This window comes from Ursus americanus, chromosome 5, assembly GCF_024610735.1.
Source record: "Ursus americanus isolate L20-20 chromosome 5, mUrsAme1.1.p, whole genome shotgun sequence".
Classification (NCBI taxonomy): domain Eukaryota; kingdom Metazoa; phylum Chordata; class Mammalia; order Carnivora; family Ursidae; genus Ursus; species Ursus americanus.
In genome coordinates this window covers 79957474-80029562 of record NC_142131.1, presented here as the reverse complement: position 1 = coordinate 80029562, position 72089 = coordinate 79957474, and the positions used below count along the sequence as shown (strand labels likewise).

Sequence of the window (72089 nt, the reverse complement as noted above, 5' to 3'; positions counted from 1 at the left end):
TCACTTACATATACACCCAGCACTCATCATAACGAGTGTTCTCCTTAATACCCATCACCCATCTATCCCTTCCCCCGCCTGCCTCCCCCCCAACAACTTTGTTGTCTATAGTTAAGAGCCTCATGTTTGTTTCCCTCTCTTTTTCTCCCCCTCCCATATGTTCAACCATTTGTTTCTCAAATTCCACACATGAGTGAGATCATATGGTATTTGTTCTTGTCTGACCGACTTTGTTTCACTTAGCATAACACCCTCCAGGTCCATCCATGTCATTGCAAATGGCAAGATTTCATTTTTTTGATGGCTGAGTAATATTCCACATCTTTATCCATTCATCTATCAATGGACATCCGGGCTTTTCCCATAGTTTGGCTATTGTGGACATTGCTGCTATAAACATTGGGGTGCATGTGCCCCTTCAAATCAGTATGTTTGTATCCTTTGGATAAATACCTACTAGTGCAATTGATGGGTCATAGGTAATTCTATTTTTCACTTTTTGAGGAGCCTCAATACTGTTTTCCAGAGTGACTGCACCAGTTTGCATTCCCACCAACAGTGAAAGAGGTTTCCCCTCTCTCTGCATCCTCGATAACACCTGTTATTTCTTGTGTTTTTAATTTTAGTGATTCTGACAAGTGTGAGGTGGTATCTCATCGTGGTTTTGATTTGTATTTCCACGATGATGGGTGATGTTGAGCATCTTTTCATGTGTCTGTCAGCCATCTGGATGTCTTCTTTGGAAATATATCTATTCATATCTTCTGCCCATTTCTTAACTGGATTATTTGTTTTTTGGGTGTTGAGTTTGGTAAGTTCTTTATAGATTTTGGACAGTAACCCTTTATCAGATATGCCATTTGCAAATATCTTCTCCCATTCTTTAGGTTGCCTTTTAGTTTTGTTGATTGTTTCCTTCACTGTGTAGAAGCTTTTTATCTTAATGAAGTCCCAATGATTCATTTTTGCTTTTGTTTCCCTTGCCTCCAGAGATGCATCTAGTAAGAAGTTGCTGCGGCCGAGGTAAAAGAGGTTGCTGCCTGTGTTCTCTTCCAGGATTTTGATAGACTCTTGTCTCTCATTTAGGTCTCTCAGCTGTTTTGGATTTATTTTTGTGTATGGTGTAAGAGAGTGGTCCAGTTTCATTCTTCTGCATGTGGCTGTCCAGTTTTCCCAATACTGTATGTTAATGTTGAGAGATTGCTTTCTTTCCATTGCATATTCATTCCTGCTTTGTTGAAGTTAAGTTGACCATAGAGTTGAGGGTCCATTTCTGGATTCTCTATTCTGTTCCATTAAAATATGTGTCTGTTTTTGTGTCAGTACCATATTGTCTTGACAATCATAGCTTTGTAACACAGCTTGAAGTCTGGAATTGTGATGCCTTCAGCTTTGGTTTTCCTTTTCAACATTACTTTGGCTAATTGGGGTCACTCCTGGTTCCATACAAATATTAGAACTGACTCATTTCATTTAGCATAATACTCCCTAGCTCCATCCATGTCACTGCATATGGCAAGATTTCATTCTTTTTGATGGCTGGGTAATATTCCATCGTACACACACACATAAAATAAAATGATAAACAATAACAATAAGTATATATATATTTCCATATCTGATACATATACATACCACATCTTCTTTTTTTTTTTTAATGATTTTTTATTATATTATGTTAGTCACCATACAGTACATCCCCGGTTTCCAATGTAAGATACCACATCTTCTTTATGCTTTATCCACATATATAATAGATATTTATAATAATAGATATACATTTATATATACACAAATATAATTATATATATACACATATCTATATATATACATATGGGCAGCAATTATATACATATATTCATGTCTGCTGCCCATTACTGAACTGGATTATTTTGTTTTGTGGGTATTGAGCATGATAAGTTCTTTCTAGATTTTGGAAACTGGCCCTTTATCGGATATGTCATTTGTAAATATGTTCTCCCATCTTGAAGTTTGCCTTTTAGTTTTCTTGATTGTTTCCTTTGCTGTGCAGAAGTTTTTTATCTTGATTAAGTCCCAATAATTCATTTTTTTAAAAAATTGTATTTAAATTCAATTAGCTAACACATTATACATAATTAGTTTCAGATATAGTGTTCAATAATTTATCATTTGCATGTAACACCCAGGGATTATCACATCATGTGCCCTCCTTAATGCTCATCACCCTATTACCCCATCCCCCCAACCACCTCCCCTCCAGCAACCCTGTTTGTTTCCTATAAGAGTCTCTCATGGTTTGTCTCCCACTCTGATGACTTCAATTCAGTTTTCCTTCCCCTCCCCTGTGAACCTCTGCACTATTTCTTCTTTCCACATATAAGTGAAACCATGTGATAATTGTCATTCTCTATTTGACTTATTTCACTCAGCATAATACAATCCAGTTCCATCCACATCAATGTAAATGGTAAGTATTCATCCTTTCTGATGGCTGAGTAATATCCCATTGTAAAAATGAACAACGATTTCTTTATCCATTCATCTGTTGATAGACATCTTGGTTCTTTCCACAGTTTGGCTATTGTGAACGTTGCTGCTATGAACATTGGGGTGCAGGTGCTCCTTCAAATCACTAAATTTGTATCTTTATAGTAAATACCCAGTAGTGCAATTACTGGGTCAAAGGGTAGCTATATTTTTAACTTCTTGAGGAAAATCCATACCATTTTCCAGAGTGGCTGTACCAGCTTCCATTCCCACCAACATTGGAAGAGAGGGTTCCCCTTTGTCTGCATCCTCACCACATTTGTTGTTTCCTGTCTTGTTAATTTTAGCCATTCTGACTGGTGTGAAGTAGTATCTCATGATGGTTTTGATTTGTATTTCCCTAATGCCAAGTGATGTGGAGCATTTTTTCATGTGTTTGCTGGCCATTTGGTTGTCTTCTTTGGAGAAATGCATGTTCATGTATTCTGCCCATTTCTTGACCTGATTCTTTCTTTTTTGGGTGTTGAGTTTGAGAAGTTCTTTATAGATGTTGGATACTAGCCCTTCACCTGATATGTCATTTGCAAATATCTTCTCCCATTTGTTTAGATTGCCTTTTAGTTTTGTTGACTGTTTCCTTTACTGTTCAAAAGCTTTTAATCTTGATGAAGTCCCAGTAGTTCATTTTTGCTTTTGTTTCCCTTGCCTTTGGAGTTATATTTAAGAAGAATTTGCTATGGCCCAGGTCAAAGAGGTTGCTGCCTGTGATCTCCTCTAGGATTTTGATGGATTGCTGTCTCACTTTTAGGTCTTTTATCCATTTTGAGTTTATCTTTATGTGTGATGTAAGAAAAAGGTCCAGTTTCGTTCTTCTACATGTAGCCATCCAATTTCCCAACACCATTTGTTGAAGAAACGGTCCTTTTTCCTTTAGATATTCTTTCCTGCGTTGTGAAGATTAGTTGACAATGCAGTTGAGAGTTCACTTCCAGGTTCTTTGTTGTGTTCACTGATCTATGTGTCTGTTTTTGTGTCAGTACCATACTGTCTTGATGATTACAGCTTTGTAATAGAACTTGAAGTCTGGCCTTGTGATGTCACCAGCATTGTTTTTCTTTTTCAACATTCTTCTGGCCATTCAGAATGTTTTCTGGTTCCAGACAAATTTTAGGATTATTTGTTCTAGCTCTGTGAAAAGATGTCAGTGGTATTTTGATAGGGATGGCTTTGAATGTGTAGATTGCTCTAGCTAGCAAAGACATTATAACAATATTTGTTCTTTCAATCCATGAATATAGAATGTTTTTCCATTTCTTTGTGACTTCCTCATTTTCTTTTATGAGTGTTCTATAGTTTTGTGAGTACAGATTCTGCCCCCACCCCCCCACCCCGCAGAGATAGTTACCAGGTCATTTGTGTGCTTGTGCCACCCTTAACGCCCCTACGGGGTAAGGCAGAAGTTCTCTGCATTTCTATCCTTTGCGGGACTCCCAAGGAGAGCAGTCATCTGGTTATGTCTGCACCAGCAATGTCCCTACCTGGAGAAGGCAGAAGGCTGCCACTTTTTTTTTGTCCTTTGCAACCTCCCCCCAAAGTGACAAAGGAGCAGAAGGCTAGCTGAAGACAAAGCCTAAGCTGACACCCTGTAACCTCCCCCCTACCTCCCACTCCTGGGTGGGACGTATATGACATTCTTCCAGGAGTCTCCCAACTATCTTGGTGTTAATACCTTGCTAGAGGAGAAAACATTAACATGACAATGGCAAGGACTCTGGTATCTTATAGGTAGGTCCTCTTTAGCATATGAAAGTTCTTTTGAAACCTCCACCTCCCTTTTCCTTAATTCCCCCAACTCCCAAGTAATATAATCACCACTCCTCAAGACCCCAGTGCAACAGCTCTTTCTGCCCAGGGGTCCTGTCCCCGTGCTTTAATAAAATAACCATTTTGCACCAAAGACATCTCAAGAATTCTTTCTTGGTCATCAGCTCTGGACTTCACCCCCCTGAACCTCACCTATACTCTAAAAACCGTATCACATGCACTGAGAGCTGTCACTGGATTGTCTGTGGTTTATGGTGAACATAGCTGAGAGGCCCCTCCCAGGCTCACAGACTGTAACTGGTTTTCCTGCTCCAATGCTTGGGAAATTTGCCACACTGAGGCACCCCACTCTTTCTGTGACCTCGGGGATCCTGCAAGTTATGCAGCCTGTGTGGGTATTGTGCTGCTTTCTGCAGATGGCTCTGTGTTCATGCTGAGGGGTGGCAGAGTAAATGGTGCTGGCCAGCTCCTTTGTTCCTGGAAAGACATCTCTGTGGATGCTGCCTCTCAGGGATGTGCTCCAAGAAGAGTGACTAATCTCTCTGCTGTGTGCCCCAGGTGTTCTTCCAATTGTGCTGTCTGTCTCTGGGTTGTTTACCTGCCTTCTCTTCAGGAGCAGGGCAGTCCTGTTTAGGGCTCTATCCCAGTCAAGCCACAGACCTTCAAAACTCCAGACTTAAGCCCCACTGGTTGAAAGAACTCACAAAAATCAGCCCTTCCCAGCCAATGGTTTTGGAGAAATGTTCTCCTTGTCTGTTCCTCTGTGTGCTCTACTCTCTCTCACCCTTCTTTGCAACCACATCTCCCTCCCCTTCAGAGCACCTGTGACCTCTCTCCTAAACCATGTCTCCCCACTTCCTACCTTCTTTGATGTGGCCTTTTCTTTCCCTGTAGTTGTGGAGTTTTTCTGTCACTCTTCAGATCAATTTCTGTAGTATTTAGGATGATTTGATAGTTATCTAGTTGTGTTTCTGATGAGCCTAGGGTCCTCCTACTCTTCCGGCATCTTCTACACTCTCTGCCCAAGCTTCTGTTCTTAGCCTACCTTGGAAATAGATCTCTTCCCAACAGGCTTTCCTATCCTGTATGTGCATTTCAATGTACAACATGTCTGTTTAATAATTTGTCTTCATGTATTTTGTACAAACTATTGCCACTAAAGGACTTGCTGAATTCACCTCCAGTTTGCACCAACTTGCTTCACATCCAAACTGGTGAAGTAATGAAGACAGAGCTCTCAGTGGCTGCTACATGTCAGGTTTCTTGAGGAATGCTTATTTTATTGGCATAAAGATAGAAGGTAGAATTGTCAATAATATACATGTATGAATTATTACTATTAATATCACCGGCCTGATACTTAGTGTACTTCCATTAGTAGAAAGAAATAGTGTTGTTTTTATTAATCCTAATGTAATCACCTAAATGAGCTCTCACCTTAGCAACTAATTACTCTCTTGCGCTAAGAAATGAGGGCGATTTTTGATTTGGTACCAAGGGATTTATTACTCTCAGGACTCCTATAGGAATAATTTTGCTCCAAGTTTGATCTCCTTTTATTCAGATTATACAGACACAGGTATTGAACAAAGGGCACAACTGAAGAGGAAAAATGTCTTCCTAAATGGTTGGGATGGGAGATGGTGTTTGGAGGGTTTCATTTACTTGTTGGGGAAGTATATTTATGGAGTTAAAAAATCCCAGCTCTCTGCAATCCCATACTGGACTCTTGCCACTTGCTTCCTTGCTTCCCCAAGAGCGAGGCAGTGTGTGTGGCTGTGTGGCCCATGCCTGGCCTTTTGGGGGAAAGTAATGTTGGCAGAAGCCAAAGTATCATCATAATTCATCCTCATTAACTAGTGCCACTTGGGATCTTCCCCAGAGTGTTCAGTAGGAAACTTTTTAAGAAAACAATACTTACTTTTCTGTGATAATGAAGGCAATCAACAGGGAACTATAGTGGAAGACTCATAATTTTTCAAAGAGCAGGCTAATCAAAAAAATCTCAGGAGGGTAAAATGCGGTGGCTTCCTGCAGCCAATACACTCAACATAGATCATATTTATATATGTTTATGTGCATATATACATGCATATGTATATACAGCATACACGTTTATATTTATTTTAAAAATATTTTAGACTTACAGAAAAATTACAAAAATAGTCGAAAGAGTATAGCTTCACCTAATGCAAATATTTTATGTAAGCCTAGCACTGTTGTCAAAACCAGGAAGTTAACAAAACTATTGGCCTTATTCACATTTCACAAGCTTTTTCACTAGTGTCCAACCAGGATCTTGTATTGTATGTGATTGGCATATGCACTTAGTCTGTTTCTAAATGTTTTACATTTGATGTTTTTCATTTCATTCTTATGACATCATGAGGTAGGTACTGTCATTATGTCCATAATTCTTAGATAAGAGAAAAAAATTGAGAACCAATGTGATCAAGAAATTCATCCAAGGTTATAAAGCTCCTAAGAGGCAGGGCCAAGATTCAAGTTCAGGCCTCCAGGTCCTCAAATGTGACCCTTCCTCACACATCATACTGTCTCCAACTAGCCTAAGGGCCATAGGAATAATCCATGTTGTGATTGGACCCAGTTCACTCATGCATACAGCACATATCATACACACACCACACACACATGCACACTCTACACACACCACACACATACACAAACCACACACATACCACATGCAAACCACGTACTCTCACATACACAAATACAGTCACACACACAATTATACACACTCACACAGTCGTAACTGAAACAAACTTTGTGCAGAATTTATCTCCACCAGGTGTGATGCTCTGAAAGTTTGTCTTCTATTTCATTTTTTTAAAATGCTGGACGTGCCAATTTCATTAATGGTTCTATGAAGGGTTGGAAAACCCTCCTGTAGACCATTTGCTTGAGAGATGCCCACACCATCCTCTCCTCTGTGTGTTAACCACAGGGCTCGATAGCAGTGGAACCCAGAGGTGAGGACAGATTGTACTGGTTATGCTGCAGGCGTTTTTGAGAAAATCTTTAATTATGAGTGCGGAATACGGGTTACACTTTTTGAACTTTCCCATGTGAATTTTGAAGATGCTTGATTCAATGATTTGTTATCTCTTCTATTCAATAAGAAATATGTCCTTTGATGGAGAGTCACAAGAAAATGGTTTAAGATACTTTTAAAAAATGTTTTGAAGAAAAGTCCAGCCCCTTGTAAGCAAAGTATATATAGCTAATTTGTACTTTTCTAGGCAAAGTCCAATAAAATGAAAACTCTTTGTGTGGTCTTTGCAGTAAAGAGTCGACTCAGAAGTATCTAAACCTTGTACATTCCAAAGAAGGCCTTATGTGGCTCCTGGGAGGTAATCTATAAACCCTTGGAATATCCTCCTGATAAAAGTATCTTTGTTTAATGGGGGTTTGGGCTATCCAAGATAGTCTATACCAACAGCTTGACTTATGCTGGGGGCCTTGAGCCAAGTGGTATCAGCTTGACCTTTGGAGGGGCTGGAGACAGATCAGCCACCCAGGCAGTCAATCATATCTATGTGACTAACTCCCAATAAAAACCCTGGACAACAAGGCTCAGGAGAGCTAAGCACTCTCTGTATGACTCTACCAGAAGAGGATAACTGGAAGCCTGCACCTGGTCTTTCCTGGACCCTATATGTTTTATCTTTGCCAATTTTAATCTGTATTCTTTCACAGGCTAAACCACAACCATGAATATAACAGCTCTTCTCAGTTCTATGAGTCCTTCTGTTGAAACTGAGGGTGGTCTTGAGGATCCCCAAGAGGTCTGGACACACACAGGGGTGGTGAGGGCATGAGTGTGAGCAGTGAGGGGTCTGCTGCTCATGGGAGTGAGCTTGTGACAAGACTGCCTTTTGAGGACATTGTGACTGAGCGACTCTGGCTCAGAGAGCAGCTGAGGGAGAGGCAAGAGCATGGGGACAAGAGTGGGGAGAGATTCCTGTGTGCCTTTGTTGGACCAGGAGAAACAAAGTCATGGTTCTCTTTTTCAGAATTCCATTAACTGGAACCCTCATTTAATTGGAGAACTGCTTTTCTGGTATCACTTCAGAAGAGAGTTAGTTAAACTATAGGGAAATTGGTTCTCCCAGGGATTAGGGACCTACAGCCTGGGACATTCTGGCTTCCACTTCCACTGGGAAGGTCCAAGTTCAGGGGCCCTGTTTTATTTTAAATGAATGATTTGAAGAAAGAATAAAGTGAATGATTTGAGAGTGACTTTGTGATGGTCACCATACTGTGAGCAGATAAATACATTTCAGGAAGAGTTCAGCCCAAAATTTCTGTTTTACCTCCACATAACTGAAAGTTGAGTTGAATACAGAAATCTATGCTCCTTCCTTGGGATTTGTTTAAATTGCCTAGGCTTGCTGACCAGGTCTGGGAGGCCAGTGCCCTTTCCTTTCCACCTTGGTGGTGGAGATCTTGCCTGCATGCATGGGCAGGCATTGAGACTGAATTAGGGACTTACCCAGCTCAGCTTAGGGACCTTACCCAGTCAGGTAGGTACCTGACCTACCCTGGTCAGGAGGACAGATGGCCTGGACGGGGCCCTGCTTCCACCCAGCATCCCCATTCACTCACTCTCATGACTGATGTTTTCACTCAGTATTGTAGCTTTATTTATTTATTTTTATTTATATTCAATTGGCCAACATATAATACATCATTAGTTTTTGATGTAATGTTCAATGATTCATTAGTTGCATATAACACCAACTGACTTGTAGCTTAAAATACCATTCATACTCTCTAGCCAATTTATCTTTCCATCTGAGATCTCCTTCTTGAACTGCAGGTGTGTAATAGGTACCTGACATAGAACAGGTCAAACTGAACGTCTGATCTCTGCCCACCCCAGGCCCAACCTGCTCCTCTCACTGCCATATTTCTGATCTTAATTAGTTTCACTTCCACACTTCTAGCAGCTCAGACTCCTCTCTTGCACTCACATTAGCAAATTCCATCCACTCCACCTTCAAATATAACCCACCATTTTGTAGCAACTTCATTGCTCCCACTCTGGTCCCACTCACCTTCATCTCCTGTCTAGAAAACTCAGTAGTCTTCCAGCCTCCCTCCTTCTCTCCCTGCGTCTGCTGTGCCCCTCTTTGTCTAACTGTCAACACAGCAGCTGGAAACCTTATCTCCTCCATGTCTTTACTAAAGATAAGGGGGCTACATACTATGAGTTGTAGGGCTCACGATTAAATGTGAATTTCGTATAATAAATAAATAATTCATTTATTAATACTCTTTTTAAGTTTTTATTTTCATTCCAGTTGTTAACATATAGTGTTATACTAGTCCCCTTTGTTTTAAATTGAAGCCCTCTCCCGTCTTCCTATCACCCTTTTCTGCTTTATTTTTCCCCATCAGACTTATGATTAACATACCACATATTTTACTTGTTTCTACAAATTTTGTGTAGGTGAAGTTCACATTACATAAAATCATTCATTTTAAAGTGAACAATTCAATGGCATTTAGTACATCCACAATGTCCTGCAACCACCACGTCTATCTAATTCCAAAACATTCCCACCACTCCAAAGTAAAACCCCATAGTTATTAAGCAGTTTCTCCTTATTTCCAGCTTCTGCCCCCATCCCCATGCCCTTGGCTTTGGTAACCACTAACATGCATTCTATTTCTATGGATTTACCTATTCTGCATATTGCATATAAATGGAATCATACAATACTTGGCCTTTTTAAATTTGGCTTCTTTCACTTAACATACCGTTTCCACATGTATCAGTGGTAACATGTATCAGTATTTCATTCCTTTCATGGCTAACTAATATTTTTTCACACACACATGCATAATAATATGTTCATCAGTTCAACCATTAATTAACTCTAGAATTGTTTCTACATTCAGGCTACTGTAAATAGTGCGGCTATGAATATTTGTGTACAAGTATTTGTTTGAGCCCCTGTTCTCGGTTCTATTGGGTTTCTACCTAGGAGTGGAATTATTGGAACATACAGTAATTTTATGTTTAACATTTTGAGACTGCTGTTTTCTACAGCAGCTTAACCATTTCATCTTTAACAACAGATATATGTTCTCCAGTTTCTCCAGGTCCTCACCAGCATTTACTATTCTCCATTTTTTATTGGTTTGTTGGTTTTTTACAGCCACTCTCAAAGGTGTGAAGTGGTATTTCATTGTATTTTGATTTTCATTTCCCTAATGATTAGTGGTGTTGAGCATCTCTTCACATGCTTATTGGCCATTTGTATATCTCCTTTGGAGAAATGTCTGCTCAAGTCTTTTGCCCATTTTTTAAAAAGTTTTTATTTAAATCATGGTTATTTAGGGTGCCTGGAATCAAGCCCTGCCTCAGGCTCCCTGATCAGCAGGGAGCCTGCTTCTCCCTCTCCCCGCCCCCCACTCATGCTCTCTTTGACTATCTCTTTCTCTCAAATAAATACATCAAATCTTTATAAATTAATTAATTAATTAATTATGGTTATTTAACATACAGTGTAATATTAGCTTCAGTTGTACAATATATTGATTCAAAGTATCCATTCCTTCACCCATTTTTAAATTGTGTTGTTTGTTTTTTATGTTGTTTATAAGAGGTTTTTTTTTTTTTTACTCTATTCTGGAAATATAGATGCTGAGATATATGATATGAAAATATTTCCCCCATGTTGCCTTTTTGCTCTCATGATAATGCTCCTTGATGCACAAAAGATTTTAATTTTGATGATGTCCAATTTATTTACTTTTTCTTTTGTTACATGTGCTTTTGGTATCATATTTAAGAATCCATTCTTAAGACACGTCTGGGTGGCTCAGTTAGTTGAGTGTCTGCCTTTGGCTCAGGTCATGATACCAGTGTCCTGGAATGGAGTGCCACATGGAGCAAGGGTCCTTGCTCAGTGGGGAGTCTGCTTCTCCCTCTGCCTGTAGCTTCCGCTGCTTATGCTCTCTCTCTCTCTCTCTCTCTCTCCCTCCCTCACAAATAAGTAAATAAAAATCTTTTAAAAAAACCCATTGCCAAATCGAAGGTCATGAAGATTTATCCTATATTTTCTTCAAAGAACTTTATGGTTTTAGCTCTTACATTTAGGTAACTGATCATTTTCAGTTAATTTTTATATATAGTGTAAGGTAGGTTTCCAATGTTATTGTTCTGCATCAGACTATCAAGTTGTGCCAGCACTATTTGTTGGAGACTATTCTTTCCTTATTGAATGGTTTTGACACCTTTGTCAAAAACCAATTTGCCACAGATGTTCAGGTTTATTTCTGGACTTTCAATTTTATTCCACTGATCTCTATGTATATCTTTACGCCAATTTCACAGTTTTCTTTTTTTGTTTGTTTGTTTCAAGTTTTTATTTAAATTCTAGTTAGTTAACATATAGTGTAATATTAGTTTCAGGAGTAGAATTTAATGATTCATCAGTTACATATAACATCCAGTGTTCATGACAACATGTGACCTTCTTAAAACTCATCACCAATTTAGCCCATCCCCCTGCCCACCTCCCCTCCAGCAACCCTCAGTTTGTTCTCTATATTTAAGAGTCTCTTTCAAGGTTTGCCTCTCTCTTTTTTTCCTCCTATGTTCAACTGTTTTGTTTCTTAAATTCCACATACGAGTGAAATAATATGGTATTTGTCTTTCCCTGACTGACTTATTTTGTTTAGAATAATACACTCTTGGGGCGCCTGGGTGGCACAGCGGTTAAGCGTCTGCCTTTGGCTCAGGGCGTGATCCCGGCATTCTGGGATCGAGCCCCACATCAGGCTCTTCCACTATGAGCCTGCTTCTTCCTCTCCCACTCCCCCTGCTTGTGTTCCCTCTCTCGCTGGCTGTCTCTATCTCTGTCGAATAAATAAATAAAATCTTTAAAAAAAAAAAAAGAATAATACACTCTAGGTGAAGCCACATCATTGCAAATAGGAAGATTTCATTCTTTTTAATGGCTGAGTAATATTCCATTGTATATATGCCACCTTAATTCTTTTCTTTCTTCTTTCGTTCTTTTGTTATCTATTTATCATCTATCATCTATCTATCTCCAAGTTTTTACTTAAATTCCAGATAGTCAACATACAGTGCAATACTGGTTTTAGGAGTAGAATTCAGTGATTCAACACCTATACACAACACCCAGTGCTCATCAAAACAAGTGCCCTCTTCAGTTCCCATCACCCCGTTTAGCCCATCACCCACCCACTTCCTTCCATCAACCCTCAGTTTGTTCTGTTTAGTTAAGAGTCTTTTATGGTTTCCTACCTTCTCTTTTTCCCCCCCATTTCCCCTATGTTTATCTGTTTTGTTTCTTAAATTCCACATAAGAGTGAAATCATATGGTATTTGTCTTTCCTTGACTGACTTGTTTAGCTTAGCATAATACTCTCTAGCTCCATCCAAGTCATTGCAAATAAGAAGATTTCATTCTTTTTGTTGGCTGAATAATATTCCATTGCATATGTATACAACTGCTTCTTTACCCATTTATCAGTCAATAGACATTTGGGGTCTTTTTATAATTTGGCTTTTGTTGATAATGTCACTATAAACATCAGGGTGCATGTGTCTCTTCGACTCAGCATTCTCGTATCCTTTGGGTGAATACACAGCAGTACAATTTCTGGGTCCTAAGGAAGTTCTATTTTTCACTTTTTGAGAAACCTCCATACTGTTTTCTGCAGAGGCTGCGCCAGGTTACATTCCCACCAAAGTGGGAGAGGGTTCCACTTTCTCCAATCCTCACCAACATCTGCTGTTTCCTGTGTTGTTCGTGTTAACCATTCGGACAGGTGTGAGGTGGTATCTCATCGTAGTTTTGATTTGTATTTCCCTGATGATGAGTGATGTGGAGCATGTTTTCATATGTTTGTTAGTCATCTGGATGTCTTCATTAGAAAAGTGTCTATTTGTGTCTTCTATCCCTTTCTTAATTGGACTATTTGTTTTTTGGGTGTTGAGTTTGGTAAGTTCTTTATACATTTTGGATACTAATCCTTTATCAGATATGTCATTTGCAAATATCTTCTCCTGTTCCATAGGTTGCCTTTTAGTTCTGTTGATTGTTTGCCTCGCTGTGCAGAAGCTTTTTATCTTGATGAAGTCCTAATAGTTCATTTTTACTTTTGTTTCCCTACTAGATGTGTCTAGTAAGAAGTTGCTCCAGTCGATGTCAAAGAGGTTGTTGCCTGTATTCTCCTATAGGATTTTGATGGTTTCCTGTCTCACATTTAGGTCTTTCATCCATTTTGAATTTATTTTTTTTTGTATGGCGTAAGAAAGTGGTCCAGTTTCATTCTCCTGCATGTTCTTATCCAGTTTTGCCAACACCATTTGTTGAAGAGACTGTCTTTTCTCCATTGGATATTCTTTTGTGCTTGTTGAAGTTTAGTTGATCATATAGGTGTGGGTCCATTTCTAGGTTCCATTGAACTATATGTGTGTATTTGTGTCAGTACCATGCTATCTGATGAATACAGCTTTGTAATATATCTTGAAGTCTGTAATTGTGATGCCTCCAGGCTTGCTTTCCTTTTTCAAGATTGCTCTGGCTACTAGGGGTCTTTGTGGTTCCCTGCAAATTTTAGGATAGTTTGTTCTAGCTCTGTGAAAAATGCTGGTGGTATTTTGATAGGGATTGCATGAAATGTGTACATTGCTTTGGGTAGTATAGATATTTTAACAATATTTTTCTTCCAATCCATAAGCATGGAATGCTTTTTCAATTCTTTATGTCTTCCTCAATTTCTTTCATAAATGTTCTGTAGTTTTTAGAGTTTTTAAATCCTTTACCTCTTTGGTTAGGTTTATTCCCAGGATTCTTATGGTTTTTGGTGCAATTGTAAATGGGATTGACTTCTTGATTGTGACTGATTTCTGTACTTTTTTATGTCCCACAACTTTGCTTTATTTGTGTAGCAGTTCCAGTGATTTTTTGGTGCTCTTTCAGGTTCTCTATATAGAGTATTATGTCATCTGTGAATAGTGAAAGTCCGTCTTCTTCCTTTCTTAAAAAAATTTTAAATTCAATTAGCCAACATATAGTATATCATTAGTTTCAGATGTAGAGTCAATAATTCATCAGTTGCATATAATACCCAGTGTTTATCACATTAGGTACCCTCCTTAATGCCCATCACCCAATTACTCCATCTCCCAACCCACCTTCTCTCCAGCAACCCTCAGTTTGTTTCCTATAGTTGAGTCTTTCATGGTTTGTCTCCCTCTGATTTCTTTCCATTCAGATTTCCCTCCCTTCCCCTATGATCCTCTGGGCTGTTTCTTATATTCCACATATGAGTGAAATCACATGATATTTCACTTCCTCTTATTGACTTATTTTGCTCAGCATAATATCCTACAGTTCCATCCATGGCAATCTAAATGGTAAGTATTCATCCTTTCTGATGGCTGAGTAATATTCCATTTTATATATATACACCACATCTTCTTTATCCATTTATCTGTCAGTGGACATCTCTGCTCTTTCCATAGTTGGGTTATTGTGGATATTGCTGCTATAAACATTGGGGTGCAGGTGACTCTTCGGATCACTATATTTGTATCTTTGGGGTAAATACCTAGTAATGCAATTGCTGGTTCCTAGCGTAACTCTATTTTTAACTTCTTGGGGAACCTCCATACTGTTTTCCAGAGTGGCTGTACCAGCTTGCATTCCCACCAACAGTGTAAGAGGGTTCCCCTTTCTCCACATCCTTGCCAACATTTGTGTTCCCTGTCTTGTTAATTTTAGCCATTCTGACTGGTGTAAGGTGGTATCTCATTGTGTTTTGATTTATATTTCCCTTGTGCTGAGGGATATGGAGCATTTTTTCTTGTGTTTGTTGGCTATTTGGATGTCTCTTTGGAGAAATGCCTGTTCATGTCTTCTGCCCATTTCTTGACTGGATTCTTTCGTTTTTGGGTGTTGAGTTTGATAAGTTCTTTTACAGATCTTGAATACCAGCCCTCTATCTGATATTGATATGTCACTTGCAAATACCTTCTCCCATTCTGTAGATGACCTTGTAGATTCATTGACAGTTTCTTTTGTTGTACAGAAGCTTTTGATCTTGATGAAGTCCCAATAGTTCATTTTTACTTTTGTTTCCCTTGCCTTTGGAGACATGTCTAACAAGAAGTTGCTATGGCCCAGGTCAAAGAGGTTGCTGCCTGTGTTATCCTCTAGGATTTTGTTGGATTCCTCTCTCACATTTAGGTCTTTCACCCAGTTCGAGGTTATCTTTGTGTACGGTGTAAGAGAATGGTCCAGGTTCATTCTTCTGCATGTGGCTGTCCAATTTTCACAACACCATTTGTTAAAGAGACTGTCCTTTTTTCTTTAGATATTCTTTCCTGCTTTGTTGAAGATTAGTTGACCATAGAGTTGAGGGTTCACTTCTGGGTTGTCTATTCTGTTACATTGATCTGTGTGTCTGTTTTTGTGCCAGTACATTACTGTCTTGATGATTACAACTTTGTAGTATAACTTGAAGTCCAGTATTGTGATGCCTCCGGCTTTGGTTTTCTTTTTCAACATTCCCCTGGCTATTCAGGGTCTTTTGTTGTTCTCTACAATTTTACAAAATTATAAAGAAAAACATATGTATACAAAAATAAAACTGAATACCCTGAAAGGAAGCCGAAAATCAAGAACTTATCTATAACATGTAAATGTAAAAATGAAAATTTTAAAAATTAAATTAATTTTAAAAAATTTAAAAAAATTTTTTAAAAAGTTGATAAAATAAGAAACTAGTTGAAAGGGAAAAAAAGAGAAAAAAGGAAACAAAGATTTTAAACTGAAAAAGTAGAGAATCATGAGAAAAAAACCCTGAATTCTATATACTACTTTCCCCGAGGGGAAGAGTTTTTCATTTCTGTGTGATCCATAAACTTGGTATTAGCCTGATGTTCCTGCTGGTCTTCTGGGGAAGGGACCTATTGAACTGATTATCAGGTGTCTTTGCCTGGGTGGAGTTGCACTGCCCTTTGCCAGGGGGCTGGGCTCTGTAAGTTTCTTTGGGTAGCTCTAGATAGCTTTTGTTCCCTGAATGCTTTCTGTGTTGCTTTAGAGAATGGAAAAAATAAAAATGGCAGCAGCCCCATCTCTAGCCCTTGAGCTGACAGATTGTGGCTCTACTCTTCAGTGCACCCTCAGGGAAAAGCAGTCAATCACTTTTGTGTGTGCCAAATTCTGAAGACTCCTGCTGTTCTCACCCAGGCCAGTCCTCCTGGGGGAAGGAGGAGGGTCACCATGGTTCTGTGGCTTGTTGGTAGTTGTTCAGGGATTATTGCAACACTCGGCTGAGAGCCCACTCTCTGGCTCACTGACTGTAGCCTGCTTCCCCGCTCCAATGCTTGGGACCTCTGCTGCACTCAGGCATCCCTGTTCTTTCTGTGATCCCAGGGATACTGGGACAGACTGTCCCACCTAGGGTTCTACCCCATTTCACCACCTGAACACCTTCCAGGCAGGGATTTCTGTCACTGGAGCAGATTTCTAAAAGTTCCAATTTTGTGCTCTGCTGCTATATCACTTTCCAATAGCCTGCTTACATAGGCTCCCTACCCACCCAGTTTATCTTTGGATATATCCCCTCAGATTCACTTCTCCATGCCTTCTACCTTCCAAAAGGGGTTGCTTTTCTATTTGTAGAATTCCAGAAATTCTTTTCTTACCTCTCAGGTTGAATTCACAGGTGTCCAGAATGATTTGATAGTTATCTAGCAGAATAGGACCAGATGAAATGAGGTCCCTATTCAAGGGACCAGATGAAATGAGGGTTTCCTACTCATCTGCCATATTCCCTTACCCTTCAGTACTATTTTAAATAACAATGGAGAGAATGGAAATCTCTGTCATATCACACAAAAAGCAAATAATACCATCAAGAAATTGTCAGAAGACATGAATAGACATTTTTTCAAAGACATCCAAATGGCCAACAGACACACAAAAAGATGCTCAACATCACTCATCATCAGAGAAATGCAAATCAAAATTACAATAACATATCACCTCACACCTGTCAAAAAAGCTAAGATTAACAACACGAGAAACAACAGGCATTGGTTAGGATGTGGAGAAAGGCCAATAACCTTGAGTCTTCCTTGACCCCTTTAATTTTCTCCATCCAATCTATGAGGAAATCCTCTTGTCTCTACCTTCAAAATATATCCAGAATATCTCTACTTCTCTCCCTTCTCTCATAAGCACCCTGGTACAGGGGCCTGTCTATTATGTCTGATCTGAACAACTATAGTAGCATCTAGTCTGACTTCTAGCTCTACTTCACCTCGTATGGCACTTGTAAAAGCTACATTAGACTACATTCCTCTTCTGATTGAAACTTGAGTGAGCAGTGAAGCTGGCAGTGGCCTACCACACATCAGGCACAATATTTATTACCTCTCTGACTTAATTTCTTTGACTCTTCTTATTCATCCAGCTCGTCATGCTGTTCTTCACTGGCTAAGCTTAATCTTACCCCAGAGCTTTTGAATATGCCATTTTCCTTGCCTCAATTATTTTTCCCCTTGAATTCTGAATGGCTTGTTCTTCCTATCTTTTGACCTTCCCCTCAGATATAGTCTTCTCAGTGAGGCCTTCCCTGACCACATTATTTAAAAGTGAACTTACAGGGCACCTGGGTGGCTCAGTCGGTTAAGTGTCTGCCTTTGGCTCAGGTCATGATCTCCAGTCCTGGGATCGAGTGCTGGGGGAGCCTCCCTGCTTAGCAGGGAGTCTGCTTCTCCCTCTCCCTCTGTCCCTCTATCCCCACTTGTGCCCGCTCTCTCTCTCTCTCTCTCTTAAATAAATAAATAAATAAATAAAATCTTTAAAAAGTATAACAAAACTGGATTTACTATCCCCCTTCCCCACATCATTTTTTTTTAAAGATTTTATTTATTTATTCGACAGAGATAGAGACAGCCAGCGAGAGAGGGAACACAAGCAGGGGGAGTGGGAAAGGAAGAAGCAGGTTCATAGCGGAAGAGCCTGATGTGGGGCTCGATCCCATAACGCCGGGCTCGCCCTGAGCCGAAGGCAGACGCTTAACGGCTGTGCCACCCAGGCGCCCCCCTCCCCATCATTTTGATTCATAGCACTCTCTTATATTTTACTTGCTTGTTTATTGTTTTTCTTTCTTTCTTTTTTTTAAGATTTTATTTATTTATTTGACAGAGAGAGAGAGAGATAGCCAGAGAGAGAGGGAACACAAGAAGGGGGAGTGGGAGAAGAATAAGCAGGCTTCCCAGCAGAGCAGGGAGCCCGATGCCAGGCTGGATCTCAGAACCCTGGGATCAGGCCCTGAGCAAAAGGCAAGACACTTAACGACTGAGCCACCCAGGCGCCCCTGTTTATTGTTTTTCTTGCTACAATGTAAGCACCATGAAGACAAGAGGCTTTTTTTTGGTCTCTTTTTTTTCCTCACTGTTCTAACAGCAGTGCTTAGAGTAGAGCAGTGACTGTCACAGAGTGGGTTTCATTAGACATTTGTTGAATGAGGGAATAAATGAGACACAGGTTCTGGGGAACAAAGCAATCTAAGAAACACTGCCTCTACCTTACTTAAAATAGCAACCCACCCGTCTGGGGCTCATCCTTTTCCCCCTTAACTTGCTTTATTTTTCACTATCACACTTTGACACATTAGATATTACTTGATTTTTGAGTCCCTCCCCTATTGGAAAGGGAGTTCCATGAGAACAAGCACTTTTTGCTCTCTGCTGTTTCGGGTGTCTAGGGCCTCACTGCATATATGTGGAATGAACCATGACAAACTTGAGTGCATCACTGGCTACAGAATCTCGCAAATTGGCATAACTTATTTTTCTGACCCAGGTGTTTTGGTACACACTTTACAGTGTTAAATAACAAAAATTCAACCAAGTAAATTTTAAAGATCTATTTGGCTTCATTAATTTATTCATGAATCAAGCAGCATCCCATGTAGCAAATAGAGGTGAGCTCCAAAAGGCTGCAGAAAAAGTTTTTGGAGGTAGAGGAGTAGAAAAAAAGAAAATTATTACCAAAGAATTCATTGTTTTAGGCAAGGTTGCTCTCCTAAGGGGAACAGAGGGTGTGTATCATTAAATTTCCTAATGCTGACCAAGAAATTCCTATGGTGACTGGTTAAAGGTTACATATCTTGCAGGGGGGAGGGGTTGAAACTGTACTCAAGTCCTACAGGCATGCACTGTATATCTGCTTGGTAAATGAGTAGGAAAACTACCTTGTCCTTAGAACAATGCTTCTTATTCCTGCATTCTTTGATGTCACAACTTGTTATTCCTGCCTATATGTTAATCTTTAATCTTTTGAGCTTTTACAAGATGTAAAAAAGTATATAACCCTATAGAAACTGTTCATTCTCCAGAACACTCCCTTCTTTGTGAAGATCATGTTTCCTGGACAGCTGTCCTAACTTGGGCTCAAATAAAACTTTCTTTCTTTCTTTTAGAGATTCTAAAAGGTTTGTTCATTTTGCAACTCACTTTTATGTCCTTCCTTATTCGGGGGCTCCCAGCCTGATGGTTATCAACCCAAATTCCTCAGGACACAAAACAAACTTAGTAAGATTTTGCTGTTTTTGCTAGATATCTGCAACTTTCAGGACTACAGTTCTTGGACGTGAAATAAGCAGATGTGCTGGAAGGTGAAATGCTTGATTCTAGAATTTAAGGATCCCATTAGCTAAGTCTTTGGGTTTCTCAGACCTGAATTAATACCTAAAAGGGATGGTTCACAGGGTTGATGTTGGTGCATGTTTTACAGTGTACCTTGTTACATGGAAGTTTTCTTGACATTGGTGGGTGATCTAGTATCAATCTAATCCATCCCATGACTCACCTATCCCATCACAGGAGTCTTCTTGAGGTGACAAGTGCTCTAGTAACCTTTAAGTGCTCGACCCACGTCCACCAATTTTTGCAGCTTTTTGGCTTCTGAGATTCCCACTAGCAATAGCCCTTATCTACATAAAACAAGACAAACAAATACATGCACCTTAATGTACTGGCAGTAACCAGGAGATGTTAGTGCATCCTGGTCAAAAGAAGGCCTTGTGTGCACATCATCGTCAATTCCCATGGAATCTGCTGAGGTTTTCATCCAGGGAATTGTGGTCTGAAAGGCTAGATGCTTGGCCCTGGGCTGACCGTCTGCCAGCTCTGTTGTGCTCCAGGCAAATATACAAGCTCAATTAGTTCTGGGAATAACTGTCTAGCAGCTCAAGTTGATGTACCCTATAAAAGAATGCCAATTAGATTAGGAGCTCAAATGCAAAAAGAGTGGGATTCAGAAAGCAGAAGACCTTACCCATAGCCCTTGGAAATGTGAGAAAGTCAGTGACATCAAAGGGATCATGGAGAGCATGCCCATTTTTCTTATTTTCCCTGAAAGCTGCCAGAACTTGCTTCGAATCCTACCACTGCTACCAAATCTGTTAAATAACAAAAACTCAACAGAGTAAATTAAAAAAATCTGATTGGCTTTATTAATTCATTTATGAATCAGGCAGCATCCCATCTAGCAAGTAGAGGGGAGCTCCAAACGACTACAGAAAAAGAAATGTTTTTAAAGATAAATAGGGAGTGGGGAAAAAGGAAATTATTAGCCAAGAACCCATTGTTTTAAGCAAAGTTGTCATTCTAATGAGAATTGAAGGGATCGATCAGTACATTTCCTGGTGCTAACCAGGAAATCCCCATGCCGACTGGTTGAAGGCTATATTTCTGTGGGGTGAAACTACAGTTAGGTTAGGCATTAAGCAGTGCTTTACTGATTTGAGGCCTTAAGTGACACCATTTTGAGCCTATGATTTTCTTTTTAACAATGACAAAAACAAACAATAAACACCTTGTGGAGAGAAGAAAATGCAAAACCTCTGCTATTTGGCTTTCTCGGATGTTTATCATAGTTTGTTCCCAAGAATATTTGTGTTTAGACAAATTCTGAGGCCAAGTCACCCTTTTGTGTGACGTACACTGTCCCATGTATCTTACAAAACAGTGATTCTCGAGGTGTGAAGGTAAGGGTGGGTTGGGGTGAAGGGGGTATTTTGCTTCCCCAATGTTAAAAAGAAAACCACAGGCCCAAAATGGTGTCACTTAGATTGAGTTCCTAGATTAGGGATTGATACTAATCTAATTGCAGTTTAGGGGCACCTGGCTAACTCAGTCAGTAGAGCATGCAATTCTTGATCTTAGGGTTGTGGGTCTGCGCCCCATGTTGGGTGTGGGGATTACTTAAAAAAATAAAATCTTAAAAAAAAAGGAAAAAGAAATTGTAAACAAAAAATATGTAAGAAAAATTGCAGTTTCAACCTCCCCAAGGAATGTAGTCTTTACCAGTAAGAGGAATTTTTTTGATCAGTGCCAGTCTTCCCTATGGACCCTCTCCACCCTCCAAAGGCAGAAGAGATCAACTGCAGATAAGACTTCTTGCCTTTCCCCACACGGGAAAGAAGTCTTTCCCAGAATAATCCTTTTCTTTTGCTAATAGCTTTCTTGCCCCACCTTCCTTCTATAAAAACCTTCCATTTTTTATAATTCCTCATAGCATTCTTCCATTTGCTAGATGAGATGCTGCCTGATTTGTGAATTATTTAATAAAGCCAATTAGATCTTTAAAATTTATTCGTTGAATTTTTTATTTAACCCTGAGGACACTGGAGACATTTTTAGTTGTTATAACTGTAGGGACCAGGGTGTAGTGCTACTGACACCTAGTAGGCAGAGGCTAGTTATGTTCAAATATCCTACAACCAAAATTGCCAGATTTAGCAAATAAAAATACACATGGTGTAGTGTCTCCAAATAAAATACATAACTCTTAAATATGAGTCTTAAATTAACACTGTTGTTCACCTGAGAATCAAATTTAACTGGTCACCATGTATTTTATCTAGTGAAGTTACCCCTAATGCACAGGACAGGACCCCACAACAAAGAATTACCAAGGCCCAAATGTCTTGACTGTGAAGGTTAAGAAATCTTATCACAGGGGCGCCTGTGTGGCTCAGTCCTTAAGCGCCTGCCTTTGGCTCAGGGCGTGATCCCAGAGTCCTGGGATCGAGGCCCACATCAGACTCCTCCACTGGGAGCCTGCTTCTTCCTCTCCCACTCCCCCTGCTTGTGTTCCCTCTCTCACTGGCTGTGTCTCTCTCTGTCAAATAAATAAATAAATAAAATCTTAAAAAAACAAAAAGAAATCTTGTCACAGAAGAGTAGTTTTCAAAACCTAGTTCACATCAAGATCACCTCAAGGGACGTAAGGCATGGATTGATGGGCCCCGCCCTCAGTTTCTCACTGGACAGAGCTCCAGGATTCACTTATCAAGTTCCCAGGGTAAGCAGCTGTTGGGCTGGGGCCTCACTGAAAAACTGTTACCCAAAACTGGGGTCACTTTTTGGTGGGTGTGGAGCCAAAAGACACAACCAAGCCAAAGACTAGGAAAAGAAGGGTTTTACTTGCAACAGGGAGAAAACCGGGACTCTCCCAAAACAGTGTCTCCTCCTTTGAACAACAAAACTGGGGAAGTTTTAAGCTAAGGGAGCAAACATCTTCATGAAGGGGTTTGCACAATGGGGAATCCACCACGGCAGTGGGGTGAAAGTCATCCTGAGTTGATCAGGTCCAGGTCAAACTCAATGGCCGGCCACGGTCAGCACCCTCAATTCTGCGGCTCCCTTTGGTCCTGTATCTGGGTGCTCAAAGAAGCTTAGATCCTGCAGAGGTAACTCAAGTACGTGTGTCAGGTCAGTCTTCACTTCTGAGTCAGCCCTGGGAGTTCTGCCCCTGATCAGTGTGCCTTACACGGTTATGTCTCTTCTGGCCTGGGAGCGGCTGTTGGTTCTCAACATTCTTTCACAAGATGGCGGGGGGCCTTGAATGACTTATGTTGGGAAAGCGAAGACTGTCTTTTCTACAGACCCCCTAAATCCTTCTGTTTCCAGAACCACCATCCCAGAGAGAAAAAAGGCTTCGTGCCCTTGTGAGTAGGAGCAACAGACGTTGTCTAAGCGAACATGGGAGGGAGCAAGGTGAGCGGAGCTGGCCGGCAATTCTGCGGACACTTCAGCCGCTCTGACCAGCCCCCGGAGGTACTTTCCAGTTCCCTCTAGGCTCCGCGGAGGCCCCGGCCTCTCTGTGGTTGCTCGGGTCGGGGGCGTGGTCGGGGGCGTGGCCGGGGCGGGACGCAGAAGGCGAGCCCCGGCGCTGCTAGCGCTCTCGTGCCGGACGTTGCGCGGCCGCGACGCCCCAGGCTGGCGCGGCCGGGCGCTCCAGGTTCGTTGTAGCCCGCTGGGTCCCGGGCAGCTCTGCGAGACTTCGGCTGCCCAGCGCGCAGGTAGGCGCCCGCCCCCGGGAGTCGCTGACCTGTCCTGGTTTGGCTATGTGAGAGGCAGGGCCTGGCGTTGCGTTTTCTCAACGGTGCCCAAGGCATTGGCCCTCGGTGCCGCGCGCGGAGGATGGGCGGGAGGGACTGGTGCGGGGACAATGGGCTGCTACGCGCAGAGCTGCTGGGGCCGAACGGAGGCTCCCGCTGCCAGGCGGGGACTCGGGCCGGGGGCGGTGCGGACTCAGCCCGGGTGACCCGAAAACCTTCGGGCAGCCAGGGTGCTCTGACGCAGGATGCGCGGGGGGACCCCTGGCCGGGACCTGTGGGCGGAGCCGGGGTTGTGGTGGGGCCTGGTGGGGTGCAGAGCTCGTGCCACGCATCCTCAGGGAAGGGGCGGCTCTGCAACGTGCTGGGTGCAGGGCATGTCTGGCGTTTCTGCAGCTTCTGCCCGCTTCTGTGATTGCGGAGTGTCTTTTGTTTTCCTTTCCCCTTTTTCCGTTTGATGTGTTGGGGAGAGGAGGGGAGGGGGCCGCTGTCTCACAAAGGCTTCTCCGGAGCCGTTTTGCACGTGGCTCAACTTTGAGGCATTTACATTTATAAAATGTATTATTTTTTTAAAAATTTCTTTTTGAAATAATTTCAGAATTAAAAAAAAAGTTTAGAAACTAGGACAAAGTATTCTCACATTTTATTCACTTAGACTCCCCAAATGTTAACATCGAATTTAACAGAACGGGAAAACTAGGACACTAACATCTACAGATTTTATTCAGATTGGTCTGCACCTCTCACCCATTTCCTCTCTGTGGTATAGGATCCAAGTCAGGATTTAGTTGGATGTAATTGTCTTATCTCATTGGAAAAATTTACATTTTATTTTATTTATTTATTTATTTATTTTTTTGAAAAATTTACATTTTAAACAGTGGAGGCCCTTTTATCCCCCCAAGACCCTTCAGAGTGGCCTTGGAAGCACCAGGTCTCAAATCAAAGGGTCTTTTCTTCCTCCATGCCAGGCCCAATAATGTCCAGCAGGGCCTCTGGGCAGCTTTGGCACTGGTGGTCACCCTCTGTGCCTTGACCCACCTAGTCCTAGCCCATCAGCCTATCCTGGTTCTCCTCCTACTTCTCAGGCCTACCTTCTTCTGTCCTGATATGTCTGAAGATGCCCTCCTTGGCCATCTTCTCTTTCAGTCTGGGCATTTTCCCTGGGTGAGCTCTTGTGGCTTCAAGAATTCTTGTGGTTTTGAGCATACCACAAATCCTCAGAAAACTCACTCGTTTATGATTCCAGCCCAGGCCATTTCTCTGTTCCAGACTTATAACCTGTGGCCTACACGATAGGGCTATCTCAAAAGCATTTCCGCCTCAATATGAGCATATCTCAGCTTGAACTCATATCTGGTCCTGTTCTAGTGCCCTCAGATTCTGTGAATGGTACCACCCTGCCCTAGCCACTCAGCCATGCTGGGCAAGGCCACCCTGATGAGCTCTTTCCCTACCCCCAGTCGATCCAGATTTGGTTTCCTTTTCCACTCTTCCCTGGGCTGGCCCACTTTTCTCCATGGGAACCACCACCCTGCCTTTCGTCTCCCTGTGCTTGCTTTGGTGCCCTCACTCAGTTGTCCACACCACAGTCAGACTAAGCTTATTAAAATGTACAAGTGATTGTGTCATACTCAGCCTGTAAATTTTTTAAATTTCCCTTTACTAAAAAAGAGAGAGAGAGAGAGAGAAATTAAGATACAGAGCATAAAGAAAACAAAGTGATGGTTACCAGAGGGAACAAGGTGGGGGCATGGGTTAAATAGGTGATGGGGATTAAGGAGAGCACTTGTAATGAGCATCAGGTGATATACAGAATTATTGAATCACTCTATTGTATATGTGAAACTCACATAACACTGTATGTTAACTAGAATTAAAATAAAAACTTAAAATCAAAGATGCAAAAATAAATTAAATTTCCTTGTGCTGTAGGACAAAGGTAAGCCTTCTTAATGGTGCCCTCAAGGCCCTGAAATGGCTGGTCCAGCCTCTTGTACCCTCTCCTACAGGTTCCCTGCTCTGCTATGACTGGCTTTGCGGTTTTCCTTGTTTGCTCTTCCCCTTCCCAGGATTCTGTTCCCTGTGTACTCAGGGAATTCTTACTCTTCCTGCAGATCTTCACCTAGTCATCCTTTCCTTAGGGCAGTGTTCTGTGACCTCCCTAACGAGGTCCAGGTCCTGTTTTGCAGACCCTGATCTCTACCGCCTTCTCTCCTGGGTAGCCTGTTAAAGTGGCAGTTTTATACATACGTGCTTAGCACCTGGTAGACACTTGTGATGTTGGCCAGATGAATGAGGAAGTGATGGGGTACTTCGTATGGTTGCTCAGCAGCCTCTATGTGAACGTTGTTGCTGGGAATTCGCTTAGCATATAGGGCCACTGCATACCCTCGTTCCATTTCTCTGTGGGTGCTGTCAGGTAGGGCAAGAGGGAGCCCCACGGAAGGGATGGAGAGCCTCGAGAGGGCATTGAAAGGGAAAAGTGGCTTTTGCTGCCCTTCCTGCTTAGCTTCCCTTCCCGTCCTGGTTGAATCCACTGCATTAACTGACTCCATGGACAGACTCTCTCCTACTCTCCATTTCCTGTGCATGGTTTCAGAGACTCTTCACAAATATATTTTGGTTAGGGTCAATCACATATCAGGCGTTCCTAGTTCTAGTCTAAAGAGCTGACTCAAAGTTAGAAGGTGAAATGGAAAAGAAGGCCTGATGGAGGAGGAGGTGGGTGGGGTTCCCTGAACTACGGCAGTTTGCTCTGTGGTGTGAGTATTCACTGGGTGCCTGCCAGGAGCTGTGCTGGCTTCTGGGGACATAAAGGTAAATAAACTCTGCAACTGCCTGGCCATGGGGCACATGGTGAGGTCATCGTGCGGTAATCAAGGTGAAAGCCATAGGCCAGGAACCCTTGACTTGGAGAAGGACGTTGCCCAGCAAGCCCAGGCAGGGGCTGGGTGGGGAAGCCCTGGGGACCAGGCTGGTGGGTGGCCTTGACCTAATTCCAGGACCCATGCAATTGTGACCTGGGGAGGTTCTCAGCAGGGTGTGAGAATGGGCGCGTGTCACAGTGAGTGGGTGGAGGCTGTCACTGAGTGCTGGTGAATGGAGGAGGACCGCCTGGGGCACAACGGAGAAAAAGGTATTGAGTTGAACTGCTAAGGTGGGTGTGGCTGAAATGGTAGCATGGGTCACACTCTCTGACCCCAAATCAGGGCCAGATATGTTTGAATTTTACCAAAGTCATACTAAAGCACCTCTAATCAAACACAGAATTTCTGCAGCAAAATGTATGGATATTTACAGTTAGTAATAGAAATAGACATTGCAAAGAGCCTCCCATCATTTTAGATTTTGCTGCCAGAGTTTGTTGCTAAATTTTGAAGACATGTTCAGTTTTCCCAGCATTTTTGACTAGTGAGAATTGTGGGTGAGGGGTTGGGGATCTGAAATGATAGCTAACGCTTGGGCCTGCTGTGTGTGCTTCACAGGACAACAACCCTACCAGGATTGGTACCTCAAAGATCCCGTTTCATAGGTGACACGAGGGCACAGACAAGGTCAGTGACTTGCCTATAGTCACAGAGCTTACCACTGGTGGCTCCTGTCATCTACATTCTTACCAGGCCACTGACTTATGAATGGGAAGTGGGGAGAGGGTTTGAAGGACCAGGTCTGTCTCCCACTCTTCAGACACGTAGCGTCTACAGCCCGCCTGCCTGAGTGCCCAGGAAGGTCAGAAGGCAAGGGAGGTGAAGGGAAGGGAGGTGGGAGCCCCGCAGAGGTCATAGTCAGTACTCAGATTCCCTGAGGGCCTGTGGAGGCTCGTTTCCAGGATGCTGCATCTTGTGGGCTGGCTGGGCAGTGAGCTTTTCTGAAGAGCTGAGGGGACGTTACAGGCAGCGTCAAGAAGAGCAGAGGAGGAGGTGCGGTGGTGAGAGACACTGTTGCACAAGCTGCGATGTGGGCAGGCCGGGCGGGGAGAAGTAAGGATTCTGTAAGGAGATGTTTTCATGAGACCGTGGAGTGGGGAGATGACTGTTTTCTAGTTTTCTTCCACCTGCTGTGCACGATACATGTGTTCTGGAACACCCCAGACGAACACTTCCTGCCTGCCACTCCCTCATCCCCGCAGACCACTGTCCTCCTGAGGGACGCTGAGCAGGTCACCTCAGTAGCATTTGCTTACGTGTACGCAAGTATCCCAGTGCCTTCGTGTGTGCATGTGTGAGCGTGCAAAAATGTAGATAAAATGCGTATGAACAGGAATGATGAAACAACTTTGAGTATCCCACTCAGTTTAAGAAATAGAACCTTTTACTAAAACCTTAGAAATCCTGTGTGTGTCTGCTCCAATTGCATCTTTTCTCTCCAGAGGTTAACCACTATCCTGAAGTTCCTTTTAATCATTTCCTTGCTTTTCTTTATAGTTTTACCCTGTGGATGTATGTGTTTGCAGATTATTAGTTTTGTTTATGTTAGTTTATATTCTATATACTTAATGTATATATATTATAATATATATTAGTTTTGTTTACCTTTTTGGTCCTTGTAAAATGAAGCATATAGCAAGCTTTCTGGGGTGTTTTGCTCAGGGTATTTTTGCAATTCATTCAGGGGTGCGTGTGGCTGATGTTCTTTGTTCACTTTCTCTGTCGTATTCTATTGCACCCATTCCAGTGATGGCCATCTGGGCTGTCTCTGGTCTCTGCTACTGTAAATAGACAGGATTGGAGTGGGCATTCTTGTCCTGGTCTCCTGGTGCATAGATACGGTAGTTCCACTAGAGCCCGGGTCATCAAATAGGGTGGGGTGGCATGGGGAGGGAAAAACAGGTGTGGAGGAGACAGGGAGACACCTTTGGTTGTCACACCTGGCAGGTGGGGAGCTGCTGTACTAACCGGTAGAGGCCCATGGTGCTGCTAAGGAGCCTCCCCACCTCTTCCCACACACTAAGGAATTGTTCAGCTCCAGGTGCCGGTGCTAAGGCTGAGAAGACCTAAATACCTGGGGCGGATTGCTGGGTGGGTTTGGGTGTGTCCAACTTTGGTAGATACTAATGCGTTGTTTACACTCATTTCAGCAGTACGGGCCTTCTAATACTACTCACTGATCTCTCCAACACTTGATAATGTCTGTCTTTAAGATTTTTGCCAACCTAGAATGCAAGCTGGTGCAGCCACTCTGGAAAACAGTATGGGTGTTCCTCAAAACGTGAACTAGAGCTACCCTGTGACCCAACAATTGCACTACTACGTATTTATCCAAAGGATACAAACTGAGTGATTCAAAGGGGCCCTTGCACCCCAGTGTTTATAGCAGCCATGTCCACAATAGCCAAACTATGGAAAGAGCCCAGATGTCCATCAACAGATGAATGGATAAAGAAGAGGTGGTGTATATATGTAGGAATATTATTCAACCATCAAAAAGAATGAAATCTTACCATTTACAATGATGTGGATAGAGCTAGAGGGTATTATCCTAGGTGAAGTCGTCAGAGGAAGGCAAATATTGTACGATTTCACTCATATGTGGAATTTAAGAAACAGAACAGGATCACAGGGGAAGGGAGGGGAAAATAAAATAAGACAAAAATCGGAGAGGGAGACAAACCAGGAGAGACTCTTGAGTCTAGGAAACAAACTGAGGGTTGCTGGAGGGGAGGGTGGGTGGAGGTGTGGGGGTAACTGAATGAAGGACATTAAGGAGGGCATGTGATGTAATCAGCAACAGATGAACCACTAAACTCTACCTCTGAAACTAAAAAAAAAAAAAAAAAAAAAAAATGCCAATCTGGTATATGTGAAGTGACATCTCAATCGTGGTTAAAATTTTTATTTCCTAAATAGCAATGAGTTTGACTATCTTTTCATGTTTGTGTGCTGTTTGTATTTCCTTTGAGAGGTGCCTCCTGGTATCCTTTTGCCCATTTCCCTGCTGTGTTGATTGTGTTTTTCTTAATTGTTCCTGTGATTTCTTTATATGTCTTAAATTCTTTATATCTCCTAGATACTAATCCTTGTATTTGTTACAAGTAACTTTTTATATATATTATGAGTTTCTCCTGATGAACCAAAAAATCCTTAGTTTAAACGTGGTGTCATTTATCCATCATTTTCTTTATGGTTAATACTTTCTGCAGACAGAGGTGGTTCCTGCTGGTTCCCCAGGTAGACATGACTCCCATTAGGAGCACATTCCAAGCAGGGCTGGAGCCAGGTCACAGCTCTCCATCAGGGTCCACAGCTGGGTCTGAGGTGAGCAGGTCTGCCACTGGGGTCTTAGACAGGTGTGTCTCCTCCTGGTTCCCTGGGCTTCCCCTAGACTGACAGAGAGAGGCTGACACCAAGTCTCAGGGCTCCCTAAGGGTCTATAGCTGACACTGACGTTGGCAGGGCTAATACCAGAGGCATGGGTGGGGATTGCCGGCTTGCTGGGTGAGCAGGACTAAGGGCAGGGCTAGAGCTGCCTTGGGGTCCATAGTCTGGTCCCAGGCTGGCAGTCTTATTACTAGGCTGTGTGCAGTGTGGCTCTTCCTGAGCTTCTTGGCACTGTTTGCAGTAGGGCCAAGCGGGCCTGGAGCTGAGTCCTTAGAGAGTTGGGTCTACTTTGGATTGTAGGCCAGATCGCGCTTGGTGAGCTTGCCAGCAGAGTGCTGGCCTGTCTTTTCAGAGAAGCGCTCCTTAGTCTTGGGGTTCACCCAGGTTTTGTAGCCTCCTACCTGGATCCCAAAGCTCCTACAAAAGCACTTTTTCCATGGTTGGCCGCCAAAATCACTGTGTAGGGAGCCACAAATGGGGACTTTCTGTTCTGCTGTCTTGTTCACATCACTGCTATTTATTTAGGATTGACTCAGCATGTCAGTTCTGCTGTTCAGTTCTCAGTAATTTTGTCTGCTTGATCATTAATCAGTGAAAGAGGTATATTGAAACCTGTCACTTTTGTGGGGGGAAGGGGGAGGGAAGGAGGGAGGGAGGGAGGGAAAGAAAGGGAGGGAAGAAGAAGAGAAAAGAAAAAGAAAGAAATCATTGCCAGATTCAATACTGTGAATCTTTTCCCTATGTTTTCTTTGAAGAATTTTATATGTTTCGGTCTTTGATACATTTTGAGTTAATCTTTGTATATGATGTAAGGTGAGAGAGCCCACCTTTATTCCTTTGCACGTACATACCCAGTTTTTTCAACACCGTTTGTTAGAGACTGTCCTTTCCCTATTGAGTAGTTTTTACATCCTTTTTGAAGATTACCTGACCATATACACGAGGGTTTATTTCTGGCTCTGTTATAATTCACTGGTCTCTATATCTGTCTTTATACCACTGTTTCAACTTCTTTACCTTTGTAATATGTATTGAAATGAGGAAGTGTGAATTCTCCAACTTTGTTCTTCCTTTCCAAAATTATTTTGGCTATTTGGGGTACTTTGATACCAAATGATTTTAGAATGGGTTTTTCTATTTCTGGAAAAAATAGTGCTATTGGGATTTTGATAGAGATTGCATTGAATCCGTTGATTACTTTGGGTAGTATTGAGTTTTTAGCAATTTTAAGTCTACCAACCCATGAATGCAAGGTATCTTTCTATTTTTGTGTGTGTGTGTTTTAAAAAATTACTTTATGTTTTGTCATTTTCAGTGCACAGTTCTTTCACATCTTTGGTTAGGATTCTTCCTAAATATTTATTCTTTTCAGTGCTATGGTAAATGGATTTGTGTTCCTAATTTCCACTTCAAATTGTTCATTGTTAATGTATAGAAATGCAACTGATTCTTGGTGTCTTGATTTTGATTTCTGCAACTTTGTTGAACTTGTTTATTCTTCTTTTTTTTTTAATCTTTAGAATTTCTACATATAAGATCATGTTATCTGGGGCGCCTGGGTGGCACAGCGGTTAAGCGTCTGCCTTCGGCTTAGGGCGTGATCCCGGCGTTATGGGATCGAGCCCCGCATCAGGCTCTTCCGCTATGAGCCTGCTTCTTCCTCTCCCACTCCCCCTGCTTATGTTCCCTCTCTCGCTGGCTGTCTCTCTCTCTGTCGAATAAATAAATAAAATCTTAAAAAAAAAAAAAGATCTTGTTATCTGCAAACAGATAATTCTACTTCCTTCTTTCCAGTCCGGATTCCTTTTATTTCTTTTTCCTGCCTAATGGCTCTGGCTAAGACTTATAGTACTATGTTTAATAGAAAGGCCAGAGGAAACAATTTTATCTTGATACTGTTTTTAGAGGAAAAGCTTTCAGTCTTTCACTATTTTGTATATTAGCTGTGATTTTCCCCCCCATATTTGGTCTTTATTATGTTGAGTTGGTTTCCTTTTATTCCTACTTTATTAAGAGTTTTTATAATAAAAGAATGTTGAATCTTGTTAAATGCTTTTTCTGCATTATTTGATGTGAACATATGGCTTTTACCTTTCATTCTGTTGACACGGTATATTACACCGGTTGATTTTTTTTCTCATGTTGAACTATTCTTGCATTCCAGAAATAAATCCCACTTTGTTGTGGTATATAATCCTTTCAATGTACTATTGAATTTACTTTGCTGATAATATTTTCTTGAGGATCAATATTCATCAAGGGTATGGGTCTTTAGTTTTCTTCTAGTATCTTTGTCTGGCTCCAGTATCAGGATAATGCTGGCTCAATTATTGTATTTTTCTACTCCAGAATTTGTTTGCTTCTTTTTTATGGTTTCTGTCTTTTGTCAATATTCTCATTTTGTTCATGCATTTCCTGATATTGTGTCTCTCTGTGTTCTCTTTTAGCTCATTGAACATCTTTAACAAATTGTTTTGAATTCTTCAAGAAATTCCGCAGTCTGCCTTTCTTTAGGATCCATTTCTGGAGTTTTATTTTGTTTCTGTCATTGGGCCGTGTTTCCCAGTTTCTCTGTATGCTCATGGTCTGTTGAGATTTGGCCATTCAAAAAACAAAACAAAACAAAACAAAAACAGCCTCCTCTCTCAGTCTTTATGGACTGGCTTTGTTCAGGGGAATATGTCAGCAGTCAGCCCACCTAGAAGTTTGGAACCTCACCAGCATTTTCTGGTGATGCATTCTGTGGACTTGAGTGTGTACTTTTAATTGTCTCTATTTCGATGAGTAGCTTGTCCCTAATTTCTTCTCAGAAGTGTATAATCTTTCTCTCTCCCTGGCATCTTCATGTAAAACTGAAGAATTTCGAGAGCTCTGGTATACTGTGACACCTGCCTACATTTTCAGTAACCTCCAGACTGCTGCCATTCCCATCAGTGCTCCAAGTCTGACGAGGCAGAAATCTATCCCTGAGGCAGCCCCCCGGCAAGCCAGAATGTTGGACTCATAGTCTACTCTGATTTCCGTCCCAAGGGAGGAGTCGCTGTATTTACCCTAGTTGTGCCTGATCTGACGAGGGAGAGATCCGTCTATGCCCAAAATGCCATGAAGTTTTCTACCCTTTTAAATAGAATCCCATCCTATTTTTCTGTTGGCCTGGGTCCTACACCATCAAGTGGTCTCTAGAGTTCTCACAAAGGTATTCAGGTTCATATATGGTTGTTAACTTGCATTTCCATGGGGATTGAGGCCTGGAGCTCCACCATCTGCTGACATCACCTCCTCTGTATTTGTCTTTTGAACTGTCCTTACATTCCATTCTTTTCTTGTCATGTCCTTACCAGGCTTTGGTATTGGGGTAATGTTCATCTTATGAGTTTGGGGTGTTCCTTCTCCTTGGTTTTTTTTGTTTTTTTTGTTTTTGGATGAATTTGAGAAGAACTGGCATTAATTATTCTTTAAATGTTTTGTAAAATTCACCAGTGAGTGCATTTGGTGTTGGGTTTTTGCTTTTTGTTTTTGTTTTATTGTTTGGTTTTTTTTGGTTGGGAGAGTTTGTGTTACTGATTCTTTCTACTAGTAATTGGACTGTTCAAATTTTCTGTTTCTCCTGATTCAGTCTTGGTGGATTGTGTATTTCTGAGCATTTATCAACTTTTTCTAGGTTGTCCAGTTTGTTGGCATATAATCAATAATCATTCTTAGTAGCCCCTATGATCCTTTGTTTCTGTAGTATCAGTTATAGTTTCTCCTCTTTCATTTATAATTTTGTTGATTTGGGTTCTCTTTATTTCTTGGATACTGTGGCTAGAAATTTGTCAGTTTTGTTCATCTTCTCAAAAAACTAATTCTTAGTTTTGTTAATCTCACCTATTATTTTTCTGTTCGCTATTTTACTTATTTTGCTCCGCTTTCTTTTCTGCTGCTAACTTTGGGCTTAGGTTATTCTTTTAAAAATTTTTAAATTTAATTTTAAATTCCAGTATAGTTAATATACAGTGGTATAATAGTTTCAGGTGTACAATATAGTGATTCAGCAATTCCATACATTACTCTGTGCTCATCATAAGTGCACTCCTTAATCCCCGTCCCCTATTTTACCCATCCCTCCACCCACCTCCCTTTTAGTAGCCATCAGTTTGTTCACTAGAGTTAAGAGTCATTTCTTGATTTCTCTCTCTTTTTCTTCCTTTGCTCATTTTTTGTTTCTTAAATTACACATATGAATGAAATCATATGGTCTTTGTCTTTCTCTGACTCACTTGTTTCACTTAGCATAATACTCTCTAGCTCCATCCATGTTGTTGCAAATGACAAGATTTCATTCTTTTTTATGGCTGAATAATATTCCATTGTATATATATACCACTTCTTCTTTATCCATTCATCTATTCTTCTTATAGTACCTTGAGGTATAAAGTTAAGTTTTTTATTTGGGATCATTCTGTTTTCTTTATGTATGTGTTTATAATATTAAGCTTCTCTCCTAGAAATCTTCTGCTGCGACCTAAATGTTTTGGTATGTTGTGTTTTCTTTTTCATTTTTTACAAAATACTATTTATTTACTTATTTATTTGAGAAAGAGAGCACACGAGTGGGTGGAGGGAAAGGGAGAGAGAATCTTAAGCAGGGTCCACACTCAGTGCAGAGCCTGACGTGGGGCTCAGTCTCATGATCCTGAGATCATGACCTGAGCCAAAATCAGGAGTCTGAATGCCACCCATGTGCACCTCAAGATACTTTTCAATTTCCCCTTTAATTTTTCTTTGATCTGCTGGTTGTTAAGAGAATGTTGTTTCATAGTTCTTTATACATCTAGGACTTCAATGTCTAATACGGTGCCCACTGGCCAAGCATATGTGACTATTTTCATTAAAATTAATTGAAATTACATAAAATTAAAAATTCACTTTCTCAGTCACACTAGCCATATATATCAGATGTTTAATAACCACATGTGGCTCATGGCTGCCATATTGGGCAGCATCGATAGAAAATATTTCCATTATTACAATAGGTTCTGTTGGTAGTCTTGATACAGAATAATAGTTGTCAACCGGTGCAGTTTTGTCCCCCATGGGACACATGGCAATGTCTAGAAACATTTTTGATTTCCACAATTAGGGGATCGTGTTCTAATGGTATCTGGTGGGTAGAGGTCTGGAAAGCTATTAAACATCCCATAATACACAGGACAGCCCCCCACAGCAAAGACTCATCCAGCCCACATGCCAGTAGCTCTGATGGTGAAAAACTTTGCCCTACAATATATTTTGGTGTGAGGTAGAGAGCTCATTGTTTTTCCCTCTGATTAGCCAGTTGACTAGACACCATCTCCTGTGTGTACTCAATCCATCCCACTCTGGTTGCTCGTGAACCTTAAGCTAGAGATGTTTTTTCCCTTAAATGGTGGAGAAGGTCCTGTTGCCTTGCTAATTAAGATAGGATTTTTAAAAATCATCTTCTGTTGTCTTACAGATTCTTTGACTGCACATACAGACAACTCTGTGTTCCGAGTTCATCATGGCTTCACCTTCAAGGTAAATGTGTTTGATAAAAGGCTTTATGCAAGTACTTACTCCTCTATTTTTGAAAGGCCAAGCCCTTGACACTTTTAGCCCTAGCGGGAGGGGCAGAGGGAGAGGGAGAACACACTCCAGGCTGAGCACAGAGCCTAATGTAGGGCTCGATCTCACGACCCTGAGATCAGGACCAAGCTAAAACCAACAGTTGGTCGCTTAACTGACTGCACCACTCAGGCACCCCTTCCTCATCTTTTAATGCACAAGATGGTTGCTGGTGGGCTGCCTTAGTCCCTGAAAGCTTTGCCACTCAATGAGTGTTTGTTTGTTTGTTTCAAGTTTTTATTTAAATTCTAGTTAACATATACTGTAATATTGGTTCAGGAGTAGAATTTAGTGATTCATCACTTACCTATAACACCCAGTGCTCATCACAACAAGTACCCTCCTTAATACCCATTACGCATATAGACTGTCCCTGGCCACCTCCCCTCCAGCAAGCCTGTTTGTTCTCTATAATAATCTCCTGTGGTATACCTCCCCCTCATTTTTTTTAGTTCCTTCCTTTGTAGTCATCTGTTGTTTTTTTCCTTAAATGCCATATATGAGTGAAATCCTATGGTATTTCTCTTTGACTGACTGACTTGGCTTAGCATACATAATACTGTCTAGTTCTGCCCACATCACTGCAAATGAGAAGCTATCATTCGTTTTGAAGGCTGAGTAATATTCCATTGCACACCACATCTTTATCCATTCATCAGTCCATGGACATCTGGACTCTTTTCATAGTTTTGCTATTGTTGATAGTGCTGCTATAAACATTGGAGTGCATGTGCCCCTTCAGATCAGTATTTTTCTATCCTTTGGGTAAATACCTAGTAGTCCAATTGCTGGATTATAGGGTAGTTCAATTTTTCACTTTTGAGGAACCTCCATACTGTTTTCCAGAGAGGCTGCACCAATTTGCATTCCCACCAGCAGTGCAAGGGGGTTCCCCTTTCTCTGCCTCCTCGCCAACATCTGTTGTTCCTGGTGTTGTTATTTTTAGCCATTATGACAGATACAAGGTAGAATCTCATGATTTTGATTTGTATTTCCTTGATGATGAATGCTGTTGAGCATTTTTTCATGTGTCTGTTAGCCATCTGGATGCCTTCTTTGGAAGAATGTCTATTCATGTCTTCTGCCCATTTCTTAACTGGATTATTTCATTTTAGGGTATTGAGTTTGACAAGTTCATTATAGATTTTGGATACTAACCCTTTATCAGATATGTCATTTGTAGATATCTTCTCCCATCTGTAGGTTGCCTTTTAGTTTGTTGATTGTTTCCTTCACTGTGCAAAAGCTTTTGATCTTGATGAAGTCCCAATAGTTTATTTTTGCTTTTCTCTCTCTTGTCTCTGGCAACGTATCTAGTAAGAAATTGGTAGGGCAACTTCAAAGAGATTGGTGCCTATGTTTTCCTCTAAGATTTTGATGGATTCCTGTCTCACATTTTGGTCTTTTATCCATTTTGAGTCTATTTTTGTATATGGTGTAAGAAGGTGGTCCAGTTTCATTCTTCCACATGTGGCTGTCCAGCTTTCCCAGCACCATTTGTTGAAGAGACTGTCCTTTTTCCATTGGATATTCTTTCCTGCTTTGGCAAAGATTAGTTGACCACATAGGGCTGCGTCCATTTCTGGGTCTCTGTTCTGTTCCAAAGATCAGTGTGTCTGTTTTTGTGCTGATACCATGCTGTCTTGATGATTACCCCTTTATAATATAGTTTAAAGTCCAGGATTGTGATGCCTCCAGCTTTGGTTTTGTTTTTCAAGATTGCTTTGGCTATTCGGGGGTCATAGGTTCCGTACAAATCTTATTGTTGTTTGTTCTAGCTCTGTGAAAAATACCTCTAGTATTTTGCTAGGGATTACATTAAATGTATAGTTTGCTCTAGGTAATGTAGACATTTTCGCATTTATTCTTCCAATCCATGAGCATAGAATGTTTTCCCATTTCTTTGTGTCTTCCTCAATTTCTTTCATAAGTGTTCTGTAGTTTTCAGAGTACAGATCTTTTACCTCTTTGGTTAGGTTTATTCCTAGGTATCTGATTGTTTTGGTGAATGTTTTGGTAAATGGGATCAATTCTTTTTCTCTTTCTGCTGCTTCATTATTGGTGTATAGAAATGCAAGAGATTTCTACATTGATTTTGTATCTTGCAACTTTACTGAATTTGTGTATCAGTTCTAGCAATTTTTTGCTGGAGTCTTATGGGTGTTGTCTGCTAAGAGTGAAAGTTTGACTTCTCTGTGGATTTGAGTGCCTTTTGTTGTTATTGTTGTCTGCTGAGGCTAGGACCTCCGGTACTATTTTATTTTATTTATTTATTTTTTATTATTTTTTTTAATGATTTTTTATTATGTTAGTCACCATACAGTACATCCCCGGTTTCCGATGTAAGGCTCGATGATTCATTAGTTGTGTATAACACCCAGTGCACCATGCAATACGTGCCCTCCTTACTTCCGGTACTATTTTAAATAACAGTGGTGAGAGTGGACATCCCTGTTTTGTTCCTGACCCTGGAAGAAAAGCTCTGTTTGTCCCCATTGAGGATGATGTTAGCTGTGAGTCTTTCATACACGGCCTTTATGATGTTGAGGTATGTTCCCTCTATCCCGACTTTGTGGAGGGTTTTCATCAAGCATGGATGTTGTACTCTCTCAAATATTTTTTCTGCATCTATTGAGAGGATCATATGGTTCTTACCTTTCTTTCATTAATGTGGTGTGTCATGTTGATTGATTTGCAGATGTCAGACAATCCTTGTAGCCCAGGAATAAATCTCACTTGATTATGCTGAATGATTCTTTTAGTGTAGTGTTGGATTCAGTTTGCTAGTATGTTGTTGAGAATTTTTGCATCTATGTTCATCAGGGATATTGTCCTCATTGGGCTCTTTCTCTGGTTTTGGAATCAAGGTAATCCTGGCCTGATAGAATGAGTTTGGAAGGTTTTCTTCCATTTTTATTTTTTGGAGCAATTTGAGAAGAATGGGTATTAACTCTTCCTTAAATGTTTGGTAGAATTTCCCTGAGAATCCAGATGGCCCTGACTTTCATTTGTTGGGAGAGTTTTGATTACCAATTTAATTTATTTGCTGGTTATGGGTCTGTTCACATTTTCTGTTTCTTCCTGATTCACTTTTGGTAGTTTATATATTTCTAGGAATTTATCCATTTCTTCCAGATTGCCCAGTTGGTTGGCATATTAGTTTTCATAATGTTCTCATAATTGTACTTCTGTGGTATTGGTTGTTATCTCTACTCTTGCATTTGTGATTTTGTTTATTTGGGTCCTTTCTCTCTCTCTCTCTCTCTCTCTCTCTGTCTCTTTTTGGTAAGTCTGGCTAGGGGTTTATCAATCTTATTAATTAATTCTTTCAAAGAACGAGCTCCTAGTTTCACTTATCTGTTCTACTGGGTTTTTCTTTTTTTATATCATTTATTTTTGCCCTAATCTTTATTACTTCACTTCTGCTTCCTGTTCGTTTTCTAGCTCCTTTAGGTGTAAGGTTAGGTTGTATATTTGAGACTTTTCTTGCTTCTTGAGGTAAGGCTGTGTTGCAGTATAGTTCCCTCTTAGGACTGCTTATGCTGCATGCCAAAAATTTTGGACTGTCCTATTTTCATTTTCATTTGCTTCCATGTATTTTTTTTTATTCCTTCTTTATTTTCTAATTAACCCATTCATTCTTTAGTATGGTGTTCTTTAACCTCCATGTTTATGTGGTTTTTCCACACTTTTTCTTGTGGTTGACTTCAAGTTTCATAGCGTTGTGGTGAGAAAATATGCATGATATGATATCAGTCTTTTTGTATTTGTTGAGGCCTTATTTGTGACCCAGTGTCTGGTCTCTTCTGGAGATGTTCCATGTGCACTCAAAAAGAATGTATATTCTGGTGCTTTCGAATGAAATGTTCTGAATATATCTGTTAAGTCCATCTGGTCCAGTTTATTATTTAAAGCCATTGTTTCCTTGTTGATTTTCTGCTTAGATGATCTATTGCTGTAAGTGGGGTGTTAAAGTCCCCTAATATTACTATATTATTATTGATGACTTTAATTAAGTTTGTTATTAATTGATTTTTATATTTGGCTATTCCAATTTTGGGGGCATAAATATATACAATCGTTAGATGTTATTGTTGGATAGACCCGTTTATTATATCACAGTGTCTTTCTTCATCTCTTGTTGCAGTCTTTAGTTTAAAATCTAGTTTGTCTGATATAAGTATGGCTACTCTGGCTTTTTTTTTTTTTTTTTTTTTTTTTGATCTCCATCCCCTCACTTTCAATCTACAAGTGTCTTTAGGTCTAAAATGAGTTTCTTGTAGGCAGCATAGAGATGAATCTTGGTTTTTTTTTTTTTTTTTTTATCCATTCTGGTACCCTGTGTCTATTGATGGGAGCATTTAGTTTGTTTACATTCAGAGTGAGTATTGATAGATATGAATTTAGTGCCATTGTGTTAATCGTCAAGTGACTGTTCCTGTAGATTTTCTCTGTTCCTATCCTGTCTTTGTTGCCTGTGGTCTTTCTTTCCCTCTCAGAGTGCCCCCTTTTTATTTCTTGCAGGGTTGATTTAGTGGTCATGAACTCCTTTAGTTTTTGTTTGTCTGAGAAACTCTTTATCTCTCCTAATATTCTGAATGATGATAGCCTTGCTGGATAAAGTATTTTTGGCTGCATATTTTTCCCATTCAGCACGTTGAATATATCATACATCTCTCTTCTGGCCTGTTAAGTTTCTGTGGATAGATCTGCTAATCTTATTTGTGTTTCCTTGTAATTTAGGGACTTCTTTTCCCTTGCTGTTCTCAGGATGTTTTCCTTATCTCTATATTTTGCAAATTTTACTGCAATATACCTGGGTGTTGCATTGCTTTTGTTGATTTTGGTCTGAGTTCTCTGTGCGTCTTGGATTTGGATGTCTGTTTCCTTCACCACTTTAGGGAGGTTTTTCAGCTATAATTTCCTCAAGTAAACCTCCTGCCCTGTTTCTCTTTCTTCTTCTGGGACTCCTATGATATGAATGTTGTTATGTTTTATGATGTCACTTTATGAGTTCTGTAAGTCTACATTTGTGATGTAATATTTTTCTTTTCCTCTTCTTTTCAGCTTCATTATTTTCCATAATTTTATTTTTTATATCACTTATTCATTCTTCTGATTCTTCCATCCTTGTGGTCATTACATACAATCAGTTTTGCATCTTGGTTATAGCATTTTTTATTTCAGACTGACTAGTTTTTAGGACTTATCTCTGTGGTACAGGATTCTATGGTATCTTCTATACTTTTCTCAAGCTCAGCTAGTATCCTTATGATTATTGTTTTAAAATCTGGGTCAGGTATATTACTTAGATCTGTTTTGAGTAGATCCCTGGCTGTGACCTTTTCTTGTTTTTCTTTTGGTATGATTTCTTCCCCCTTGGTATTTTGCCTAAGTCTCTGTCTTCTGTGTGTTAGCCTTTTTGTTTCCTCCTCATGGGAGTAATGACTGTATCAAGAGGTCAGGGAAAAAGAAAAGAAGAGGTCATATACTGACCAGGGCCTGGGACTTCAGGAAGTATTTCTGGTGTGTGCACTCTGCTGCAGTGTTTTGGCTGCTCCTTCCCTCAGGTCAGTCCTCTGCAGTGTTTCACCCTACCTTCAGTGAGGAGTGTTTGACCCTTGTCCAGTTCCAGTGTGTGGTGAGTCTTAACTAGGGGTGCTGTGGTCTCCTTGTTAAAAAGGCTAAATCCAGGGGCACCTGGGTGGCTCAGTCAGTTAAGCATCTACCTTCGGCTCAGGTCATGATCTCAGAGTTCTGGGATCAAGCTCCATGTCAGGCTCCCCATTCAGTGGGGCGTCTGCTTCTCCCTCTGTCCCTCCCCCTGCTTGTGCTCCCCCCGCCCAAATAAATAAATAAAATCTTTAAAAAACAAAAAAAGGCTGGATCCAGTACCCACTAGAACTGATTTTGTATCACGCTATGGTTGGTAGACTTGGGTGTGGGGAGTCTCTGCTGGTTTTCTGGGGGAGAGGCCCAGCTACTGCTCTGTCTCTGTCACACTTGCCCTAGTGAAGAAGCACCTGCAGAGCTTACAAGGGTGGGCTTGGTGTAAGTGTCTGAAGCCTACACTGTGTGTGCTGTACTCCTCACTGAAGTCCGTCAGTGCTGACTGGGGTGGGGGCGGATAAAAATGCGTCACCCCACCCTCTGTTCCCTGGAAGCCCTCACAGAAGAGGGAACAATCTCCCCTCATTTTGTCCCCGGCTTCCCTCAGATCCCTACCTTCAGCCTGTCTGTGTCCAAGCTGTTAGCCCATCCAGTGGCACGGTGCTCCTGTTTTATCTCACTCATGCTGGCTGGGTTTCAAAACTCCAAATTGTAGGGATCTAGTGCAGCATGGACCCGCACAAATCCTCTGGGGGAGTGTCCAGCCACACTGCGGCTGGTGCCGCTTTGTCCCTGAAGGGCAGTCACCTGAACATGCAGGGCTTGAGTTCATGGTAAAGCACAGTGGAAAAGCTGATGTCCAGGTTAGCTGTACTCAGCAGCTGCCTCTGCTCCTGTGCCAACAGGCAGCTCAGTGTGTCTGATGGCTGTTTTGTCGCTGGAGAGGCAGTGCTACCTCTTCCAGATGTACTCCAAAAAGAGCATCCGTCTCTCCCGGGGGACCCAAGGGATCCTCAGACCACGCCGTCCGGGCTTCTGCCCTCCTCCACGGGAGCACCTCTCTGCTGGCCGGCTCCATCCTAGTGATGGCGTGGGCTTCTAAAACTTCACTATTTGAGCTCCACTGCTTCTAAAAACGTGCTATAATCAGCCCCTCTCGTTTTCTTCCCTCAGTGGTTTTGGGAAAGTGTTTTTCTTGTGCAGTGCCCTCCGCATGTACTCTCACGTGCTCTCGCTCACTCCTCTCTCCCTGATCAGGGCTCCCTCCCCACCACCCACGATTCTTTCCTCTCCCAAATCCTGTCTCCACACCTCCTACCTTCCACAGTGTAGCGTCTTTTCTCCCTCCAGTTGTTCCCTTTGTTGTTTCAGTCCTCAGGTTGATTTCTTGGGTGTTCAGAATGATTTGATATTTATGTAGCTGTGTTCGAGGGGTGAGGAAAGCACAGGATCCCCCTGCTACTCCTTCATCTTAACTCCTCCTCCCCTTCTCCAGGAGTCTGAACAGCCATGTGCAGAGGGTGTTTGGAGGCAGGGGTGCAAACAGCAGCTTAGGTGGTAAGACTGGTGGAAGCCCTGGCTGTGACGGCCTGCATCTGCTGCTACAAACCAGGAGAGGCTGGGGGGCTTGTGAAGATGGCTACTGTCCCCCGAGAACTGCTCAGTCTGAGGTCCGTGGGAAGAGCTTCAGGTTTTCTCTCCTTGATGCTGGGCTCCCTTCCTGGCCCACAGACCATGAGAAATACCCTACTTCCCCTGAGGTCAGATCTCCTGTGCCATAGCTTCTAGCACAGAGGCTGATGGAGTCAGTGTCCAGGACGTGAGGTTGGAGTGAGTCTCTGATGCGTCTGAACTCCAAAGTCCAGGGGCAGGTCTGCAGAGAAATCACCTCTGTCGTAAAGCCTATGTCCTCCCTCTGGTTTGAAATTCTTCTCATGAGGAGGTTGGGCTGGAGTGGCACAGGGCAGCAGACCTTGCTCCATCCCACATCCCACTCTAGAGGGACACAACTGAGTATCGTCATGAGGCCTCTAGAGCCTTGGGGGCCCTGGTCCTGGTGGCCTGGGCTCTGCTCTCCTCCTATTATCTCTGAAGCCTCCTTGCTGTTTACAGATAGCAAGTCCCTTTGGGCTCAGGGCCTTGTACCTGCAGTTCTTTCTCTGTGCCTGGGACGCCCTGTCCCTGGTTGTCTGCAAGCCTCACTCTCTTTGGCCACCCACGTTGTCAGCCTTCACTCATCATCCATCTAAAATAGCAACTCCAGTCCTACTCTTTTCGCTATATTCTCTGTCCCTTATCCAGGATGGCCCCTTTCACAACCTGATGCCATCCTGCATAGCTCCTTGTTTGTTGAACATCCTCTTCCTCCTCCCGTTAGAACAATTCCTGTGCAGGTCGGGAGTGGAGTGTGCCCACTGCCAGTCCCTGGGAAGTGCCTCCTCATGGTTGGTGCTCATGAAATAGAAGTGTCTCTTGTCATCCAGTTCATGCCCACCTGTGCAGGGAGAGTTAGGCTAGCAGGAGTTTCCATGTTTCCTGAGTCTGTTGGGCTTCTGAGTTGCAGCTAGGGTATAGTAAGATGTCTGATATTGAGGGAACCATCTGAAAATCTGTCTGAATCTGTTCAGGTCCTGAATAGGGGTAGTGAGAGTTCAAGTAGGGAGAGTTCGAGAACTTGGGAAAGAGGAAACTTACAATTGCTAAATTAATAAGGGCAAGGGAAGACCCAGGGAAGACTGAGGGGTGAAAGTAGAGCTGCTGGGGCCACTGAGTCAGAGGACATGAGTGGGTGTCACATCAGCAGCCCAGGCTCCCTGGTGGTGGTTAGTCTTACCTGGGGATGACAGTGGCACGTGGACTTAGGACTAGAGGCAGTCCTCTATTCAAAACACTTTAAGAAGGAATGAAGAATGGAATGTCTCTTTAGAATGCCCCCCCTTAAAATACTTCTGCACTTGAAAGAATAATCTGTGCTGGTCTGAAAAAGTCCCTTAGCTGGCCCTGGGCCTGCTGGTGCTAGGTCTGAGATGCTGTTCAAGCTCAGGTGCTCTGCAGGGGGCGCGCCCTCCGCTCAGGCAGCCCTCTCACAGGGTTTTCTGCGGACACACCATCTCCTGTGCGGCCTGTCCACATCTTGTTTCCTGTCGTTGCAGCAGCTCCACTGTTGGGAGAGGTGCCGGTTCAAAGCCAAAGTCGACGAAGCTGCTGGAGGTTCTGAATGCACTGGAGGAGGAGGAGTCCAGCCACAGCAGGGAGGAGATCTTCATTGCGCCACCCGACAATGCCTCAGGGGACTTCACTGATGAGGACTCGGGTGACGAAGATGGCCAGCGAGGCTCCCACCTGCCAGGCAGCATCCTGCATGCCTCTGTTGTGCCTGAGGACTCCGGCACCGAGGAGGAGGAGGAGGAGGAGGAGGAGGAGGAGGAGGATGGCCTGCAGCGGCAGCCGGCCGTGAAGAGGCAGAAGGCAGCAGTGGAACCTCAGCGCGTTTGGACCAGAAGGGACATCCGACCCGACTTCGGCCCTTGGAGTGCATCGGATCCTCACATGGAGGACCTCAAAAGCCAGGAACTGAGTCCTGTAGGCCTCTTCGAGTTGTTTTTTGATGAAGGAACAATTAATTTCATTGTCAATGAGACCAATCGTTATGCCTGGCAGAAAAATGTCAACCTCGGGCTCACAGCCCAGGAATTAAAGTGTGTTTTGGGCATTTTGATTTTAAGTGGGTATATATCCTATCCAAGGAGAAGGATGTTTTGGGAAACGTCCCCTGATTCACATCATCATCTTGTGGCTGATGCGATTAGAAGGGACAGGTTCGAACTGATCTTCTCCTACCTGCACTTTGCAGATAACACTGAGCTCGATGAAAGCGATCGGTTTGCCAAAGTCAGGCCTCTCATTGTGCGGATGAATTGCAATTTCCAGAAGCACGCGCCCTTGGAGGAGTTCTACAGCTTTGGCGAGTCCATGTGTGAGTACTTTGGGCACCGGGGATCCAAGCAGCTGTCTGCAGGGAAGCCCATGCGGCTGGGCTACAAGATCTGGTGTGGGACGACCAGCAGGGGCTATCTGGTGTGGTTCGAGCCCTCCCAGGGCACGCTCTTCACCAAATCCCACAGGGGCCTGGACCTGGGAGGCAGTATGGTGGTCAAGTTTGTGGATGCGCTTCAGGAGCGTGGCTGTCTGCCTTACCACATATTTTTTGACAAGGTTTTCACAAGTGTCAAACTCATGTCCATTTTGAGGAAAAAGGGGGTGAAGGCCACAGGAACTGTTCGTGAGTACAGGACTGAGCGGTGTCCCCTCAAAGATCCCAAAGAACTCAAGAAAATGAAGAGGGGTTCATTTGACTATAAAGTTGATGAGAGTGAGGAGATTATCGTGTGCCGCTGGCATGACAGTAGTGTGGTCAACATCTGCTCCAATGCTGTGGGCATAGAGCCTGTGGGGCTCACCAGCCATCATTCAGGAGCAGCCAAGACGCGGACCCAGGTCCATCAGCCGTCCCTGGTGAAGCTGTACCAGGAGAAGGTGGGGGGCGTCAGTCGGATGGACCAGAACATTGCCAAGTACAAGGTGAAGATCCGGGGCATGAAGTGGTACTCGAGCTTCATTGGCTATGTCATCGATGCGGCCCTCAATAATGCCTGGCAGCTGCACACAATCTGCAGCCATGATGCCCAGGTGGACCTCCTGGCCTTCCGGAGGTACGTGGCCTGTGTGTACCTGGAGAGCAACGCTGACATGTCCTCCCAGGGGAGGCGAAGCAGGCGGCTAGAGACGGAGAGCCGCTTTGACATGATCGGGCACTGGATAGTCCACCAGGACAAGAGGACCCGGTGTGCCCTCTGCCACTCACAGACCAACACCCGCTGTGAGAAATGCCAGAAGGGTGTCCATGCCAAGTGCTTCAGGGAGTACCATATCCGGTGACGCACAATGGCAGGGGGAGCCTGGGGATACTGGTTTGTGAGATGTTTACAAGCTAATTACATAGAGTACATGGAGCACTTGGTTTTGTATTGGAAAATAGAGACCTGAATCCCTAGTAATTTGCTTTTGTATTTCCCCCCATCTCCATTACAGTTATCTTTTTATTGTCTTCTGTGATGCCTACGTGTAACGTAAATTAATATTTATATTGGTAATTATAGATGCTTATAAATATCTAGATTATGCTATTATTTATTTCAATGATGGGCCCCTTTTTATTTAAATAAAAGTCTTGCTTTGGGTTGTAGCTGAGTCTTGGAAGTCAAATATAGCCAAAAACGTAGAAAAACTTCCATGAATAGTAAAAACGTTTTATAATTGTATGCTGTTGATTATAATCTAAGGGCAATAGTATGGTATTAATATGATAAAGGATATTTTATCATATCTATTTCACTTTAACACTAGCAAACTGTCCAGGGATAGATAATCTGCCTTGTATTTATCCAGAGGGTTAGATTTGTAGAGTTTGTATTTTCTTGATAAAAATACTTTCCTAATTCAAGTATATCCTTACAGAATCCATTTTTATAACTAGTGTGAGATAGGAATCTGCCCCCTCCAAAAAAACGACGGTTTGCATCATTTATAAATATACATATGTATATATTTCCCCAGTGATTTTAATTCTACTCATATAAATTCCCGAAATTTGAGGTTAAGTATTGAAACATAAAAAATATTTTATGTTGGAAAATAGTGGAATATATTCCAGAAGAATAAAAGAAATACATGTAAAAATTTGAACCTATCAAAAATCAAAGAAAGCATGTTGAGTGTCTTCTCTTTATTTGGGAAAGAACTTTCTTCAACAGCACAAATTTAAGAGGGGCACATCAGTATGTTCAGCTGTACAAAATTAACATTGACATTCGTTACCAAAGTTAAGATGCAAATAGAGAAAATATATTCTAAGTTATTACATTTAGGGGCACCTGGGTGGCTCAGTCAGATAAGCATCTGCCTTCGGCTCAGGTCATGATCCCAGAGTCCTGGGATTGAACCCCACATCAGGCTCCCTGCTCAGTAGGAACCTGCTTCTCCCTCTCCCTGTCTCTGCCTCCTGCTTCCGCTCTCTCTGAAATAAATAAATAAATAAATAAATAAATAAATAAATAAATAAATAAATTAAATAAATAAATAAATAAAATAAGTTATTACATTTATAGTAATGTCCTCAGGAAATAAAGATCACATACAGACATGGCAAGGGTAAAATGTGCAATGCTATAGAAAATGATGGAAGATAAGAACAAATGAATAGTCGATATATGTAAGAGGCTCCACTCTGTTGGCAATAAAATTCAAATAAAAGCAATTACTAGGTATCTTTTTTTTCACCAAATGCAATTGTTACTTATACACTGTTGCTGTTGGTGTAGGTGTAGAAAGGTGGTAGACTCATGCAGTACCTAAGGGAGTGTAAATCTGTACATCATTTCTGAAGGCAATTTGATAAGGTCTATCAAAAATCTTCAAACCTGTTCATTACTGTAAAGTAAAGCAGATGTTTAGTCCATAGTGATGTAAATATTTAAAAGGAGGAAGAAAGGACAGATCCTTTCTTCAGTAGAATCCCAGTTAGTGTTCCCCTTCCTGGAGTACGTTTGGAAGAGGGTATATTGCCTCTCCAAGGACAGAAGACCCTGCAGGTGCCAGCAAATGGCCTTTCATCACCAGGGGACAGAGGTACATGCAGAGGGTGGATAATGTGGTCACTGCTTTCCGCTTTTTTTTTTTTTAAGATTTATTTATTTGTTCTAGAGCATACACGAGCAGGGGGGAGGGGCAGAGGGAGAGAGAGAAGCAGACTCCCTGCTGAGCAGGGAGCCCGATATAGGGCTCAATCCCAGCCCCCTGAGATCATGACCTGAGCAGAAGGCAGAGCCACTTAACTGACTGAGCCATGCAGGCACCCCTGCTTTTCGCTTGTACACCATAGATCCCAAACACTGAGCAGGCGTGGAGTGATTTTTCTGGGACAAAGGACACCAGCCAGTGCTGTGAGGCTCTACTCTGGAGGGGGGTGGGTCCATGGGGTGGCGGGTCCTTTAAGATTTGTTCTTTTAAATCCCAGCCATGTGTCAAAGATAGAATGCAGGAGAGCTTTGGTGCTGGGGTGGTGCCAATTCCCCCTTGCCACTGAAACAGTCGGACTTTTTTTTTTTTTTTGAATCAGGCTTTTTTTCTTTTAATCTTTTTTTCTGGACTTATTTTCACAAAGGAAACAAGCATACCTAGACAAACACTCCCCACTGCAAGCAAGAAGGAAGTCTTCAGACAGCTGACCTGTGGGAAAGAGCAACCCCACGAGCAGAATGCGCAGAGCACACACCAGAAACTCTTCCTAAAACGCCAGGCACTGGGCAGTGTATGACCCCTTTTTAACATAGCATTACGTTCGGGTGCAGGAACCACAACAAGCTTTCAAAAGACACAAAGACAGAAACTTAGCCTAAAGGAAAAGATGAAGGAATTCACCCTGAAGGGAAGGTCAAGAAGATATTACTGCAAGGGACTTGCTCAAAACACATATAACCTGAACAAGAGTGTAGAACAACAGTCATAAGACTACTAGCTGGGCTTTAAAAAGCATAGAAGACACCAGAGAAACCTAAGCTGCAGAGATAAAAGACCTAAAAACTAGTCAGGCTGAAAAACAACACAACGTGCTATACCTGGAAAGCATAACCGACTTGGTATAATCAGTACAGGGATCGAAGAAGCAGCACAGAGAATAAATGTAGAAGGTAAAATTATGCGAAATAAGGAAGCCGAAAAGGGAAAGAGAACTTAAATAACTAAGGTAGAATTAAGGAGCTCAACAATTCCATAAAACATAATAATATCTATATCATAGTCCCAGAAGAAGAGGGGAAGAAGGACAGAAAGCTTATTTGCACAAATTATAGCCGAGAACTTCCCTAATTTGGGGAAGGAAATTGGCATTCAAGTCCAAGGGACACAGAGAACTCCCTTCAAAATCAAGAAAAACAGGTCAACACCATGACATATAGTGAAACTTGCAAAATACAAAGATAAAGAGAATTCTGACAGCAGCTAGGGTCAAAAGTTCCTTAAACTAAGAGGGTAGAAACATAAGCAGCAGACTTGTCCACCGAAACTTGAAGAGAGTGGCAAGATACACTCAATGTGCTGAATGGGAAAAATATGCAGCCAAGAATACTTTATCCAGCAAGACTGTCATTCAGAATAGGAGAGATAAAGTATTTCCCAGACAAAAACTAAAGGAGTTGGTAAACACTAAACCAGGCCTTCACGAAATGTGAAAGTGGAAGCTTTGAGCAGAAATGGAGATTAAAGGCAACAATGACTAGAAAGAATCTAAAGGACCAGCGAATTTACAGGTATTACAATGGCACTTAATTCTTATCTATTAGTAAATACTGTGTGTAAATGGACTAAATGCAATCTAAAGGCATAGGGTAGCAGGATAAAAAAAAAAAAGACATCAATATGTTGCTTACAAGAGACCCGTTTTTGACCCAAAGACACCTCCACATTGAAAGTGAGGAGGTGGAAAAAATTATCATGCTAATGGACATCAAACAAAAGCTGGAATGGCCATCCTTATATCAAACAAACTAGATTTTAAACCAAATACTTCCCTTATTACAAGATGAAGGACACTATATCATAATAAAGGGGTCTATCCAAGAAGATCTAACAATCGTAAATATTTATGCCCCTAACTTGGGAGCAGCCAATTATATAAACCAATTAATAATCAAATTAAAGAAACACATTGGTAATAATACAATTACACTAGGACACTTTATCACCCCACTTACAGCAATGGACAGATCATCTAAGCAGAATATCAACAAGGAAACAAGAGCTTTTAATGACACACTTGGACCAGATGGACTTCACAGGTATACACAGAGCATTCCACTCTAAAGCAATAGAATACAAATTCTTCTCGAGTGCACATGTAACCTTCTCCAGAAGAGATCATATACTGGGTCACAGATCGGGTCTCAACTGATACCCAAAGATTGGGATTATTCCCTGCATATTATCAGACTAATGCTTTGAAACTTGAACTCAATCACAAGAGAAGAGTTGCAAGGAATGCAAACACTTAGAGGTTAAAGAGCATCCTACTAAATAATGAATGGATCAACCAAGAAATTAAAGAAGAATTTAAAAAATTCATGGAAACTAATGAAAATGAAAACACAACTGTTCAAGACCTTTGGGATACAGCATAGGCAGGGAAGTATCTTGCAATACAAGAGTTTCTCAAAAAATTAGAAAAATCTCAAATACACAAGCTAACCTTACACCTAAAGGAGCTGGAGAAAGTACAAGTAAAGCCTAAACCAAACAGGAGAAGAGAAATAATTAAGATTAGAGCAGAAATCAATGAAATAGAAAGCAGAAGAATAGTAGAACAGATCAATGAAACTAGAGGCTGGTTCTTTGAAAGAATAAGATCGATAAACCCGCAGCCAGAGATACCAAAAAGAAAAGGGAAAGGACCCAAATTAATAAAATCATGAATGAAAGAGGAGAGATAACAACCAACACCAAGGAAATACAATTTTAAGAACATTATGGGAGGGGGGGCAAGATGGCAGAACTGTAGGGGACTTCGATTCATCCGGTCCCTTGAATGTAGCTGGATAACTATCAAACCATTTTGAAAACTCATGAATTCAGCCTGAGGTGTAAGAAAATATATCTGGAACCATACAAGTAGAAAAGTGACTGCTTTTTGCAAGGTAGGAGGTGTGAAGATCTGAATCTAAGGGGAGATATCCAATGATAAATGGATGGGGGAGGGAGCCTCCATAAGCTGACTACCGGAAAGTGATATAGCCCCAGAGTGCAAAATCAGAACCCTTAAAAATCTGCTCCAGGGATGCCTGGGTGGCTCAGTCAGTTAATTGTCTGCCTTCAGCTCAGGTCATGATTCCAGGTTCTTGGGATTGAGTCCCGCATCGGGCTCCTTCCTCAGCAGGGAGCCTGCTTCTCCCGCTGCCTGCCTCTCCCCCCAGCTTGTGTGCTCTCTTTCACAAATAAATAAATAAAATCTTAAAAAAAAAAAAAAGAAAGAAAAGAAAAAGAAAAAGAAAAAGAAATCTGCTCCAGTGAGAGACATCCCTGTCTGAAAGGGGCTCAGGGGGGTGAAAAGGGCAGAATTCTAGGTGGGTCAATGTGGTCTCAGGGTTCCAGTAGTTACAGAACTAATGGTGGAGCCAGGGCTGATAGAGTGCCCAAGCAGGGGAACAGGGAAGCTGGTTATGGTCAGCAAGCACAGGAGGGACTCTCAGCTCGGGTAGTCATAAGCCACAAGCCAGGTGGATCGGGTGACTGCTCTCCACCCTGAAAAGGAATGGAATGCACGGGGTGTCTGCCATCCCCAGGAGGGGTGAATGGGTGTGCCCACGACCAGGCAACAGCTCTCAGGGTGGCAGCCCCTGGAAAGGACAGTAGGGTGACAGTCAGTCGTCCCCTGGGAGTGGAAGAGCGGGAACACCTGCCAGCCCATAACCGCTCTCAGCCCCAGGGCACACAGAGGACAATAAAGTGGGTCCCTCCTGCACGGCAGGAGTCTGTGGAATTCAGCATACACGAAAATGAAGACTGTTTGTCCCAGAGGCTTTACTGAAGAGGGGGACCACTTTCTTTTAGTTCTGGGGCTGGAGATTGGGTCATGGCCATTTTTATTCTGATCCTCTAAAGAGGCGTGGAAGGCCTTCAGGAAAAAAAGGCCACACAGAGGACCAGCTTACAATGAGCCCAGACCCCTGGCAAGGGGTGGAGCAATTCTACCTAGGGAAATACACCTGAGAAGCAGCACAGCAGGCCCCTCCCCCAGAAGACAAATGGGAAGAACAGGTCCACAACTAGTTTATGATTCCCAGAACACAGTAAAACTCCAGTGCTAGGGGAAAATAGTATATAGAACTCGAGGTTTTTTCTTATCATTCGTTCATCTTTCAGTCTAAAATTTTCCATTTCTTTTTCTTCTTTTTTCCTATTTCAACTAGTTTCTTATTTCATCAATTCTTTGTTTTTAAGTCGCTTCCTTTTATTTTTTACATCTACATGTTATAGATATATGCTTCATTTTTGGCTTTTCACTCTATTCAATTCTATTTTTGTATATATATATATACATGTATATATATATACACATCTATTTTGTATATATATACACATATATGTATATACATATATGTATATATGTATATTTTTGTATATTACATATGTATATGTATGAATGTACATTATGTATACATGTATGTATATTACATATGTATATGTATGTATGTACATTATGTACATATGTACATAAATGTATATGTATATTACATCTACATTTTATAGATATATGCTTCATTTTTGGCTTTTCACTCTATTCAATTCTATTTTTGTATATATATATACACACACATATGTATACACATATATATGTATATGTATATGTATGTATATGTATATATATGTTCATGTATACATATACATATATACACGTATATACATCGTATATACATATATATATATACACACACACATCTTGCTTTCTTTGCAATTTTGAGATGTAGAGTCTTCTTTTTTTTTTTTAATGATTTTTTATTATATTATGTTAGTCACCATACAGTACATCCCCGGTTTCCGGTGTAAGGCTCGATGATTCATTAGTTGTGTATAACACCCAGTGCACCAGGCAATACATGCCCTTCTTACTACCCATCACCGGTCTATCCCATTCCCCCAACCCCCTCCCCTCTGAGGCCCTCAGTTTGTTTCTCATAGTCCGTAGTCTCTCATGTTTCATTCCCCATTCTGATTACCCCCACTTTCTTTATCCCTTTCTTCTCCTACCGATCTTCCTAGTTTTTATGTTCCATAGATGAGAGAAATCATATGATAGTTGTCTTTCTCTGCTTGACTTATTTCACTTAGCATTATCTCCTCCAGTGCCTTCCATGTTCTAGCAAATGTTGAGAATTCGTTCTTTCTGATAGCTGAGTAATATTCCATTGTATATATGGACCACAACTTCTTAATACAGTCATCTGTTGAAGGGCATCTCGGCTCCTTCTACGATTTAGCTATTGTGGACAATGCTGCTATGAACATTGGGGTGCATATGGCCCTTCTCTTTACTACGTCTGTATCTTTGGGGCAAACACCCAGTAGTGCAATGGCTGGATCATAGGGGAGCTCAACTTTTAACTTTTTAATGGACCTCCACACTGTTTTCCAGAGTGGCTGTACCAACTTGCATTCCCACCAACAATGTAGGAGGGATCCCCTTTCTCCACATCCTCTCCAACAATTGTTGTTTCTTGCCTTGTCTATTTTTGCCATTCTAACTGGCATAAGGTGGTATCTCAGTGTGGTTTTGATTTGAATTTCCTTGATGGCTAATGATTTTGAACATTTTTTCATGTGTCTGTTAGCCATTTGTATGTCTTCATTGGAAAAGTGTCTGTTCATATCTTCTGCCCATTTTTTGATTTGTTTATTTGTTTCTCGTGTATTGAGTTTGAGAAGTTCTTTGTAGATCTTGGATACCAGTCCTTTATCTGTAGTGTCATTTGCAAATATATTCTCCCATTCCGAAGGCTGCCTCTTAGTTTTGAGATGTAGAGAGAGGCTGTGCAGAAACTTTTAATCTTGATGAAGTCCCATAAATTCATTTTATCTTTTGTTTCTCTTGCCTTTGGGGATGTATCATGAAAAAGGTTGCTTTGGCCGATGTCATAGAGGTTGCTGCTTATGTTTTCATCTAGAATTCTGATGGATTCCTGTCTCACATCGAGGTCTTTCATCCATTTGGAGTTTATTTTTGTGTATGGTGTGAGATAGTGGTCAAGTTTCATTCTTTTGCATGTAGCTGTCCAATTTTCCCAGCACCATTTATTGAAGAGACTGTATTTTCCCACTGGATGTTTTTTCCTGCTTTATCAATGATTAGTTGCCCAAAGAGACGAGGGTCCATTTCTGGGCTCTCTATTCTGTTCCATTGGTCTATGTGTCTGTTTTTGTGCCAGTACCATGCTGTCTTTGTGATCACAGCTTTGTAGTACAGCTCGAAATCGGGCATTGTGATACCCCCAGCTTTGTTTTTCCTTTTCAACAGTTCCTTGGAGATTCGGGGCCTTTTCTGGTTCCATACAAATTTAAGGACTATTTGTTCCAGTTCTTTGAAAAATGTCCTCGGTATTTTGATCGGGATAGCATTGAAAGTGTAGATTGCTCTGGGTAGCATGGACATTTTAACTATGTTAATTCTTCCAATCCATGAGCATGGAATATCTTTCCATCTTTTTATGTCTTTCTCAATGTCTTTCAAGAGTGATTTATAGTTTCTAGAATATAGGTCCTTTACGTCTCTGGTTAAGTTAATTCCAAGGTAACGTATGGTTTTTGGTGCTATTGTAAATGGGATGGATTCCCTAATTTCTCTTTCTTCGTTCTCGTTATTCGTGTATAGAAATGCAACTGATTTCTGAGCATTGATTTTGTATCCCGCCACGTTACTGAATTGCTCTATAACTTCTAATAGTTTGGGAGTGGCTTCTTTTGGGTTTTCCATATAGAGTATCATGTCACCTGCGAAGAGAGACATTTTGACTTCTTCTTTGCCGATTTGAATACCTTTGATCCCTTCTTGTCGTCTGATTGCTGTTGCAAGGACTTCTAGTACTATGTTGAATAATAGTGGTGAGAGTGGGCATCCTTGTCGAGTTCCTGATCTTAAGGGAAAGGCTTCCAGCTTTTCCCCATTGAGAATAATATTTGCAGTAGGCTTTTCATAGATGGCTTTTATGAGATTGAGAAATGTACCATCTATTCCTACAGTCTGAAGGGTTTTAATCAGGAAAGGATGCTGTATTTTGTCAAATGCTTTTTCGGCATCAATTGAGAGGATCATATGGTTCCTGAGTCTTTTCTTGTTGATATGATGTATCACGCTGATTGATTTGCGAATATTGAACCACGCTTGCATCCCAGGTATGAATCCCACTTGATCGTGATGGATAATCCTTTTAATGTACTGTTGGATTCTATTAGCAAGTATCTTTTGAGGATTTTGGCATCCATATTCATTAGGGAAATCGGACTGTAATTCTCCTTTTTGAGGGGGTCTTTGCCTGGTTTGGGGATCCAGGTAATATTGGCCTCATAGAATGAGTTTGGTAGCTTTCCTTCTGTTTCTATTTTTTGAAATAGCTTTAGGAGAATAAGTATTATTTCTTCTTTGAATGTTTGGTAGAATTCCCCAGGAAAACCGTCCGGGCCTGGAGTTTTGTTATTTGGAAGGATGTTTATCACTGACTCAATTTCTTCATAATTCATTGGCCTGTTTAAGAAATCAATTTCTTCCTGTTTCAATCTTGGTAGTTTAGGTTTCCAAGAAGGATTCCATCTCTTCCAGATTGCTTAGTTTATTGGCATATAGCTGTTGATAAAAATTTCTAATAATCCTTCCAATTTCAGTGGTGTTCGTCGTGACCTCTCCTTTTTCATTCATAATTTTAATAATCTGGGTCCTTTCTCTTTTCTTTTGGTTAATTGTTGCCAGTGGTCTGTCAATTTTATTGATTCTCTCAAAGAACCAGCTTCTAGTCCTGTTGATCTGCTCTACTGTACGTCTCGTTTCTGCTTGATTGATTTCAGCTCTAATTTTGGTCAACTGCTTCCTCGTGCGTGGATTAGGCCTGTCCCTCTGTTGCTGTTCCAGCTTCTTGAGGTGAGAATATAAAAACTGCATTTAAAATTTTTCTATTCTTTTGAGTGAGGCTTCGATGGCTATGTATTTCCCCCTTAGGACTGCCTTTGCAGTATCCCAGAGGTTTTGGACTGTTGTATTTTCATTCTCATTGGTCTCCATAAATTGTTTAATTTGGTTTTTAATTTCCTGGTTTATCGAGTCATTCCTGAGCAGGATGGTTCTTAGTCTCCAAGTGTTTGAGTTTCTTCCAAATTTTTCCTTGTGGTTGAGTTCCAATTTCAGAGCGTTGTGGTCTGAGAATATGCAGGGGATAATTTCAATCTTTTGGTATGGGTTGAGACCTGTTTTGTGTCCCAGAACATGGTCTATTCTTGAAAATGTTCCATGGGCATTAGAATAGAATGAGTATTCTTTGGTTCTGGTGTGTAGTGTTCTATATATATCTATGAGGTCCAACTCGTCGAGTATGGCATTCAAAGCCTTTGATTCTTTGCTTAGCTTTTGCCAAGGTGTTCTCTCTATTTCTGGTAGTGGAGTGTTGAGGTCCCCTACTATTAATGTATTATTATTTATATGACTCTTTATTCTGGTTAAGAGTTGGCTTGTGTATCTTGCTGCTCCCCTGTTGGGGGCATATATATTTATAATTGTCATATCCACTTGTTGAATACTTCCTTTAAGAATAATATAGTGCCCTTCTGCATCTCTAACTATAGTCTGTAGTTTAAAATCCAATTTATCTGATATGAGTACTGCTACCTCAGCTTTCTTTTGAGGTCCATTTGCATGAAAATGGTATTCCATCCCCTCACTCTCAGTCTGAATGCATCTTTGTGTTTGAAATGAGTCTCTTGTAGACAGCAAATGGATGGGTCATTTCTTTTTATCCAATCTGCAACCCTGTGGGGTTTTATGGGAAGGTTCAAACCATTCACATTAAGACTGAGTACTAAGAGATATGATTTTAATGATGCCATGTTGCCAGTAAAGTCTTTGTTTGTATTGGCTGTGACTTTCTGGTCTGTATCACTCTTGGGGCCTTTTTACTTTTATGGAACCCCCCGTAATATCTCCTGTAAGGCTGGTTTTGTGGTTACGAAATTGGTTAGTGACTGGCGATTCTGAAATGTCTTTATTTCTCCATCAATTCTGAATGACAGCCTTGCTGGATAAAGGATCCTTGGCTGCATGTTTTTCTCTGAAAGAGCTTTAAATATGCTCCCCCAACCCTTTCTCTCATTCCAGGTCTGCGTAGACAGGTCTGACATAATTCTGATGCCTTTGCCTTGGTACGTGAGAAATTTCTTTGCCCTGGCCACTTTCAATACTGTATCCTTGGATCTAATATTTGCGAATTGCCCTATGACATGACGTGGCGTAGGTCTGTCGTGTTTGAACTTGGGAGGGGTCCTCTCTGCCTCTTGGACACGAATGTTTGTTTCCCTCACTAGATTAGGGAAGTTTTCAGCTACAATTTGTTCAAATATCTCTTCTAGACCTGTGTTTTTCTCCACCCCCTCGGGGATGCCGATGATTCTAACATTGGATCGTTTCATTGAGTCAGTAATCTCCCGTAACCTACATTTGTGGGCTTGGTTTTTTTTAAGAGCAGCTTCTATTTTGTTTTTTTCCTCTATTAACCCATCCTCCAATTCACTAACCCGTTCCTCTGCTTCTGTGACCCTGGCCGTCAGAGCCTCTAGTTTTGCCTGCATTTGGCTCATAGAATTTTTAATTTCTGTCAGATTTGCTCTCATTTCTGTCCTTAGGGATTCTATATTCTCAGTAACCTTTTCATTAATAGTTTTTTCAATTCTACTCATCATTTTGACCATCATTACTCTGAATTCCATTTCTGATAATTTGGTTACATCCATATCCATTATTTCTGTGGCAGAGGCCACAGACTCACTGTCTTTTTTTTGCTGGGCGGGGGGCTTCTCCTTCTTGTCATTCTGATGAGGAGAGGTTGTGGGGTTGTCCAGAGCCCAAATTATTGACTGGGTCCCAGGCCGTGCCCCTTATTTTACAGGGATCTTAGGGATGAGGGCTTCTTCTTTAAAGATTTTATTTATTTATTTATCTGAGAGAGAGAGACAGACAGCAAGAACGGGAACAAAAACAGGGGAATGGGAGAGGAAGAAGCAGGCTCCCAGCGGAGGAGCCTGATGAGGGACTCCTTTCCGGAACGCCGGGATCACGCCCTAAGCCGGAGACAGGCGCTCAATGACTGTGCCACCCAGGTGTCCCGAGATGTGGGCTTCCTGATTTTTCAGGCTGCCTTCTGTGTTCTGGGGGAGGGGCCTGCCGCACGGATACTTAGGCAACCGTGTTTGGGTAGAGTCTCTGTGTCCCCTGCGAGGGGGGATGGGGATGGGCCCGCTGTGAGCCAGTATTTCCAGGCATTTGTTCTCTGGCGGCTTTCCCTGGTGGTCTGCTGTGCCTCTTCTGAGAGAGCAGCAGAGGCCGAATTTCAGCCTCTGTCACAGAACAGAGGGATTGCGGCCCGTTCTCCACTGATGTTCTGGCCACTTTAACTCTGTTACTGTTGGTGCTGCTCAACCCTGCAGCGTTCAGGGATGTGCGCCCCACACCCGGCGTCCCTGCCCTCACTTCCTGGGCCATCACGTCTCTGTCCTTTGTGTTTCTAATGCCTCTAGCAGCCAGCTGCCAGCCGCCCCACGCGCGCTCCGGGAGCTCCCCGTCTCAATCTGGATCCCGTGAGCACACCGGGATTCCGGTGTTCCGCGAGATGCCTGGTGGCGCGCGCTCCCGCTCGCTCCCAGCTCACCGGTCTCAGTCCGCTCTCTCACGGGTGCCGTCTATGAGTCCGCCCACTCCCCTGTGCAGGTGGCTGCCGCTTCCCGGCGCCCGAACGCGGCGGCTCCCTCCCCCTTCTGTTTATCTTCCGATATCTGTGCGCGGTTTCACGGCTCCCCTCTTCGTACCTCAATACTCAGCGCTGGAGATGTTCATTTGTAGAGATCCAGATGTATCTTCCTGCGTCTCAGGCTGATTCCATGGTTATTTAGGCTGGTCTGGTACCTATCCAGCTCGACTCAGGGGACCGGCTGAAAAAGGGGTCCCCTACTCCTCCGCCATCTTAACTCTTCTCTGAAATGTACAGTATTCTAACACACAGACCAGAAATCACTCAGCAAAAAAATGGGTCACCCTGCTTTGTGCACCTTGTGAGATTATAGTCTCCACCACCCCTTTATTTCATTTTTCTTGTTTATTTTCGTTTTTATTTGGTTTTCTGTTTTGGTTTCGAACTGCTTCTGATTTGTCTAGTGTGTGTTTTGCTTGGGTCTCGGTTGATATTTTTGATTCTGCTCATCCATTCTTCTCTGGGTAAAATGACTAGAAGGAAGAATTCACAACAAAAATAAGAACCAGATGTAATGCTCTCTGCCACAGATCTAATTGGTATAGATAGAAGTAAGATGTCAGAGCTGGAATTCAGGATGACAATTATAAAGTTAATAGCTGGACTTGAAAAAAGCATAAGACACTAGAGAATCTCTCAGTGCAGAAATGAGATCTAATCAGGCTGAATTTTAGAATGTTATAACTGAAATGCAGTCTAAATTGGATGCTCTAACAGCTAGGGTGAATGAGGCAGAAGGGAAAGTAAGCAGTCTAGATGATAGGCTGATGGAAAGGAAGGAAGCTGAGGAAAAGAGAGAAAAGCAACTAACAGCCCATGAACAAAAACTTTGAGAAATTAACAAGGCCATGAAATGCACCAAATTGTCAGAATTGTTGGGGTACCTGAGGGGAGGGGGAGAGAGAGAGAGAAATAGGTTTATTTGAGCAAATCATAGCTGAGAACTTTCTTAATTGGGGGAAGGAAACAAGCATTCATATCCAGGAGCCAAAAATATAGAACAAAACCCTGACATATAATGGTGAAGCTTGCAAATGGTGATGCTTGCAAAAAAAGAATCCTGAGAGCAGCTTGAGACAAGGGGCTCTACCTATAGAGGGGGGAACATCGGTATAACGTCAGACCTATCCACAGAAACCTGGCTGGTCAGAAAAGGCTGGCATGGTATATTCAGGGTACTAAATAACAAAAAAAAAAATGCAGCCTAGAATACTTTATTCAGCAAGGCTGTCATTCAGAATGGAAGGAGAGATAAAGAGCTTCCAGGACAGACAGAAACTGAAAGAATATGTGACCAGCAAGCCAGCCCTGTATGAAATATTAAGGAGGATCCTGAAAATGAAGAGAGAGCCCAAGAGTAACATAGACCAGAAAGAAACAATCTGTAGAAACAGGGACTTTACAGGCAGTACAATGGCACTAAATTCCTATCTTCCAATAGTTACTCTAGAATGTAAATTGCCTGAATGCCCCAATCAAAAGACAAAGGATATCAGATTGGATAAAAAAAGCAAGACCTATCCATATGCAGTCTACAAGAGACTCATTTTAGACCTAAAGACACCTCCAGACTGATAGTGAGGGGGTGGAGAACCATTTACCACACTAATGGATCTCAGAAGAAAGCTGGGGTAGCAATCCTCAAATGAGACAAATCAAATTTTATTTTATTTTATTTTATTTTTTTAAAGATTTTTTATTTATTTATTTGACAGAGATAGACAGCCAGCGAGAGAGGGAACACAAGCAGGGGGAGTGGGAGAAGAAGAAGCAAGCTCCCAGCGGAGAAGCCCGATGTGGGACTCGATCCCGGAACGCCGGGATCATGCCCTGAGCCGAAGGCAGACGCCTAACGACTGTGCTACCCAGGCGCCCTGAGACAAATCAAATTTTAAACCAAAGAGTGTAATTAGAGATGAAAGGGGGCACTATATCACACTTAAAGGGTCTATCCAACAAGAAAATCTAAAAATTGTAGATATTTGTGCCCCCAACATGGGAGCAGCCAATTATATCAACAAAGTAATAACCAAATTAAAGAAACACATTAATAATAATACATTAATAGTAGGGGACTTCAAAACTCACTCACAGCAATGGACAGATCATCTAAGCAGAAGATGAACAAAGAAACAAGCCCTTTGAATGACACAGTGGACCAGATGGACTTCACAGATATATATAGAACATTCCATCCTAAAGCAACAGAATACACATCCTTCTCGAGTGCACATGGAACTTTCTCCAGAAGAGATCACACACTGGGTCACAAGTCAGGGTCAACTAATACCAAAAGACTGGAATTATTCCCCGCACTTTGTCAGACCACAATGTTTTGAAACTTGAACTCAACTGCAAGAGGAAATTTGGAAGGAACTCAAACACGTGGAGGCTAGAACATCCTACTAAAAAACAGAAGGGGGAATGAAGCATGAGAAACTATGGACTCTGAGAAACAAACTGAGAGCTTCAGAGGGGAGGGGGGCTGGGGGAATGGGATAGGCTGGTGATGGGTAGATAGGAGGTCACGTATTGCATGGTGCACTGGGTATTATACGCAAGTAATGAATCATCAAACTTTACATAAAAATAAAAGAGTGAATGGGTCAACCAGGAAATTAAAGAATTTAAAAATTCATGGAAACTATTAAAAATGAAAATACATCTGTTCAGATCCTTTGGGATACAGCAAAGGCAGTTGTAAGAGGGAAGTACATTGTAATACAAGCCTCTCAAAAATTTTTTAAAAATCTGCCTGATGTACTGATTCTCAGGCTGACTTATTTCTTTTTTTTAATAATAATTCTTTATTATGTTAGTCACCATGCAGTACATCCCTAGATTTTGATGTAAAGTTCCATGATTCATTACTTGCTTATAACACCCAGTGCACCATGCAATACGTGCCCTCCTTAATACCCATCACCAGCCTATCCCATTCTCCCACCCTCCCGCCCCTCTGAAGCCCTCAGTTTGTTGACTTTTTTCTTTGAAAATGTACCTCCAGGGTGCAGCAGGGGCAGGACTCTGGCCTCCACTAGGTGGCACTGTTTTGTTCCTTGAATGCTTTCAGCACTGATGGGTGGGACGAAAATTGCTGTGTCCTGCTCTAGACTTGGAGCTGAAAGTTTGAGCCCCTGTTCTTCAGTGAGACCTCACAGAAGAACAACTAATCACCCTATTTGTGTTCCTTGTTTCTGTCTGAACCCTATGTTCACCCCGCCTGTGTTTGAGCCTTTTTATCTCAGGCATGCAACCAAGTTGCAAAACTCCAAATTCCAGGGACTTCCAAGGAGGGGACCCACACTATTCTTCTGGAGGAGGGTCTTGCCATGCTTGCCGGCCAGGAATGCAGTTGCATGACTGTGTGGCTATTTGCAGTTTATAGCAGAAAGCTAGCACCAAGACCCACTACTCTCCTCTGGCTTCCTTGTTCCTATGCCTGGGAATGTGCAGCACGTTGGCACCACCCATTTTTCCTGCAACCCAGAGGATCCTCAGACCACCCTGTCACTTCTGGGATTCAGCCCCTCTTTGCCACATGAGCACGTTCAAGCCAGGCATATCAGACAGTAGTGAACTTCCAAAAGTTTAGATTTTGTGCTCTGCAGCTTCTCATACCTTGCAGCAGCCTCCATAAGCAGGTTCCCTCCATGCCACCAAATCCACAGCTATATCTCCAAGTAAACTTACACACCTCCTACCTTCCAAAAGGTGGTCGCTTTTCTACTTAGAGACTTGCAGATTTTGTTCTCTCAGAACTCCAATTTCTTATGTTTTCAGAATGATTTGATAACTATCTAGTTATGTTCAAGGGACAAGACAAGTTCAAGGGACAAGACAAGTTCATGGTCCCATCTTTACTTTTCACCATCTTAACTCTTTCTCTGATCTGTAATCCAAAGAGTCCCTTTTAATATTTCTTGCTGAGCTGATTTTGTGGTCAAGAACTCCTTTAGTTTTTGTTATCCTGGGAACCTCTTTATGTCTCCTTCTATTCTGAATGACAGTCTTGGTGATTAGAGTATCTTTGTAGTAGGGTTTCCCATTCAGCATTGTGAATATTATCGTGCCTCTCCCTTCTGGCTTTTTAAAAGTTTCTTTTGAGGGGCACCTGGGTGGCACAGCGGATAAGCGTCTGCCTTCGGCTCAGGGCGTGATCCCGGCATTCTGGGATCGAGCCCCACATCAGGCTCCTCCACTATGAGCCTGCTTCTTCCTCTCCCACTCCCCCTGCTTGTGTTCCCTCTCTTGCTGGCTGTCTCTATCTCTGTCAAATAAATAAATAAAATCTTTTAAAAAAAATAAAAAAAAGTTTCTTTTGAAAAATCTCCTGCTAGGCTTATGCATTTTATCGTGTACATTGCTGACTTCTTTTGTCTTTCTAATTTAACATTTTTTTTAGCACTCTATTTTGTCACTTTAATTATAATATGTCTAGGTGTGGGTCTCTTTTATTGATTTTGTTGGGAGCTCTCTATGCCTCCTAGATCTGGATATCTGTTTCCTCCCCTAGATTAGGGAACTTTCAGCTACTATTTTTCCAAATAAATTTTCTTTCCCCTTTTATCTCTCTTCTTCTAGGACTCCTATAATATGAATGTTATTACATTTGATGGAATCACTGAGTTTCCTGAGTCTGTTCTCATTTTGGATGATTCTTTTTTCTCTTTTGTTCAGCCTGATTATGTTCCATTAGTCTGTCTTCTAGGTTACTAATTCATTCCTCTGCTTCTACCATCCAGTTCTTCATTTCCTCAAACATTCTCATTTTTTTGGTCCACTTTTTCTCTGCTATGTTATTCCTTATCTGTGTTAAGGGCGTCACTCACATCATCTTCCATTTTTTCATATCCAGTGAGTATCCCTATGATCTCTATTGCTTTAAGTTCTCTATCAGGCATGTTATTTATATCTGTTTTGCTTAGCTCTCTGGCTGTGGCCTTGTCTTGTTCTTTCATTTGGAATAATTTTCTCTTGTCTCCTCATTTTCTCTGCCTCTCTACATCTGTGTCAGTGTTTAGGAAGTTAGCTATGTCTTCTGCTCTTGAATGTGGTGACCTTATGAAGAAGAGTTCCTGAAGTGCTCATGCCCTGCCCTTGTGTCTGAGTCATTTTCCCTTTCAGTGTGGTCATCTGTACTGACTCTCTGCCTGTTATGGGCTGTGTTTGTTTCTGTGGTGTTAGTGGGACACAGGCTGGTCAGCTCTCAAGGAGCATGCTCAATGAATAACTTGGGAGTAGGACAGTGGTGTTAGCAAAATTTGTGCTGGGTCACTAGTTCTATGCCAGTTGCCCAGAAGTGCTGTGTGGCTGGGGGTATGAGGCTTAGTGCAGTACGCAAGGATGCCTAGGTGAGGGTTGGCCCATGCATGAGTGGTTAAGGGCATGTGGCTAGGCTCAGTCCTGCCACTGGGGGCTGCACATGATAACAGCTGTGCACCCAGCAGCTGGGCAGGGGGCATGATGGTGGCTGGTGGTGCATGGCTGGATGGCAGCAGCAGCTGTGCACCTGGAATCTGGGTGGCATGTACAGCAGCTTTAACAAAATTTGCCCTGAGCTCTGGTTTGAGGCTACAAGTGTTTATGTAGCCCTGCCTCCCGAAGATGGGTCTGTGTTTAAGCTGAGTGGCAGGACAGGAAAATGACACCTACAACCTCCCTCATTTTCAAAGAATTCCCTCAATATGCTCCAAAATCAGTAGGAACAATCTGTCTCCTATTTGCCCTCAGCACTGTGTAAACTGCCACTTCTGTGTTGCCTCTCTGCAGGTTGTTGTCTCTTTGAGGGCAGCAACCCTGCTCTCGCTGGCCCTCCCAGCTCACCCAGTGCTGGGTGACTTTTAAAGCTCCAGGCTCCATGTCCCACTGGTTTTACAAACTCATGGAATTCAGCCCCTCTGGTTTTTAAAGCCAAATGTTATGGGGATTAGTCTTCTCTGTTGTGAGCTTCCTGGTGCAAGGGCACATTTTTTCTTCCCTTTCCACAAGTGCAGCTTCCTCCCTCCTATGGGCAGCCTCCCTCCCCCTTTCTGACCTTCCTAAACCTTTCAGATGCAGCTTCTCTATATTTAGTTGAGTACTTTGTTCTGTCATTCTTCAGTCACTCTCCCGTTTATTGACTTGTATGTGGGTGATATCTTGAACACATGGGACCAGGTGAGCTCAAGGTCCTTCTATCCCACCATTGTCCCAAGCTGTAATTAAAGCTGGTCCATTTTCTTACATTATACACAAAATGAAATGGATTAGTGACCTAAATTTAAGACCTGAAGCCAAAACTCCTTTAAAAAATTCCTAGGCAATAATTTCTTTGACATCGACTTTAGCAATATTTTTCTGAATGTGTCTCCTCAGGCAAAGGAAACAAAAGCAAATTAAACTATTAAGACTATATCAAACTAAAAAGCTTTTGCACAGTGAAGCCAACTCACTGAATGGAAGAAGATATTTGTAAATGATATGTTCAATAAGAAGTTAATATCAAAAATATGTGAAGAACTCGTACAACCCAATGCTCAAAAAATCCAGTTAAAAAATAATCTGAGGATCCAAATAGATATTTTTTCTGAGGAAGACATTCAGGTGGCCAACAAACATAGAAAACAATGCTCAACATCACCAATCATCAGGGAAATGCAAGTAAAAACCACTATGAGATACCGCTTCACATCATTCAAAGTGGCTGGTAATAAAAAAGACAAATAAGAAGGTTGGTGAGGATGAGGAAAGGAAACACTTGTACACTGTTGGTGGGAATGTAAATTGGTGTAGCCACTATGGAAAACAGTATGGAGGCTCTCCAAAAAATTAAAAATAGAATTACCATATATGATCCAGCAAATTCCATTGCTGGGTATTTCTCCCCCAAAATGAAAACACCAATTCAAAGAGATATATGCACTTCTTTTTTTTATGGTTTTTTTATTATATTATGTTAGTCACCATACAGTGATATATGCACTTCTATGTTTATTTCAGCATTATTTACAATATCTGAAATATGTAAGCAACCTAAATGTTCATTGATAAATGAATGGGTAAAGAAGAGTGATATATATACAATGCAATATTACTCAGCCATAAAAAAGAATGAAATTTTGCCATTCCTGACAGTCTAGATGGACTTGCGGTATTTTGCTAAGTGAAATAAGCCAGACAGAGAAGACAAATACCATATAATTTCGCTGATATTTGGAATCCAAAAAGCAGAACAAATTAAAGCAAAGCAAAAACAAACAAACAAAAAAACTCATAAATACAGAGAACAGAATGATGGTTGCCAGAGGGGATGGGAGAGGAATAGGCAAAATAGGTGAAGGTGGATTAGGAGATACAAACTTCTAGTTATAATGCAAATAACTCACTAGGTTGAAAAGTACAGCATAGGAAATATAATCAACAGTATTGTAATAACTTTCTATGGGGACAGACAATAGCTCTACTGACTGCGATGGGCATTTTATATTGTAATTGATTGTCTAATCACCATGTTGTACACCTGAAATTAGTATAATTTAATGTCAACTATATTTCAGTAAAAAAAATAATTTTGAAAGAAAAATATGTTGCATAGAAAGAATTAATAGATTTTATATACAAAATTGTTGACAGTATTTTCCTTTAGTTGGTCAGAATATGGGCTCCCCCCTCCCCTTCATTGTATTTTTTGAAAATTTCTAGAGTAAGTAATCATTTTATTAATAATTTTTTTCAGACCTGAAAAAATGTGGTAAGTCATAGGAAAAGGGAAACTGACAGAATCTGTAATAAAGAAGCCAGGAAATCAAAGAGAGAGTTTTGAGACAGCTCACGGAAGAGTGGCATTTCAATAGATGGACACATGTGACAGAGATAATACCATGCTGTGTCTAAAAAATGATGACTCATGAAATCATATGAGAAGTCCAAGGCTGAATAAGCCAATATGAGGCATGTCTGAGTCTATTGATGATGAGTATAGGCCATGAGGTTGAAAAGGTACATTAGGACCATGTTATGTAGGGAGATATCTTAAATCATGTAAAGTTTATTGAATATATATGCCTAGGTCACTTCCCAGAATTTTATTTATAGGGGAACTAACAGTCAATTTAGGTAATACTGTTAAACAGGAGCTCCCTGACCCATTGTAGTATAGTACACATTATTAAAAAATATGAAAGGAAAGAAGTATAATTTTTGTAATGTGGGTTGACAATTGAAACCTAGAGTCCAGTTTTTCATAATAGCATTAGCATTAACTAGGAGAACAATAAAGAATCTGGGTTTAAGGAACAAGTGACATCATCTTCTCTGTTTAAACAACAGCTTTCTCCATAGAACCTTCCTCAGAGCCCCCAATACCTCTTTGTTCCTCAGGCTGTAGATGAGGGAGTTAAGCATGGGGGTAATGATTACATCAAACACAAAGAGATGCTGGTCCACCTCTGAGGGGAGAGAGGAACGTGGTGTCATGTAAATAATCATGGCTGGACCAAAGTAGAGACTTACCACACCAAGGTGGGAGAAACAGGTAGCTAGAGCTTTGTTTTTGCCCTCAGAGGAGTTCATGTGGAGAACAGTAAAATAGATGAGGATGTAGGAAGTCACAATGAGTCCAAAAGGGATGAGAAGAAAAGCAATGCCAGACACTAATACCACTTTCTCATAGGTTGAAGTGTCCTCACAAGAGAGCTTCAGAAGGGCCATTACCTCACAGAAGAAATGGTGAATTTTCCTGGAGCCACAAGTAGAGAAGTGATTGCATAAATTGTGTGCATTAAGGAGATGAGCACACCCCCAGCCCACGAGCCAGTGGCCATTTGCATACAGGGGTGTCATGATGACCAGATACCTGAGGGGGCTACAGATGGCCAAATAGCGGTCGAAGGCCATGAGAGTCAGAAGAACACACTCAGCCACTCCTAGCATCAAGTACAGAAAGATTTGGACTCCACAGCCAATGTGAGAGATAAACCGATGTCCAGAGAAGAAGTTGGTGGCCATCTTGGGGACAGTGGTGGAGATTAACATTAGGTCCATGAGGGAGAGCTGGCTGAGCAGGAAGTACATGGGGGTGTGGAGGCAAGCATGACACCAGATCAGCAGGGCTAGGATGGAATTTCCTGTGATGGCCACCCCAAGAATCAGAAGGACAATGGAGATGAGGAGTCTAGGATGCTGGGAGTCAGAGAAAAAGCCAAGTAGAATGAAACCTGTGGTGGAGGATTCATTTCCTTGCTCCATGCCTTCGTCTACTGGCTTGATTTGGAGGATCATGGAAGAAAAACACAAGAGTTTTACTGCTCTTACCATATAAATGCACTACTGATTTGAATCTATTCTGGAAACTTGAATAATTACTGAGCAAATCCAAATATGTTGCAATATATTTGAATGTGGGAAAGATGAATGGTGTGTTATCTATTGTTATTTGAAATAGTATTAGCAACCCATATGGCAGAATAAGCAATGCTAATGAAGAATAGTGATTTTGATCATACTATGTTACATTGTTTGGCACAGTGTTGCTATCATTTCTGAGGATTACAAGTGTAATTTTTAGCTAGTATGAAAATCCCCCTATGTCTTGGTGCTGTGATATAGGCTTTCCAAAATGGACACAGTTTCTAATGCATAACCACTGATGGGACCAGGAATCTCTGCATATTTATTTATTGCTTTTAGATTAACCAACTATGTCTAGATTTATCTTTAGGGTACTCACAGATCACTAAGCAGGTGACTTGATTAGTCATGGGTGGGACATTTTATCTCTCTAATCATTGGGACTGGCCTGGAAAGCCCTGAAAGTGACTTGAAATGGTTCACATGGTCCTTGTGAGTCATCAGCCAATGTAGACTGATTAGAAGAATATTCAATCATCTTGAACACTGTTTATCTGTCATGTTAGTTTTCCCCTATACAACAAATATACGCATTTGTGCAAATCCTTCCATAAAGTTCTGTGTTATCTTATCTAAATTTTTGGCTTTGTTCCTCTGTTATTGGCATTTTGTACCATCTCCTTATGGATGAGGATGAGGCAAGCAAAACTTAAGAAAAAGAGTTATGGCCAAGAACTGTCTTGATGTAGAATTAGGAAGGAATGGATTCACAGAACCTTAACAGAAATTTGTCATTCTTTTGTACTGTGTCTTTTAAAAAATATGGCTCCTCAGCATTTTTAACACACAACACATTTTTACATCCAGGTACTAAAAAATAACCATGAAATCAGTACAATTGTTCACTCAAAATTCTGAATATTTTATTAACATAATACCAAATGGACAGAGCATTATGATTATCTAATTTTTAGTTATCCCATGGATATAGTGTTAAGGCTTCAGTTGTCAGCCTTTTCTCTGATCACACTGGAAGACCTAATCATAGGAGTTAAGTCAGACACAAATATTTCAAGACATTTTGTAAAATGGTTGGTGAAACATTGCTTACTCTATCCTTCCCTAGTAGGTCCTTATTTGCATATTAAAGATCCTGAAAAATGTTATATTAAAAAAGAAATCTCTTCAGTTTTTTAACCTAGCATCTTCTATACTTTGACCCAAGTGTGTTTTTCTGATTACCCTCATTAATACCCCCTAGTCTCTTTGGTTTAGTGGAACACTATTTTGGAAATTTTGACCTAGATTTAAGGACATGAGTAGTTAACAAGGTGTTATTTTCTTTCTACAAGTTCTAAATAAAATAATTTTTATTTTGGCATGTTCTTGCTAGCTGACAAGAAGCCCTGGCTCCTTTACCCTGAAGAAGAAATACCTACTTTTTGTGAGAACAATGAGGAATAAATAAACAGAAAAAACAGAAAGCATATTTATAATTATTTTTTGTTAGTGTAAAAGCATTTAAACTACTTTTCCTTAAAATATAAATAAGTACAGTATATTGGTGTCTTGCTTTTATTTTTTTTATTTAAATTCAATTAGCCAACATATAGTACATCATTAGTTTTTGGTATAATGGTCAATGATTCATTAGTTGTTCTAACACTCAGTGCTCATCACATCACATACCCTCCTTAATGCCAATCACCCAGTTACCCCATCCCCCCTCCCACTTCCCTTCCTGCAATCCTCAGTTTGTTTCTCAGAGTCAAGAGTCTCATGTGGTTTGTCTTCCTCTCTTGCTTTTAAAATAAATTATAGGAAGCACAACAATTTTTCATTGAGTAAAAATAAATAACTTGGATTTCTATTACTGCTGATTTATGTAGAACAATGGAAAGGAAAGGAATTGGAAGGATAAGAAAGTGTAAGAGGGAAAGAGGAGAGACATAAATGGCATCAGAGAATCACAAGTAGGGCATATGAGGGGAGAGGTATCATTTCCTTTCACTTTTACACATCAAAGTGATTCTGATAAATGCCAAGCATTTTTTAGGCACCGAAGATACAGTAATTAACCAATTCTTTGCTCTACAGGAACCTACATTTTTATGAATAGACAAACAAAAGACAAATAAACATGCAAATAATAGGATTTCAGATGGTGACAATGAGTATGAAGGAATATGAAATGAGAGCAGGATATAAAATCAACATACAGAAATCTGTTGCATATCTATACACTAATAACAAAACAGAAGAAAAAGAAATCAAGGAATTGATCCCATTTATAATTGCACCAAAAACAATAAGATACCTAGCAATAAATCTAACCAAAGAGGTAAAAGATCTGTACTCTGAAAACTATAGAACACTTTTGAAAGAAATTGAAGATGACACAAAGAAATGGAAAAAACATTCCATGCTCATGGATTGGAAGACCAGATATTGTGCAAATGTCTATGCTACTCAAAGCAATCTACACATTTAATGCAATCCCTATCAAAATACCACCAGCATGTTTCACAGAGCTAGAATAAACAATCCTAAAATGTGTATGGAACCACAAAAGATCCTGAATAGCCAAAGCAATCCTGAAAAAGAAAAACAAAGTTGGAAGTATTTCAGTTTCAGACTTCAAGCTCTATTACAAAGCTTTGATCACCAAGACAGCATGGTACTGGCACAAAAACAGACACATAGATGAATGGAATAGAGTAGAAAACCCAGAAATGAACTCACAACTCTATGGTCAACTAATCTATGACAAAGCAGGAAAGAATATCCAATGGAATAAAGACAGTCTCTTGAACAAATGGTGTTGGAAAAACTGGTCAGCCACATGCAGAAGAATGAAACTGGACCATTTTCTTACACCATACACAAAAATAAATTCAAAATGGATGAAAGACTTAAATGCGAGACAGGAAACCATTAAAATCCTAGAAGAGAACACAGGCAGCAACCATTTTTACCTTGGCCAGCAACATTTTACTAGACACATTGGTAGATGCAAGGGAAACAAAAGCAAAAATGAGCTATTGGGACTTCGTCAAGATAAAAAGCTTCTGCACAGTGCAGGAAACAATCAACAAACTAAAAGACAGTCTAAAGAATGGGAGAAGATATTTGCAAATGACGTAATAGATAAAGGGTTAGTATCCAAAACCTCTAAAGAACTTATCAAACTCAATTCCCAAAAACCAAATAATCCAATTAAGAAACGAGCAGAAGACACGAATAGGCATTTTTCTAAAGAAGATATCCAGGTAAACACATGAAAAATGCTCAACATCACTCATCATTAGGGAAATACAAATCAAAACCACAATGAGATACCACCTCACACCAGTCAGAATGCATAAAATTAACAACACGGGAAACAACAAATGTCAGTGAGGATGCAGAGAAAGGAGAACTCACACTGTTGGTGTGAATGCACACTGATGCAGTCACTCTGGAAAGCAGTATGGAGATTCCTCAACAAGTTAAAAATAGAACTATCCTATGACCCAGCAATTGCACTACTAGGTATTTACCCAAAGGATACAAAAACAGATTCAAAGGGGCACATGTACCCCAATGTTTATAGCAGCATTATCAATAATAGTCAAAGTATGGAGTGAGCCCAGATTCATTTATGAATCCATAATGGATTCATATCCATTTATGAATGGATAAAAAAGATTGTATATAGGTATAGATATACAATGGAATATTACTCAGCCATCAAAAAGAATTAAATTTTGCCATTTCCAGGGACATGGATGGAATTAGAGTGTAATATGCTAAGTGAAGTAAGTCAGTCAGAGAAGGACAAATATACCATATGATTTCACTCATATGTGGAATTTAAGAAACCAAACAGATGAAC

At 41.3% G+C, this 72089-nt stretch overlaps 1 protein-coding gene and 1 pseudogene across 1 annotated transcript; one reads left to right on the top strand and one right to left on the bottom strand.

The window, feature by feature from the left end:
• Nucleotides 1-23549: 23549 nt before the first annotated feature.
• PGBD2 (piggyBac transposable element derived 2) lies at nucleotides 23550-47344 on the top strand. The gene is made up of 3 exons (XM_045779062.2): nucleotides 23550-23688; nucleotides 35521-35582; nucleotides 44432-47344. Exons 2-3 carry the CDS (start codon nucleotides 35566-35568, stop codon nucleotides 46215-46217), a joined length of 1803 nt encoding a protein of 600 aa, XP_045635018.2. The 5' UTR covers nucleotides 23550-23688; nucleotides 35521-35565; the 3' UTR covers nucleotides 46218-47344.
• A 19827-nt stretch (nucleotides 47345-67171) lies between these two features.
• LOC123780257 (olfactory receptor 2V1-like) lies at nucleotides 67172-68113 on the bottom strand (annotated as a pseudogene).
• Nucleotides 68114-72089: the final 3976 nt, after the last annotated feature.